The sequence below is a fragment of the Phalacrocorax aristotelis genome, chromosome 1, assembly GCF_949628215.1.
Source record: "Phalacrocorax aristotelis chromosome 1, bGulAri2.1, whole genome shotgun sequence".
NCBI lineage: Eukaryota > Metazoa > Chordata > Aves > Suliformes > Phalacrocoracidae > Phalacrocorax > Phalacrocorax aristotelis.
Window position 1 is genome coordinate 102,215,752 of NC_134276.1, and position 72,089 is coordinate 102,287,840.

General features: G+C 40.5%; 1 protein-coding gene across 2 annotated transcripts; it reads left to right on the plus strand.

Moving 5' to 3' along the window:
• Positions 1 to 8,768: 8,768 nt before the first annotated feature.
• Positions 8,769 to 49,934, plus strand: RCAN1 (regulator of calcineurin 1). 2 transcript variants are annotated; one of them, XM_075100438.1, is made up of 4 exons: positions 8,769 to 9,101; positions 43,360 to 43,533; positions 44,536 to 44,695; positions 47,164 to 49,934. In XM_075100438.1, the coding sequence occupies exons 1-4, from the start codon at positions 8,862 to 8,864 to the stop codon at positions 47,325 to 47,327; spliced, it is 738 nt and encodes a 245-aa protein (XP_074956539.1). In that variant the 5' UTR covers positions 8,769 to 8,861; the 3' UTR covers positions 47,328 to 49,934. The 2 variants fall into 2 exon arrangements, with proteins under 2 accessions (XP_074956539.1, XP_074956548.1); XM_075100447.1 differs by lacking the exon at positions 8,769 to 9,101 and adding an exon at positions 41,068 to 41,281.
• Positions 49,935 to 72,089: the final 22,155 nt, after the last annotated feature.

Here is a 72,089-nt window from a genome sequence, read left to right on the forward strand (position 1 = left end):
CCAAGGCTGAAAAAGCAGAGAGGGAGAGTAGGTGCACCTTCTTGCCAGATACCACCAGTCCGTCTCTTCCTTCTGTATGTTACTCAGTTCCCCAAATTCCCAGCATTCCACAAAGCTGCAGGGGCCAAAGCAGCCTGTACTTAAATTCTGAAAGAATCATTCTGCCGAGTGTTAAAAAAAATCAGAAGACTATCAATAAGAAAGCTTTCCGAAAAATAGACTCTGTACTGCTTGCTTTTTTTTCAAGGACTTAAAACCTGTTCATTCTCCATTCTAACTGACTTTCCTATTCTTATCTTTTATTTTTGTAAAGCAGTACTATTTTAATGAAGCAATAATGTCCTCCATGTGCCGCAGTCCAGATAACAAACAGGCTTTCTATGTGTTTTTTTATTGTCGAGTATCACATCTAATTCAATAAGTAGTGGTTTGGAATTAACTTTGGAAGTGCCTCAGAAGCATCAAGGTCCTAGAAAGTCTGATCACTGTCCTGGAGCCTTATATTGTCTCCTTGCTAGCTAAATAATAACACCAGCTCAGCACTCACTTTGTCGTTAACAGTGTGTCTGGCTTGAAGTCAACCTGCTCTCGTTTTGGACAACTCCAGGCCTTTGCCCAGGCTTTTGATTCTGCTTGGGAAATCCCCATCCAACTTACTTTGCTGAACTCCCCCCTCTACATCACTTTCAAATGCCTTTCAACCATTCCTGTTCCCTACCTCATGCACCATTGCTTAGGGAAGGGTGTGCACACCCCACTATTTAAAGGCCCATCTTGATTTGCACATGATTCAATAGGATTACTGATATGTTTAAAGCTAAGAGTCTTTGCAAGGATCTGGGTCTTATTAAGTAACTGTGATTTCATTATTGTCATCCTCATCATTCCTGCCTCCCGCTATTTTCTGACACATACTGTGGCACAGAATTTGGGGCATGAGCTTTCAAAAGTGACAAACTGCTCCAACTTCAGCTGAATTTCATCTGCTCAAGGCATCTGGAAACTAGTCCTTAATATAAAAGTTTTTCAGAGAAGAAAACATGCCTTTACTTGTTTTGCAAAGTGCCCAGGACATATACTCAAAACTAAATGGATAAACTACATTTGGTGTTTCATGTTTTCTGTGTTATAAATGTTGCTTTTCTCACATTGACCTGGTTTACAAAATTGTATATGAAGTCCTAATTAGATCCATCAGAGCATTTTACTGTGGAACGTGGAAATAACCCAAAGCTTTTTCTAAGGTCCAAGAGATTTTCTTCACTTTTAATAAAGTGTCTAGGTCTTCTTGAACTCCTCTATTATTCTAATTCCTACTACATTAAACTGTCATTTATTTTAAATTAGTTTCCTATTTTACTGTGCCTGATGCATCTTGAAATAATTTCTTAAAATATAATCCCTAATTACAGCTCATTTGATCTTTTCTGTACTCTTGCTTCTGTTTTAAATTTCAGCTTACCTTTCATAGGTCTTAACAGGTTTTTTTTCCCACGTAAAACAAAGGCACATTCTATACCATTTCCACTTGAAGTTGGCTTTTAATACAATTCTTTGCAAAACTCAGAGGACTTTTAAAATTATTATAGCTTTAAAAATAATTATAGATTTGGGGAGTAAAACTTGAAAGATTTCAAAATAATCATACAATTATTTGAGTTAATGCCTACCTGAGATGGAAGTAAGTTACAAGTGAAGTCAAGAGGTACAGTGATCATTTGTCTTTTATTACCAGTGTCGTATTATTTGTAGTTTGACTGTCACATTTAGTGTTAGATTCCTCAGTTCATTAGAAAAAATAGATCACATCTATATGTAGTTCTCTATAAATTAATATTTAACTTTCACTTCAGCAGAATTTTCTGAAATATTTTTATACACTATAATAATAGCCTTGAAAATAGCTTTTCATATCATCAGTAAAGAAATAGGTGTTTTTGCAGCCTTGTAGTGAGAGGCTGCAATAGGTGATCTCAAAGGGCCTCTTTAGCCTTACTTTCCTTTTGCTTAATTTGAATGTGGAAACCCAATGACATCTATGCAGCTGACTCTTAATTTCTTTCTTTCTTTTTTTTTTTTGTTTTTTTTTGAGGAGGTGTTTAATGAAGCTAGTTTTGGTGCATAATGCTCTAGAAGTGTTGATAAAGGGTAGGAAACTGTCGAAGAAGGCAAGCACCATCTGCCTTGGGATAGAATTACACACAGTTTTTTCTGGATGGGCCCAGATCCATTTTTCACTAATGTTAATTTTATTTCATTCGCATGCAGGTTATGCTACAATCTCTTGCTTTTTCTTTCTTTTTTTTTTTTTCCTTTTTCTCTTTTTCTTTTTCTTTTTCTTTTTCTTTCTTTTTCTTTTTCATTCCTTTGTCTTTTACCTATTTTTCTTTTTTTTTATTTTTCATTTTCTTTCCTCAGGATTAAGAATCCAGCCTTACTCCTCCTATTAACAGCTTTGACACAGGTTTCGTTGAAATTGTATTAAATATATTGTTCCTTTTCAAAAGTGCTTACCGACAAAACCCATTTGTTCTACAGCATTTGTAAATGAGCTCTATGGTAAATCAGTAATCAGGCTTATTACTGATTTCTCCTGAAATAAACGGCTCTTTTACCTCTCCTCTGTATTACTCTTTTCTACCTAATTTAGGAGCTGACTTACCAGAGCGTAGTTTAAAAATCAGTAAGAGGTACACGGTAACCTGCTGTGTTACTATAATGAAGCGCGTATTGTTGTAAGATCTGGGGTGGCATCCAAAGGTGGCAGTGACCTTGGGAGCCCAACCCTGCCAGGCACAATGCAAATATAAAGATGCATTCCAGAGCAACCTACCGTCTTACTGAGAACAGCAGCAGGGAAGACCATAACGAACCGTGGGCAAAGGGGGAGATACATATAAAAGAGAAGAGATTGTGCTGCTGGACGTCTAACAAAGCAACTGATCTGAATCAGTTACATGAGCTTTACCTACCACTTTAAAGACTCCCTAACAAGCCTTAGCTTCTGCACCTTAAGCCTTTTTTATAGCCTCCTACCAACACCAAGGTAACGAAACCGTAGCTTCACTGTGTTTATTTTATTTAACAGCATTTTATTTGTATGTTTCTTCTCTGCCCTGGGACAACAACTACTCTTCCAAATATTAGCAATTCTTCTGAAAAACACTCCAGCTAATCCCACCTCTCCTGTGGGTGCCAGGTCCTTCTATAAAAGACCCATCTACACGATATGGGACAGAGAGGCTATCACTCTGCTTTCTCATTCTCACTACTGTGGTTCTGAGACAAAGGATCAGTCTGCAAAAGTTAAAGAAGCAAAAAACAAAACAAAAGGATGGGGTATTGTACTGGCAAATGCAGTGCACCAAACTGCTATCAGAAACAGCAGTTGTGCTGTTGAAGACATTTTGCTATGAGAGCCAGAGTCATGAGGTGTCTTCAGTTAATACAGCTGGAAATAGCTAATGTAGATGGTTGATATGAAACAGGCTGCAGCTTGAGTGCTGTTGGCTACAAAGACCAAAAAACATATAGAAAAGTGATCTATGCAAATTGTTCTAAGTCAACAAAATTCAAACCTGTGGTAACGGTGTTTTAAGATGTATGTTTGACTTGGTAAGGCTTGGGGAAGGCTATCAAACTGGAGTAAGTGCGCTTAGGTCGCCTGGTTACCGTGGTTGCTGCAATGATCGGTGGACAGAGGCCGAGCTAAGCAAGCAGCTGTGGAGACTGCGGGCATCCAGGAGGAAAGGCAGGGTGGGGGCATGGTGCTGCATATGTATGGCAGGAGCTTGGCAAGCAGCACTGGATGGCCTCCAGACACTCGGAGGAGAAGGGTGATGACACTCTGAAAAGGGAATCCTTTGGGATGTCTGGATTAAGTCAAGGGAAGGAAAGGGAGCATGACTGGGAGAAGCACGGATCAGGCACAAAACCTGGACCAGCAGCTCTAAGAGGAAAAACAGTCTTGAAAGATTTGCAGGACTGGTTCTGCTTAGCTGAACAAAAAGAATAGTGAGGAGGGACTCCAACATAAAACAACAAGCACCAGGAGACATTTTATTGCAGTGGAGAAAAACATAACTAGAACAAACGGCTATCAGTGAGAACCAGGCAAATTTAAGCTAGAAAGAAAACGTACCATTAACAGCATTTAACACCCGAGCAAACTGTTAAATAAGACTGGGAATTTTCTTTATATCTATTTCCTTTTCAGGGCATATGCTTTGCTCAAACTGAGTTTAAAGTAGTGAGAGTTTGTGTACTTTATATATTCACTTTAAGATGACTGGCTTGCCTTAAAAAGGGTCAGACTTCCCTCTGGCTATGGGAGGCTGTTTCAAGGGAAATAAGTCTATCTGTGAGAAATTAACCCAGAGGGGCAGCTTGGCAGATAATAAGCACTTGAAAGACGTGAACTGAAGACTTTAATGAGTAGGATTTTCAGTGAAACCTCCTAGAGCACAAGGCCTTCAGGAGGCTATAAGAAACATAAGAGGTAAAGCTCTTTGGGGATCCTGTGAAGGAACCACCACTGTGTGGAAGGGGCCTCCTGGCTCTGGGAATGAATCAGGGATGGGCATTTCCCCTCCAACAGAAGAACTGAATTTGGAGCAAATGAACTAGAAAGTGACTGGCACACTTAAGGTATGCCCTTCCACATAGGAGTTTGAGAACCCCTTCCTTGGACCCCAACACTCACAAGTCAGTGTTGTTGGACCAGTCAGGCTTTCATGAAGTCTGTATGATCTAACGAGATAAATGAAGTAAATACCTAAAATGCCATATCATACACCGGTGTGCCGTGCTTGACTGTGGGGAAAGTATGAGTATGGATCAAGTTCTTTTGACCATCCTTTAGATTCAAATGGATGACTGGGTTGCTTTGAGCTCTGAAGTCTGTGAAAATGTTGGACATTTGTTATTGTAAATCTAGGGGGTTATTTGGTTAAGGATTAAGAAATAAAAGATTTTCTGTTACACCTATGCAAATAACAGCTGGTACAAACAGTTCAACATTAATACAAAGAAGTAACTGAGGATGTGCTTTTGTACTTGCAGGATATGGGGGTAATTAGAGAAAATTTATTTTAATGAAAACTGTGTTATTGATAGCCAAAATTAATCTTCAATGTTAATATATGGGTATTTTAGATATGCATAGCCTTTTTTAAAGCCTACAGCCAATGAATGATTGCAGAACTGTCTTGTGAATAAGCTTCTATGCAGAAAAACCTCAAAATCTTCTATAAGTATTGTCACTGATCCCAATGCCATGTGTTTAAACTGCTAACTACATCTGCCTACGTGTAGCTGTTAAAAGAGATGCAATGAAAACCTCTTCTGAGGAATATTAAATAAGTCAGCTGTTTAAATCCGTGTTTAGGAAGTGAAGTCACCCATAGGACCACATGTTCAGTCTATCTCCAAACATTTTTCATTTAGCTATAATCAAGTTCTGTGTAGTTTGATGGTTTTTTGTGCTGGTTATATAGCTACTTTTCACTTGAGAAGCGAGAATTTTTTTTGCAGATGCACATAATAAAAGTAGCCTTTTGAGATCCTTCATGCTTTTCTTTCTACCACTAGATGGTAGTGTGTGTTGTTTAAAAAATTTGCACGGCACTGTTCTAGTCCGCATTTAGCGATTTATCCCAGAAATCTTTTTTCCTGTGTGTAAAGTAATCATTATTGTTAATCACTGTCACTTACGTTGAAAGATGTACTCTATCCCAATGCTGAGCATTGGAGCAAAAATCTATTTTCTTCTTGGTTTACCAGCTCCTTCAGTCAAAAGCATACGTTGCATTCCCTTCAGATGTAACAAAAAGAAAAGATCTGTCTGTCATTAAACCCCAGGTTTGATTTTTCCTCTGAAGTGTTATGACTGAATTAATGCTGGGGGGGTGGTGTCACTTCATATTTTATTTATTTGCCATATTTGTAGAATGTCAGCAATGCTTGCCTTCTCTGAATTGTCTATTTGAACTTTTAAGCTCCAAGGGAAGATTGGTTCTTCATCTGTGGAGTACTGCAGCAGTTGGTACAATGTAATAATGATCCCAGTTGAGCTTTAAGTGCTATTATGATATGAATATCATTAATAACTTATTTTCACTCATGAATCAGATACCCAAGTTACAATAACCAGCTGGGGGGGCGCTTATGCCATTAGACCAGTGATGGGTAGATGAATATTTTTCAACAGCTTTCATAATAGTAAGATGGCAGGCTGCAATTACCGGAATTTGTTGTTGGTGAGTTTTGCCTCATGTCTGCAAGTTTTTAAATATATGTAACACCAGATTTCCATTCAGATCCCTCAGGTAAGATTCCTGTAGTGGGTATAGAGCTCTTGGTGCAGAGGATACAGACAGATAGCTTCTCCTCAAAGAGGCGTGTCACAGCTCCTGTCAGGAAGCAAATCTGAGATCAAAGGATAAAGTTTAAAAAGTCATTACCTCATCTGGAGGTTTTAATGCTAATTTAGCATTAAAAAGTTTCAGCTTGTTCATGTATGTGGCTTTTAAGATACCATTTGTCTGAATTTTTCTGAAAACTGCTGTGAGAACATGCAGACTTATGTCACTTGGCACAACTGATCATGAAAATATCCTGTATCTAAGATGAGAGCTTATCTCTACAAAAAGGGCTTAAATGGTTCAAAACAGATTATAGAGCCTGAAGAAACTTTTAACAGAAGAGGAGGCAGAATGCAAATGATTATCTCTCCACGTGGCACTTTTCTCCTTGTTGCACCCTGCAAGATCTCATTAAAATTGGCTGAGACAAGTAATTAATCAGTTTCAAGTCTCTGATCTGTTGGAAAAAAAGGTCAGCAGTGCTAATTTAAGATAAGGTAACAGCAGTATCTTGAGGAGTGGGGCTGTTGCCTCAGCTTTAAACTTTGCACACTGCAGATCAGTAGGTGATACAGCATTCCCAACTGTCAATATTAGTTTTTCAGAAGTTCTTTACTTCACCAAAATGTTGCTGCATTTTGGAAGGAAAGATCTGTAAGAGTATTCTACTTTGAACACCATCTGCCATAATATTTGCTGTACCATATTTTAAGTAATTTATTAATGTTGCTGAACAAGTGACCTGTCATAGCCTGCAACAATATGTTTATAGTCTGGTTACAAAACTCAATCCTGTATTTGGCATAGTAACTTTTCCAGGTGCATACTAACACGTATTATCTACAAAAACAGAGTTAAAAATCTGTGATCTAGAATACCAGAGATTATGAGATGAAATAATTTTTTTTCAGTCTCTGGACATATGATGCCTGATGACAAAATCACTATGCATGATTAAATGTTGCTTTCTAAGCAAGCCCTGGGACTCTAAGCTATAGTATAAACACCAAATATCTCCTCACCCGTGCCTTTGAGTAGTTTCTTGTAACTGGAAATGACAATAGGATTAGGCCCTCAGAGGCTTTCTCATGATAAGAAGGAATTTCCATGTTTTGCCACCAGCCCTCATTCTTTACCGGAATTCAAGTACCTTTCACTAGTAGCCTCCTATTGGTCTTGAGCAGCTCTTAGGTGAGAAACAGGCTTATGACTTTTCAGACCTCATTCTTTCTTACACAGCCCTGCATGGGTAGGATATTTGGTTACTATTTTGCCAACTACTACCTAGCATCCTCCCCCTCCTTACCGCCTTTTACTATTCTGTGTTATCCTTGTATTGGCATAGGACGTTTGAGGTAGATGGGTGAATGTCACATAACTTTATAAAAAACCTGCGACCTCTGAAGCTCACTTTTGTGTCTTCTCCTAGAAGGTGATGCTACGTAGACATATGTAAGAAAAGTGTTTGTCTAGGTTAGTTAGGTTGGACTAAACAAATAAGCACATTAGATAAATTTTATTCTTCTACATAGGAACGTCTGACACAAGCAGATCCTCGAGTGTAGCCAGGGAAGGTGCAATTGTCCTTTACAGCCTTTTGACACAGGGAAAAGAGGAAGGCTGTAAGAAAATGCATCTTTCAGGTCCAAAGTAAGTAGAAAAGGACAGAGACATGGCTTTACGTGCCCTCTTTCACAAATTTTAAAGTTAAAACATGTTTGGTCTTGGCCCAGAAAGAGGATACCTTTGAAAAAAGTACAAAGAAAGGGTAAAGATTAGTTTCATCATTCCCCAGCAAGAGGAGATACAACTGGCCAAACGCTGCTACAGCTTTTTTTTTTTTTCCTTTGGCTTCCTTTCTGTTGTTTGTTCAGTGAACTGTTTGCAGGACATTAAGGGCTGGTTGGCGTGTCCTTAAGGCAGATAAGAGAAACAGCATGTACACCGTGCTGACTTCGAAGTGTTTGAGTAAGGGTTTTTTTGTATTTGCTTGTTGCACAATATTCCCTGTTCTCTAAACCCAGACACATTGTTCTGTGCTCCAACCGTGCTGCAAAACACAGCTGTGCCATTGCAGCAGGCCTTGTCCTGTCACCTTGGCCCTGGGTCCCTGCAATTACCCCTGACGGACGGCCCCACTCACCCGTCGTGTGCCCAACCTCGGCGGCTCGCTCACCTCGCCCCCACCGCGCCCCGATCGCCCGGGCAGTGGCAGCTCGTGCCTCCCACGGGCGTGCCGCCGCCCCACGACCCAGGCGCTCCCTCGCACCCCGCTGCCCTCACTCAAGATGGCGGAAGCAGCGCCTAGCTCGGGCAGGCCACCTGTTGCTGCGGCGGCGGCTTCCTATTGGCTCACACGGCGCCGTGCGCCCTGCAGGCGGGGGGCGGGAAGGCGGCGGTTGAACCGGCGCGGGGGTTAAGGAAACAAAAAGGGCGGGGAGGAGCGGGGCGAAACCGCCGCCGGGCCCCGCCCCGCGGGGGCTCCGCTCGCCCCCGGCCATGGACAGTGGCGGCGGCGGGAGGGGCCCGGCGGGGCAGGAGGAGCCGTCGCTTCAGCAGCCGTTGCCGCCCGGGGAAGCGGAGGAGGAGGAGGTGTTGCTGCTGCTGCCGCCGCCCGAGACCGAGACGGCCTGGAGCTTCGCTGACGGCGAGATGGAAGCGGTGGCGCTGCGGGACCTGCCCACCGCCACCATCGCCTGCAACCTAGACCCGCGCGTCTTCCAGGATGGCCCGTGCCGGGTGAGCGCAGCGGGCAGGCCCGCCCCACGCCGGGAGACCGCCGGCAGGGCCGCGGGCCGGCTCCCTCTGCCGGCGAGGAACCGCCGCTCGCATCGGCCGGTTGCCGCCCGCCGGGGCCGGGACCGCCGGGGCCGCCTCAGGCTGCTAGTGTGGGGAGCGGCAGGGGCGGGTGTGTGTGTGAGACAGGGGTCGGCCCGCCTCCCCCCGCGTCTCCGTGGCCTCCCCCTCCCTCAGGAGGTGGCGGCGGGGGATGCCGGGGCTGTGGCTCTGCGTCCCCGCCCGCTCTCCTGACGCGAAGCGGGTGTCGGGGGGAGGCGCGGCGGCTCTGCCCCGGCCGGCCCCTCCGCGGGCGCCGTGTGGGTGGAAAGTCTCGTTCCTGATCCCCAGGCTCAGCCCGGCGGATCCGTTGACCTGAACCCGTAGGTCAGGACGAAGAGCTGCACAGGCCGGGGGCGGGGCGGGGAACCTGCCCTCGGCCGCCCCGTTCTGAGCGTTGCCGTTATGGTTTAGCGAGGACGGCAGCTTGCTGATGCAGCCGAAGGCGTTCGGCGAGAGAGGAGACGGAAGCCAGCGTTTGGAGACCTGAGAGCATGGCAGGCAGGGGTCCGGGTGGAGGCAGAAGCTGGCTGCCTACAGGCAGGCTAAAGGGAGCTGTTGGGTAGTGCCCGCAGGTCCGTAGCGCTTGTCAGAGTTGAGGATTGCTTTGATTAAAAAAAAAAAAGCTATCAGAGGAATACTGTAAACTGCAGCTCTAGGTGTAATGGATATAAATATTTCAGAATTGCTACTTGTGTTATCTGTGGCCTTCTTGATGAAGAGGGAATGAAAATCAATCTTAATCTTTCATCTTTCTTTTATTTGTCTCAGCCCAAGATTAAAGAATGAGTGAAGCTAACTTTTTTCTCTTGGCTTTTATAATTGGTTTTGCTATCAAGCTGTTATTTTCTAGTGACTTTGCTGCTGAAGGAGATGTTTAGTTTTTAAACAGATTGCGATTAAACAACATGGACTTTAAAAACTAGGGAATAAGTGTACTGTTTCAAAATCATATTAAAATAATTGCCTGTCTCTTTGTGGAAAAGCAACTTAGAGTTGTAGTAGTAGTAGTAGTCTGACAGCTCAACCCTGCTAATGGTTATAATGTATTAAAAATGAGCTGGAAATTGGAGATGCAGCTACATAGTATTCCAGTTAGTTTGTAAGGTTATACAACTTTTAATGGCACTACACTTACATATCACTTCAGACACCTGCAGGTGTGATGGGAATGACACCTTTACTGGGATTTACCGTATTTAATTCAAATTCACTCCAAAGTATGCTTAGGAAAACGTCTGTAATCAGTTGCATGTAGTAGTAATATTTTCTTAGGTGTATTCTTGTGATCTTGAAGTGCATGTTTTGAAACAGCAGTTAGATGGACAACAAGAGACACTCATAATTCCATCCAAGACCAGGAGGTATCTGAACATTTAAACCATTTTTCTGTCTGTTTTAATTCCAAAGAATCTCGGTCTCCAGACACTTAATTTAGATCAGGGCAAAGTCTTAGGTATCCTTAACACTAAAATTAAAAAATTGTTTTAACTACTTATTTATTTTTCTTGCCAAGAGCTGCAGCAGGGAGAAATGCAGATTGCTTTAACCTCAAATTAATTTGTTATTATTTAGCATCTCAGCATATACTGTGTTATCTTAACCATGGATGACAGCATGTACAGTTACTGCAGCATAGCTGTTGCTTTTAAAAATTAAATTCCGAAGGCAACGAATGGAAGGATTATCTTGAACTTGAATAATCATTTGTATCCAAGAGGGAAGAAGAATCTTTCTCAAAGTTTTATAAATAATGCAAAATAAAACAAAAAAAAATCTTGAGGTGCTTGGGACCTGGTGTTTTATAAAAGTGGTAGGTGTACACAGACTTTTAATAGATTGAAAAACAGCTTATACTTTTGCCAACTGAATCTCAGCCATCGAAATACATAATTAGCTTCAGCTAATACAGTTATAGACGTGACAAGAGCTAACTCTTCAAAGCTGGAAATGTACAACTGCTGTGTAGGAAAACCGCAAATTCATGGATTGGATACATTTTTAATGTGTTCTGTTGGCCAAATGTCAGGTAGTTGCAAAGAGAGAAAAGATGGGATGAGGCACTAAGGTTGGATCTCAGACTGTCTGGATGTGTGAAAGGTCTTTTCAGCATACTGCTGTTGGATGGTGTGAAAAGAACAAGGTTATATTGAAAGGGGGGAAAAGATTGCAGTCTTCCATGCATGGATGCATCCAGTTTTACCTTAGCACTTACTGATACTGGTGTCCAAGAAAATGAAGGTGTCTCGGTCTCGAGTGACAAGTTAGCATCTGAAAGTGATTGCAAAATAATTTCGAAAGGCCACACCTTGTTAGGAAGTTAATTTTGAGAAGATTCACTTAGTTTGCTACAGAGTGTATACAGAAAAATCTAAACCTGCTCTTATCAGTGTAGCAAGCAAATGGTTGTGTGGAACTCTGTTTCTGTGAAGGAATGAGTAAAGGTATTGTAAAATATAATGTCACCAGACACTAATTATTTTATGAATTCTGATGTGTGCAACGTATTTTCTTCCATTTTGTGAACTTCCTACTTTTTCCCGTGTATGTAACACTCCTAAAATACCTTGTCTACATAGCTAGTGGGTTTTTTCTCTTCAGCAGGCTCCTTAATAATCCTGGATTGCCCTATTTGAGGAGGGTTGATCCAATCAAAGGTGAGATAGGACAGCTAGGCGATGGCTAACAACTATTTCTATTTTGCCCTCCTCTTTCTCAAACAATGATTTGCCCTTGAAATGCTGGTTTTGTGTTCTTGCAATTCCTCTTCCTCTTTTTTGTCTTTTTTTTCCTCTTGTAGAGGTGTTGATGTCACAGCTGAGAAATCTGAATTTTTATTGGGTTTGTGATCAATCTCTTAAAAATAGACCATCCTATAGAGTAAGGTAATAGTTCTAGTAAATGACAGTTTGTTCTCTGCTTAATTCTCATAAGAAAGAATCTGACTTGCTTAAATACCTCCTGGCTAGTTTTTCAATGTCAATTCCAAAATCTTCCAGAGAACACTTAAATACACACTGAAGTTTTTCTACACAGTTAGAAGAGTACCTTTAGATTCTGCATCCTCTTTTGTTTTCAGTGAAGTTCAAGAAGTTATCTTAAATGAAAACCCTTTAAATGATCTTCAAGTTGACTAACTTGCAAAAGTGCTGTTCTGATTTCCTGAAATGTCTTCTACCTCTAACGCCCAGCTTTTTTGTAGTTTTAATATTGACTCTATGCTTGAGGAGTTGTAATTCCTACTTGGAGAAAAACAGTATTTCTTCATACAACACGCACATGAGTTTGTTCTATTGTAACTGTATTCCTGTGTACTCGTTTAAAAAAAAAAATGTCAGTAGCTAATTACCAGAGCCAGCAGTTATGCTTTTGCATATTTCCATCCTCCTCAACTGGTATTCAGTTTTTAAGAGCCTTTTTATGTCAGTAGAGGACACTCAGGGTTTTTTTTTATAGAACTTGTACTGTCAAATGGCAAGTCCAGTAGGTAATATGCCTGCTTGTATCTTGTAATCCTGAAGGGATGTGGCATACTTCACTGATGACTTTAAAGTTCTGAGTACAGCCACAGGGGGGCTAAATAACTTCATTTATGCCCTGGTAGACTTGCTAAGTAGGTTACCTAGGTCTGTTCTAACTGTCAGATTTCCATTTCTGCTTAATTGTAGACAAGTATCACTCATTTAATTTGTGAAGAGTAAAAGAGGAACATGAAGAGTATTGAGAAAGTATTCAACTTTGGGCTACTGAGAGAAAAATTGTTTCTTAGGGCTGAGAAGAAAGATTTTTCATGCAGATAATTTTCTGTAGAACAAGTTGAGTTCCTTAAATTACTTTTAGCAGATTAAGGTAATTATAGATAGTTTACTCTTGCAAGTTACTGCAAACTAATAAATGTAGCAGGAGGTTTCCTGTAATTAATGAAAACTTGCATTCATAGATAACTCTCGAAAGCAGGCTGTTATATTGTGATAATAGTTTTTCTCTGGAGTTTGCTAGGGAAAACTTCACTGGAAGCTGGATTTTTAAATAGACTTTGCTTGATTGCTTTTAAGTGCACTAGGAGTGAGCCAGTCTCCTGCAGTAAGTCTGTGTCCTCACATAACCTCCAGTGGCAAACAAAAGTAGAACTGGCTGTGAAACAGTGTCTATGATTATTTATTAAAAAAAAAAACCAAACAACCAGATTATAATTGTGCTTGAAGATAAGGCTTAAATAAGGACAGAAACCTCTGCAGTAGTATAACCAAGAAAAAAAGCAGTAACGGCAGGTGTATTGAATCTTGTTAATGATTATCATAGCTTTAAAATTCTACTCCTTCTTTAGCTTTATAAAGTTTCAGTATGGAGAAACTTGTTTGTGAACTCATCTGAAAAGAAAGCTGTTGTTAAATGAGCCATGCTTTTAGAAATTTTTAATTGACTTACAGCCTACTGGAATAATCATGAGACTGTGAATGTATTTTGTGTTTTTTAAGTACTTGGAGAATTACTTCTACTTTACAGGAGGTTTGTCAGATTTCTCAGGAGTATTCACAAAACTTTCTTTACAAAATAGTACTTGGGTTTTCTGGCAATCTTTTCCTGTCTCAGTCACATGCCTCATTAATCCTTTTACTTAAAGTTTGTTAATCCTCTTAGATCTCTTTTTTTTTTTTTAAAAAAGTAAATTTAAAAAAGGTGAGTGTTTCTATGTGTTTATATTTTTGACTACAGCTCTGTTGGTGGTGAAATGTTCCCTAATGGGAACATAAAACTTCCTTACGGGCGTCTGTATTTCCTGCTTATATTTTGAAGGTTTTCATTCTTCCTCTGCCAGGGTTTTTCCTCAAATCACTTTTTTTGCCACCATGTTCTTTCTGTACTATTGCTTTCCAAAAAAGCCCAGGGTTAAGACTGTTGTTCAAAATCATATCCCAATAACCTGTTTTTACACTGAACAGTAAAATGATTAAGGGTGATTTTAAAAAAAAATAAATCTTTTAATCTTCCATTATGAAGATTTTTGCAATAAAAATTCTGGAAGTGTTTAGCTCCTGTACTTTCAGATGATGCAGACTTATTTGCAGCTATTAACAGGTTAAGGCAGACTTTTGAGTGACTTGGAAGTCTGGAAGTCATGTAAATATAATGCTATGGTTGACATAATAATCTTTGACATTACAGTAGAACATAATACCATGCAAATGCAGTTTTGTGGCTCCTGGGACGCATTCAGTCTGTCAAGTGCACAAGCAGAACTTATTCGTATCCCTGCATCTGAGGACAAACATGAACTCTTGAGTCATTGGGATACCCAACTTCCTCAGCTGCTGAGGGTCTTTGGAAAAATCTTTTTTGTCTAAAATGATAGCATGCTTTATGAATAATGTGAAGGGTTCTAACACTTTATACTGTATATGGATTCTGTATGGAAACCTTAGTAATAGTTATGAAGAGGTAAAATATCCAGAGAGAGTGAAGTTAGAGTATTCCTCACTTTGAAAACAAGTGCTATATGCTTTATGGACTCAAAGTAAATAGAGATTTTAGTGCTTATAGTTTGCTTGGTGACGATGCTGTCCTGCTTTTTTGTCCATTCTTTCTATCCTGTTCCTTAATAAGAAAATAGAATTAAAATATGAATACTGTTCTACATATTATCAATTATTAAAATTATAGTCAATCTGTGTGTGCCTGTTTAGTTTAAGGATGGTGTCTTCAGTCTTCCCACTTGAGTAGCTTTTTTTTCTCCTGGGAGCCCAGAGTAGGTTTTCTAGTTGCTCTTTCCCAGTTCTCATGTGGGATGCTGAGAGGTGATTTGAATAAATTTAAAATTAAAAATTCAATAAAATTCAAACTACAAAGGTGATTTGAATAAGTTTTGAGCTGAATGCTCTATTTCAGCTGGAGTAGAAGGAATTGAAGAGACTACAGTATAAAATTTATTGGTCAAGCTCTACTTGACTGCTTTTTTTCATATACTTGGACTTTGAGGCATTGAATAGTGATTTAGGTGGCTTCCTTTAACTGTTGTCCATATGTTAGCTGTACTTTCACAAGAAGTATAACTAATACCATGAAACTATAGTAGAAAAGCTGATTTCACAAGGGAGGGAGGATTATTTTGATTTCTGTAGCTCTTTGTTGTGCTCAAGGCATTCCAGAGTGCTTCATAACCAGTTGAAGCCTTCATAAAATAACAGAGAACGCTCATGCTGCAGCTTTGAGTATATTATTATTGAGTGTTGTTATTAGGAGGTATTTGAGAGCAGGTTCAGGTTTCTATCACACTTGGACCCTCTGTAGGTCTCCTAGGTCAGGTGAAAATAGCAAAAATATCAAAAATCCTCTACTAGTTAAGTCTTAAGTGTGCTGATCATTCCATTCTTTGAACAAACAATGCAGATACGTTTATAAGTAGAAATAAAATGGAAATACATAATATTTATATAGTATGCCAAGGTAAGTCATACATATGTTGTAAAAATAAGAGTAAGCAACAGTCAAATCTATCATTGTTTAGAAACAATTTCAGTAATGCTGCATGTTTGTAAGATGGCTTAAAAATACCTAAAAATAAAAACATTGAATCATAGGTTGGAGATATTAACAAAAAATATTTCCATATGATTCAATGCTCTAATCATTAGCTCAAAGTCATGAAAAAAATATCATAGGCAAGATCTGTGCTACAACAAGATTAAGAGCTTTAATCTTCCTGGAGAATCAAATGGAAACTTGGAAGAACTTTGTCTGGTTGAAATAGCTGTGCTCTGGTCACAACAACAAGCCTAGTATACATTAGAATGCTACTGAATGCATTTCTTTGTATTCTACAGAATGTTACATGTGATATTAACTTGAAACTTATCTCAAACACCTCTCAATAACATAAGCATTAATAAAATAATTAAGAACAGGAATGACTGGGCTGTCCTATGCAGAGTAGATTTAAAATGATAAAAAAAACCCAGTCGTCTTGGCAGCAATCATACAGAAAGCTTAATTCTACAGGAGTTAGTTACTGAAATTGCTTATTTGGTTGGGCAAGTTTTAATAAGCAATGTTTATAAACTTATATTTATAAGTAATACTGGTCATTTATAAAGAATATGCTGTAGTGTCATAACAGAATGTCAGAAGAACTGAAAATAGAAAATGAGGAATGGTTATAAAAAGTTCATATATGGTACATTAAATAGAAATGACATAGTTTGGGTTTTGTTCTTACGTGTGTGAGATCATACTGGAGATCTGGATGTATGGTTTTATTTTTGTTGTTGTTTTTAATGGTATTCTAACAAAGATGCACGACCTTCCTCATCTGGGGTGTTAAGTTTTAATTGGTGTTGGTTTGGGTTTCTTCCTCTTGCTGTAAGTATGACCAGGTCCAAAGCACGGTTATATACTTCAAACTTTGTGCAATCCTTCTCAAGTCAGTGAGGAGAAATTAAGTTCTTGTTGTTACTGTTGCTATATCTTCTGCTAAATAATCAAAGAGCTGTTTTGACAGCAGTGTGGCAGGTAAAACTAAATGAGAAAGGAGTTGGTCAAGGTAGCTAATGTCTTCTATCTACTAGTTTATAAAAAAATGTAAGATAACTCAGAAGTCCTGCTTTTCAGTGAGTAAAGTCCCACAACCATGACATGGAGACTGTGGAGAGACTGTGGGTGGTTTTTTTGAGTTTGTTCCCCTCCCCCCTCCTCGGGTTGATAAAGTTGGTAGTAGAAGTATATGAGGGATGGACCCAACTGAGACTCTTGTAAGTGACTTAAGCACTTCACTTAGTCTGTGATGAGAGGCGTAAAAGCAACTAGGAATAACTTCATAATTAGTTACAGTTTTTTCCATTCAGATAGCCAGAACCTGCCCTTACCCTGCAAGGGTAACTGTATTTTTTTAAGTCAGAAGAGATCATTCATGCAGTATGAATTATTGTAACCTGGTACTTATGAAGGATTTTCAGACTTGCTTTTTTTTCTCTCCAACAAATTCTACCAAAAAAGTTTGAAGCACAAAGGATTGTAACTTCCATGAGAGAGGGGAGGTGTGGGAGCGAGCCACTCTGTGGAATTTTGTACTCACAGAATATGAGAATATGCTGGAAATACACTAGTGAAGCTGAAACGTTTGTTGTCTTCAATGAACCTGAAGTTGCGACTGAGGTCTAAACTATGCTTTTTTATTAATTTTTGTGTGTGCAATGCATAATTAAACTGTAGAAGTCATTGTCCTAGAATGTTTGGGAGTCCAGGAGCCTGATATTAAAAAAAGGGATGGGACTGATTCATGAGTAGTATCTGTCAAGCACAGCGATTAGGGTATAACCAGGATTAGGGTAGTGCCAGGATTAAATGGGAGAAGAGTCTATATATACACCTGGGTTTATATCTTCTGTCTTTTTCTCCAAGCGTTTGTTACTGCCCAAGTTAACTAGAGTACCTTTCTTCTTTTCATTAACTACGTTAATCATGTGAGTCGTTATTTATTACTGGTCCTACTCATAAAAGCAGAGCTATCAATACTCATAGTGTGTACGGTGGATTTCATTTGTTAAAATGTAACCTCATTGTCTTAAGATAAACTCTCCTGAATTATCGGAAAAATCTGCAAAGTGAAGAGAAGTTAATAGTTGGATTTGAATTGTTTTTCCCTTTTGAGGTTTTCTTTTTTGGAGTTATTTTGATGTTGGCTGACTTCCTGGAGGGAAAATGCACTCAGCTACTGAGCTGAGAGTACATTGCAAAACTAAAGACTTGGGTTTTAGTTACTCGTTGTACCTGAAGTACAAAAGGTATTTTGAAAATGCAACACACACACTCTATGAATACCATAATCTGTGAGAGACTATATATCTTCGATGCAACGGTGGTTTTAGGGGTGGTAAATGTGACCGAACTACCCTATTCTGAGAGTGAAGTAGAAGTGGGTTGAAACAACTGAGATTAGTTTTCCCTGCCTACATTCAGCCTCGCTGAAGGGTGTTTCTGACCAGATAAACTGAAGTCATTTGGCAGGCAATTGGCAAGAAGAATAAGGTGCTTTTGGCACTTCTCTCCTGGAAGCTATGTTGTAGTTGCCCTATAGAGAAACTGCAGAGAGCTTTCTTGAGGCACACGTAGAAACTGCCATAAATGTTTAATGCTTTAGTAAGTGTATGTCCAGTCTTTTAGCTGTAAATATGCTGGATTGCATATTTGCTTTGAGTGGAGATTATGGTGAGGATTGTTTGATAAATGGATTGATATATATGTGTGTGTGTACATATGTGTCTCTACAGGAAAAAAAAAGCTTGGTATCCTTAAAAAAAAAAAAATCAGACTTTGACTGTTAGATGCTGTATAGGCAAGTAAAACAAAATAACTTTTTTCTTTCATTGATGGAATACCATTCTGGAAGTTTCTGTGAAGGTTTAGGCCTGCCTTCAAAACAAGGGACTGTCTGGATGAAAAGGCCTCTTAGAAATCAGGATGCTTTCCAAATAAAAACTGGCTGAAAGGCATGGAGAATTGTTTCTTTTTTTCCTAGAGGTACAGTTTCCTTTCTCTGTAGAGATAGGAAGCCAGGGTAACTGAGCTGGTGAACTGCCAGAAGACACAAGCTGTATTGTTATGATAAATTGTTTTTTTATTTCCTGTTTTTGTAGGTGAAGAAGCTGTTCATAATTCATAAAGTTAAATAAAACATATTGGTCTTCTAGTGAAAATATGAGAAAGGGAGCCTGTAACCCAACAAATGTAGATAATACATGTTATGAAATGTGTTAGGAACAACTCCCATCTCTGGTATTTATTATAGAATTTTGATAATTATTCCGGGCTGGTGGCTTTGCTAGGAAGCTGCAGTGCTAATACATCCATTACTATAGAAAGCTGAGGCTAGTTTTAGTTTTGCTTTTTGTCTAAAAATGGGAAAATGTCTGTGTTGCAGACTAGTTTGCCCAGTTTAGGAAGGAGGATGAAATTAAATATGGGCAAAAGAAGAAAATATTATAAGAAATAAAATTTATATTTCTTGCAGGTTGTGACATTAGAGAGATTTTTTGTGTTTGTCTACCAGAACATACATACTTACGAAGTATTGTGGTGAAAGCTTATGTGTGTGGCTTGTGTAAGCAAGAGGGAATCAGTGGGAACTCATGAGTGGTATTTGTCCAGCTTCTGAGGTATGTGGACACTTCTTTGCAGATTGGATTTATTTTTTTATCAATTTCCTGTAGTTAGACTACTTGGCCCTTTGGCCATATCGCATCAAGCTGATAGCAAAGATCGGTTGGCTAATGGAAACAGTGATTAAGGGCTTGAATTTTCCTGAGGCTCCAGGGTGATAGTGAAACAGCTGCTGTTGCAGGCAGTGGAAAGTATGAATAACTCTTGCCTGGGGTTGTATAACCAAAAGAATAATCGGATCAGAGACTAGGTTAAATCATTGTGCCTTCTATTAAAAATGCTGTTAGCCCATGTGTTCACACCTCATTACAGCATATAGTTTAAGGACACTAAATAGAGCCTGCCTGTTAGGCATGAATAGATAAAGCCTTCCCATCAGGAGTCAGATATTTTTCTCCTGAGAAAGGAGTGGGGGAGAAGGTCATTTGCCTGAGAGGTGTATAATAACTGAACACATTTTTAAAGTTTTTTTCCTTTGGTATATGCCAAGCAAACTTCAAAAGCAATTTTAGTAACCTAGCCCATAGCAGATGAAGTGCAGTAATTCTTCACAGGAGATGATTTCAGGAGAGACTGTTCCGTAATTAACTACTTGAGATGCAGCTATGTTCCTTGTTTCTTAGTAAGTTGCCAGAATAAAACTCTGTTCTTACCAATATTAGACTGCAATGATGGAGTTTTCATGTCCTCTGCTGAAAAAAGTGAAAACTGAAAATTTCTGTAGGAAGAGCGGGGGAAGCAGAAGATTGGTGAAAACCAGAGTTCTGCATTTCATTCTATGTTAATTGAAGCATAAATTTGTAAACCATTGTGTTGAATATTCAAGAAGCTATAATGGTTTCAGGAGTTATTTTCTAATACTGGTCTCTTTTCCCCTTCAATCAAAACGAGGCATCTCCGATTAGGTCAGATGGTCATATGTCTATTTTTCTGGGGTTTTTTAATGCCAAGGTATTGCCACTAGCTGTTAAAATAATTCAGCCCTTGTGCTGCTATTGTGTGGTTGCTGCAATGTAAGTGTTAGTTACATAGGAAGTTTCACAAAGTCTGCAGACCGTTAGGCTATTTGATGGTTAAAAAGCTGTAATTGATTATATTGTAGTATGTTTGCGAAAACAGGTTATATAATTTATCACAGGATCTAGTTCTAGTATGTCACTATCTTAACATGCCTGAAAAACCTATGGTATATTAGACATTAACCTTACCAAAAATGCATATGATTTAGGATAAAATTCTGCTGTCCTGTGGCTCCTTTTATTATCTTTATTAGTATATTTTTAAAATGCTTTTGAAATTTCTAGGTATGCTTAATATGTTCTTAGAAGTACAATAACTAATTGTTCTTCTGCTACCCATCCAGAACATTCTTTAAAAATATTTTGAAACTATCTTCCATTCTTCCTTCCCTGACGCAAGTGGAAAATTTCATTCTTTAAAGTTCACAAAAATACCAGCCTGCTTCTGAACTACTACTGTGGTTTTCTAAAGACTCATGTGTTTGAGTATCTTCCCCCCCCCCGCCCTTGATTTTTGTTTTTCCCTTAGTCACAGAGAATGTATCAGAAGAGTGGTCAGAAATGAACACTGTAACTTTTACTTGCTTATGATAATATCTTTCATACTTAAGTTAAACAAATAGTGTTGTCATGCTGTAAAGAACTAGTCACTAAAAAAGCCCCAAAACATATGCCGTTTTCATACAGTTTAGTCCTTATCTTCCTTCTAACTTTGCGCTCCCTCAAGCAATAGTTTTGCCGTAATAGAGTTGCAGTTTTTAATGGTAGTAAATCATGAATTGCGGAAGTATTTTTCATTAAATTTCATCAGGATTACGGCTGTATCTTCACTCAGTATGACAGTTCATGTAGCTGTCGTAGCTGGAAAAACACCATAACATACATACATACACCATAACAATTTAGAAAAATATTTTGGGGGCAACTCATGCTTTACTTCTTAGAAGTGACAGCTAAAGGTCAAAAGAAAAAAAATTGCTAAAAAAGCCACGGTAATATCTAGGTTTAGTTTCACCTGTTACCCAGTTTAGCCTTTAAATGACAAAGATGGTTATTTTAGGTAAAATTTGGCACACATATGGAGACTGAATTTTAAATATAAGCTATACTAAGTGCACCAGAATGATAGCTGACAACATGCAGCAAAGCATATTTTTATGAGCAGAAGTGCCCCGAACTCCCACTTTGCTTTTAGAAAACAGAAGCAGCAGAACTGAGAGGAGGAGGTTACTCCTGTCGTGTGATGAGTGAAGCGTTGATGAGTTAGGCTACTGTGGAAGCATCCTGGCAACACGAGCCCAGCAGTCTTGGAAGAGGCTGTTCTTTCTGAGCAGCTGCTCTGCACTCTAGTGCCCTTATCATTAAGACAGGGACTGGCAGGGCTTTTGAAGGCTCTGAAGTGGGCTAAGTAGATAACAAGGGTGCAGCTGGATAGCTGCTATGGGTTGTGAGTTGCTTCTAATAGCACAGTTCACGGTTTCTAAGAAACACACCTTAGAATTGTCAGATTTTGCAGCATTCCGGCATTAGGTTATATGTATGCACGAGCTTGTCCAAGCGTTGTCAAACCTATCATCGCATTCTGGCGTGAATGAGCTGGCTTTGCGTGAGAGTGTTGCCCCTTTGTCTCTTGTTTGTGCCTTCCCTTCTGAAAATGCCAAGCATACATACTCTTAAAGCTGATGACAACTGAGATCTGTGCATGCTCAGTGGAAACAAAATTGAAATTGCCAGCTTCTTTCTTAGGAACTTTGAAGAGCTGCCTCCTAGATATTGTAAATGACAAGAAATTTTTAATACCTACTGTAATACCTACCATAGTAAACCTCTGACCCCACAGATGATGCAGTCCTAAAAGTGTTTGAAGCCTAAAAGGTATACAAAAGGTTTGCTAGTGAAAGTGAATTAACCAGTATAAAATTATGTATAGCTGCTTAATTCTTATGCAGAGCTATGAGTCCATTTTTTCCCCTCCATAATGCACAGAAGTTCAGGTGTTGCAGAATACCACATGAATTTTGAAGCTTTTATCTGTGAAAATGTAATGAACTAGCTTTTTATTTAATAGTGGACTTTCACTAAATTAAGAATATTTTAGTGACTTTGTTGTGGTAAATTCCCATAGAAGTCATAGTGCAGGAAGTAAGCAAAAACACTGAACAGTCAAGCCTGACTGTAATTTGCAATACAGGGGTGATGAAGAAGTCTTGTATGGCATAGCTGGGACCTGAATTGATGCTATTTAGAGAGTCCTTTGGTCTGGGAAACAGGTGATGACACTGGTGTCTATCTCTTTTGAGGGATGTTTCCTTCCCACAGTTAATCGGCTCTTAAAGTTATTTGTAGTACGTGCATTCTTCTAAATGCCATGGTAAGTAATGAAACAGAAGGCATGTAATGCTTTAAAAAGCAATGTCTAATATCACTTCCTAATAAATAACTTTTAAAAAATCCTAGATTATAGGAGAACCAGGTGGAGTGATAAGATTTAACTTCTGATCACTTTGAATGTAGAGGTTACTGAGATCTGTCTGTGCTGTCTTTGCTTCCATGTCTCCTCCTTATATTAAACCCAGTTTAAACTCATGCAGCGCAGTGTTTGGGACCTATAGTTCAACCATAATTATTAGAATGGCAGTTGCCCCATCATCTTGTTCTTAAAAATGGCTCAAGTACAAGCTTTAAGTGTGAGGTAAATGATCCTGTGAAAGCCAAATAACAGAACAAAAGCCAGCTGCAACATTTCAGTGCTTCAAGACTGCAATGCGATACAGCCACCTACAGATAAGCTATCTGCAGCTTGTGCTGAGGTAGTCCAAAAGCTGAGGTAGTGTCAGCAGAGGAGCCGAGGTGCTTTTTAGGGACCCTGTGCACCAGGGCAGCTCTCCGGCAGGAGAACCTGCTGCTTGTGGCGCTGAGGAGTTGGCACATTGCTGGGAACAGTTACGCTGAGAGGTGGTGTTAGCCTGGGAGGTCAGCTATGTTCTTTCTGAGCAGCTGGACATGTCTAATAGGAGTAAAGGCTAGGAAGACCGAGAAGTTAGCTGTGTTGGCAGTTCATGAGGGTTTGGGGGGAAATAGTAGTTGGATCTATAAACCTAAACACAGAGTGACCATAAGCATAGAAGTGCTGAAAAGTCTTAATGTGTCAGCCCAATCAGGTTGCCTTAAATCTTGAAGCAAATAATCTTATTTTTTTAATAGATTGGATATGGGACGCCAAAGTTTATTAGTGAACAGACAGATCTGATTGTATTTATTTTATAGAATGTTGGAGCCTCATCCATATCAGACGGAACAGGAATTACTGTAATTGCTACGTCCTGCAGTTGCATTTAATTACAGACAAAGCGGTGTGCAGTAGAGCAGTTTAAAAGATAATTGTACCTAGTTTAGCAGTGTGGGGTGGTTTGGTTGTTTTTTTTCCACGTCCCCTATAAGGAAGAACATACCCTGGAAAGTTTTGTTATTGCAAGCTGATTCATCTTTAATGTAACTGGTAGTTTCTGAGCCTCAAAACATGCAGCTGACTCTTTCTAGTAGTTGACAATGTAGCTTCTCGTGTTAATTCACAAGACCATGGTTTCTTAAGGGAACTGCTGGTAAGATTTCCCCACCCCCTTCTTTTTTCCAACACAATCTTTTCATGTATTTGTACCTTATTTTTTAATCTCTCTTCCCCTCCCTCCCCCCTGCTTGTTTTAAGTATCACTTTGTGCTGACTGTTCTGGTTAGTACTTTGCATTGCATATTGTCTTATTTGAAGACTAATTGTTTTGCATTTAAATCTGCAAAAACCCTCTGACATTTAGGCTGCATAATCTAGAACTGGAAATGCTTGTTGTAAGCTCTTTTTTGCTCTGCTTGGCAGGTTTGAAGTGTCAGCTAAACTTTCTGAGTTGGCTTTAGAAACAACCAAGGCAGTGCTTTCCTCAGAGGTTGTCAGAATCAAGTGCCTTTCAGAAGTGACCAGTCTGTGGTGTTTAAAAATACAATGTTTATGAACCTCTGCTAAAAGAGTATCTGTTAATCATGCACAAACTGTTTTTATGAAGCACACCTGAGCAGATTAGTGTGTTTTCCTCATAGCTGAACTTGTGAAATAAACCACTTCATCTCCAAGCTTTTTTACAGAAGTAGTTCAATCAAAACCTGATTCATCTGGAAAAAATTATAAGCCTTAACTCTTCACATGGGAAAGATGTCTTTATTTCTGTATTTACTCAAAGGCGAAGTATACAATAGTAGTCTTTCCTTTGACTAGGATGTTATTGTTGCGGTGACTTAATGAAGTTCCTCAGAAATACCTTGGAGAGTGGCATTAATAGCAAACAGACTAAGAATAGCTCAGGGCAGCGCCCTGAAGGGAGCTGTCTGCCTTTCTTCCTTGGCCAGAGAAAAACCTTCACGGCTGTATTTTCCAAAATGGGGTTTGGGGGACTATGAGAACAAGTAAACAAGAAATTTGAAAGCACTAGGGAAGCCTGAGAAATTACATCCATGTTTAATATCTCACTGAAATGTCTTTATTATTTAACTTTCACTGGGAAATAGGAACAATTTTATAACATTGAAAACCTATGTTGATAGCACCATTTTACTTAAATGTGTGATAACCTATGTTTCTAAAATTGGTAAAAATGAATAGAGCATAGGGTGTTGTAGACAGTTTAGGTGATTTCAAATGGGGGCTTAATGGAAGTCCAGCAGAAGTTGCCTGAAGCAAGGACTGTAAAGCTGTCATCAAAATGAAATTTGTAAGTCATATTCAAGTCATGAGAAATGTGACAGTCCTTTGTCAGATGTCTGGGAAGGGAGTAGTTGGGTAACCCATTCCCCTTTTAAGCAGGAAAAAATGGCTGGTGAGAGAAATCAACCTGTTACCCTTTGAATTGCACAGAGGCAGAGGCAGCAACCCAGATATAAATAATGTGAAACAATGTTACATGTAGTTTCACTCTATCCAGAGCTTATCTGCATAGTAAACAAAATTAAGTTCCCTTAAATTTCGTAATGAAAATGGGAGGAGATGAGGGTCCTGGGAACTACTTTGAAGACTCATTTGTTTAAGTAGTACCCTCCTGACGGGCACTTGATCAGACAGAGGGTAACCAGAACTTTAATCAAGTACTGAAGTCAGCCTCACTGATGTGTGCTGTGTTGAACTGACTTCACAAGGGATTTGAGAAAGCAGCTGGGCAGGTAGTTTCAGGGAACTTGTAATTATTTCACAGCCCCTCTATGTACACAAAATCTTTGTAGTGTTGTGACTTCCAGGAAAAGAACAAATTTTTAATAGAAGGTGCAAGTATTCAGAGAGGCTTTTCCTAAATTTCCTTAAAAAAAAGTAAGAAAATAAAATCCTGTTTCCTAGGGTATCTAAGGCTGAAGTTCCAGTAAATGGGGATATATTGGAAATGGAGTGAAAAATGTGCATACACTTTTAGGTTTTTTCATAATATTTTGGGGGGAAAATAGGCATTGAAAATAAGCATTTAAATTTCTTTTCAAAATGTTTGAACAAAATCAAGTTACACACCCACTTCCTCTTCTTTCCCAGTTTCTCAAGACTTTGGTCTTGGAGGATTTGGCAGAGAAGGCTTCCTCAGAGATGTTCCATTTAAGAGGCCAAGTGAATTTCTCACCTAAATCTTGAATCAGGCCAGTGTTTATAATTACCACTCTTATGTAAAGAAGCAAGAAGAATTGTTTGGAAACTCCAGTTCTGTTTGAGTGTGTCTATAGATTTGGGATTCAAGTGTATGTACTCAACTGTTCATTTTCTCTTCCCACATATACACTGATAGAGAATGTGTCCTGCTATTTAACACAGTAGCCCTTCCTGGATTAATGGAAAAGCCATTTGATCTGCTGACATCTGTTCTTTGAGGCTTCTTTTTGTGGGAACTGTTTGTATTTTCACTGAAGGCTGACAGCCCCTGGCTTTCAAGGTTGCCATAAAGTCAAAGTGTTGTAATCTGTCCTCATAGCCTTACCTTCAGTTGTATTAAACAAGCAACTCTGTATTTATTGATAGTTTTGGAGGTTTGTTGTATCATTTTGGCAGCAACATTCGAGCACTGTTGCTCCCTTCTAAGAGGAGCTTATAGATAAGGACTTGATCCTCCTTTTGTTTAGGGAAGAGGCAATGTTATGGCATTAAATTTAACTGGGAACAGAATCAAGACAAAATAGCCATGTGAGGATCAGGATGGACAAGAGACGATGAAATGGACTATTAAAGGACGTAGAGTCTAGTAACATGTCAAAGTAGAACTGTGTGTGATCCTGGAGTAACTTGTTTAGGAAAACAAGTGTGATCATGTTTATTATGATGGCAGTTATTTTGGGTATAGAAGTGCTTGAGTTAACAAAATCGTATTTGATAGAGTGAAATCACTAAAACTTACTGTTTGCTTTTAAAGAGAGAGTCTCAAATATTCACAATTAGAAACTAGACAATGAGAATATGCTACTTTACATACTGTGCAGACTTTGTGAATTGTTTTCCAGGAAAGTTGAATACAGCCATGAATCACTTATGGAAAACCCAGTGGAATGAATCAGTCAAAGAAATATTTGAGTGACCGCCCTTTGCCTTCTGCTATCAGGAAGTAGTGCAGCTTTCCATGATTTTGTACAAATCATGTGGCATAAATAAGAAAAGCTATATTAGAATAGCAAGCAATAACAGTTGTGGCTCTTTGACTTTCTCATAGCTTTCTAAAAATGCTTATTTTGAAATAAGTATGAAATTTAATATCAGATAAAACGTGTGGGTATTTTGGGGGAAATCTTCAAGTTTTTAAGATGCTCAGGGAACTTCTCTACTTTCTTCCCTGAACTTGCCTCTTCTACCTGTGTTTTCCTGATGGCATGAGTGAAAGGGGGTGTGTGTGCTGTTTTCACTCTCTCTTCTGAAACTGCTATTTGTCTTCTCCTTTGACAGTCAGGCTTTTACTCTCGGGGTAACTAAGCAAAGACAAAGACTGCACAATTGAAACAGCTCTGCAGTTCTGCAGCTGTACTCCAAGTTATGTATTTGGTAACGTAGGTACACCGCAGTATTGATTACTGTTGTTCAGAGAACTGGCACAAAATGGTATCCTCATAAGTAGTAAATAGGCCAAATATTTCTTTACTGGATGGTAATTAATATATCTCTTCATGTTATCAGTGTAATTATCAGCCAAGTTCTACAGTCTGTGTGTTGCACCCATGCAAATGCATCGAAGTGTGTGAACTTTAATGCGTTTTGCACTGGCAAGTGTGATCTGAACAGTGTTAATGATTGTGGCATTTACAAGACTAAAAGGGTATGTCAGAAACGCCAGAAAAAAGTGTGTGGGGTGAGGGAGTACAGCATTCAGTCTTTCTTGGAGCGAATCCTGCAGTAGTTTTTGTGACATGGGCTGTTGATCCAAAAGCCTAGCGTAGCTCTTGGTATTTCGAAGGGAGATGCTTGGACATACTGACATCCTTTCACAGATATGAAGCTGTAAGTATCGAATGACTGACAAGTCTCATTCTGTGCTGCTTCCTCTTCCTTGACAAGAGCTGGTTCTGCCAAAGATGATTGCACCCGGGTTTTTGTAGGGGGCTGCATAGGAAGTTGGTTTGTGTTTTGGTTTTTTGTTTGCTGTGGGACTTTTTTAGTGTGGTTTTAGGGGCTTTTGTCTTTTGTTTTGGGTTTCTTTTGTAAGCAGTAGCTTGTGTATGTATGTATTCTTGATTAGACCAGTTAGGTCTAGTGGAATAGGTTGCGTATTTTGTTATTTGGTAAGTGAAAGCTGCTGCATTCGCTTTCCCTGTTCAGCTGTCCTGAACTGTATCTTGCTAACTTACTGGCCTGTTTATGAAAGAAGGCAATGTAAAGGAATAGCACTTAGGCAACTTTAGCTTTGAATTTCTTTGGGAAGTGGATGAGTGCCTCATCTTCAGTTAATGCATCTGAAGAAATTTGTTGACAAGAAAGGGCTTTTAAAAGTTAATTCTTAGCCATACAAGATGCCACTGAGCTTAACACTCTCCTCCCCTGCTCTGTGTACAGAACGAAGCCTGAACCTATCACTCTGTCCATTTGGATTCTGTTTATCTACTCAATTTTCATCCACTTTACCGTGCCCCAGGTAGCCACTCATAACTTTCTGTCACTTCTGGTCTTTGCACTCTCATTCTTAAAACCAAAAGCATGCATTCTGTGCCAAATACACTTTTCAGATTCACATTGCTTGCTCAGTATGCATTTCAGCCTCTATGTGCAAGTTAGGAGGTGGTCCTTCTAAATTATCCTTAGCCCTCACTCATTCTTAACTTCTGTTCTGAGCTCTGGAAACTCCTGGAAAACCAAGACAATTTTTTTTTCATAAGGTAACTTCAGTGATTTTTATTTTTAAAATTTTATTATAGCATGTGGATGAAGTGAGCCCCTAAAGCTTGCAAATTTTTTGGGGCACTAAGCATATTTCACGCATTGTGGAACAAATGTCTGTCTTTGCATTTGTGTCCTTGGCTGTCATCTTCTACAAAGTTCTGAGTTTGTTCTTCTTTACATCCTGTGGCATGTGCTGATACTTGTTCTAGCTTGCCTGGAGGCCCACACAAGCTCCTTGGCTGGCTTCTGCCAAGCAAAATAGCTGACAACCGAGTTCTGTATGCTTCTTCCTTGGTCTTCCTACTCTGCCCAGTCCCTGATACTTTCACACAACTCTTTATCACAAATGCCATCCTTTAACCCTTTATCCTGCTATCATACTTGATTGAAACTTACTAAGAGGCTCAAGACAGTCCATTTTTTTGCCTGCTGTCTGATGACTTTGAGAAAACTCTCCCTGTCACTTTAAGAGACTTTTTTCTTCTGTGAATTTATAGTTGCATGAAGGAACTCTTTCAAAGTAAAACACAATACACAATGCCTTTTTTTCCAGATAATTTTTTAAAAGATTAAGTAATGTCCTGAGGAGATTATCCCTGAACGATGTCTGAACATAGGGTTATAGGCTCTTAGTAATCCTCTGAGTGAACATATAGTGTTCCTCAGACATTCCTGACCTTTTAAGATGCTATTTGCTAATGACTGTTTTCTGCTTTCCAGGTGAAAACAAACTTTATAGGCTTTCTAACATACTTCCTAGGTATACAGGGGCCGTAAATATTCTTTGCTCTGTTCTTGTGTTTTCCAAAGAGACACCAGCTACTCTGGACTGAATGCTTTGTAGTTCCCTAGTGCAGGATGACTTTGAGGTATAGATGAGCAGGAAGGAATTCTAGTGCTGATCAGGCTTTCGGGTGGCATTAAGTGAATTGGTAATAACCGAGTCTTGTGGTTGCTCGGTTCAGGTCAGCACCTTTGTTCCAAAATGTTACCTCTTGAACAAAGTAGAGGGGTTTCTTGGAGATTTTTCTGAAGAGGACTCTGTTCTTTCCTCAGCAGGCTTATTCATGATCAGTTTAAGATGCTGGTTTGCACAGGTGTTAGATTATTTGAATAGCCTCTGTTTGTATAGTCTGTCCATATGGATTGACAGTGTGCTATGCAGTTCTTACTTATTTGTTCTGATCTTGCCTCTTATTAAAAATATTTTTCTCAGTGAAACAGACTTAATTAAACAGAAGTTGTTGATCTCTTCTAAAATGCTCTCAGCATATAAAATCCTAAAATACCTTTTTTCCATAAGTCCATGATTCCATTTAGTCAGTGCAATTTTGCAAACTTCTGAATGCTAGTTTTTAGCACTTAGAAGTAATTTTTCCAGGTGGAATTGTGTTCTTAATATGAATAGAAAAATAGTTGCCAGTAAATATACTGTATGAAAACTGTTTAATTTTTTCTTCCAAATTACTCGAATTAGGGCAAAATTGCGATCCATTTACTATGGATCATTTGAGTAAATTCCTGCAGCCGTGGAAATATGTTGAAAAAACACTTTAAATTTTGGAATATACTTGCCTTATTAATAAAAGGTTTTCTAAATGAGTCTAGTTGGTTACTCAAATATTCTGTAGCGGAATTTCCAATTACCTCTTTTATGTTACCAGTCAGTGAACAGGAATTTAGTGTTTACTGCTTGGAAATGGAAGTGTAAGTCATGGATTTTTCCAAGGAAGGAATAAGCACACTGTAGGTATTTATTTTTCAGATGGTTGGCTGGAAAACTGTCACACATTGAATCTGTAAATAGCCCTTCTGTGATAGAGCACAGCTCTTCATATTCTGTTTGAACATATATAGGCTCCATAATGCAAGCATGACAACAGTTCATATATTTTAAGCTCCTATTAAAAAAAAAAAGTAAGAGGCTATTCAGTAAAACCAGCTACTTTCCTTCTTGGCAGTGCTTTTGGAATCTGCATTTAAAAAAATCATCAGTGGGTTATTTGAATCTATTTTTTTAATCCCTCAGTGGAGTAATTGTGGAGCGGATAGCTTCTGTGTGTAGAGAAATGGCTGAATTCAGCACTTGGCTTCATAGAAACCTCTCTGACACCCATAGGTGATGCACACTTCTGTGGTCAGAACTCTGGATCCCTTGGCATTATGGCTTTCTGCTGAAAGGACATACAGCTTCAGGGCACAGTCTGTAGTTTTAGACTTCAAATAAATGTTATTGCATTAAGAACTAATTTGAGTAGGATTTCTTCTTTATTCTCCTTTTAAAATAATAGCAGTAGGTGCAGGTAACTTTGTGGAAGTTTTCTTCTTGTCATGTGAAAAGCTGTTGAACTAAGATCAAGAAAATTAGTAAGTTAACTGGCATTCACTGGAGCAAGCCTGGGTTGCAATTCACATGTCTTTAACAGGTGAAATTAAGTGAAGGGAGAAAAAATAAAGTTGGAACTTTCAAGAATTATTGATTAAATGGTAAAAAAAAAAGTCTCAGGTTTTGGAGGGCCTGTGAGGAACGACTGACTGTTCCAAACTATTCTCCAGGTTTTTTTATTCAAATGAAAGTGCTCCAAAGTTGCTGTAATCAGACTGTAGGCAAGCAAGTATGCTACTTCAGCAAATATCATAAAAAAGTAATAATAGTTCTTGAAGATTTTGAATCAGCTGTACTCCATCTGTGGAGGGGAGTAGTCCACGGAACGACACCTGTGTATTATCTTTGGGTGTAAGACTATACCCAAATTCTCAGAAGTCTACCAGAGTAATGTTGAGAAATAGCTTCTGGCAGGAGGGACCACCAAGACCACTGGTTTGAATAAAGGTAGCACCTTGCTGTTATGTTAGGGGAGGAAATAGTGTTTATTGCAGTGATGGCCCAAGCTACCTCTTACTTTCGTTAGCCTTGAAGAGTATGCATCTCTTCTGGAGAAACTCCAGACTGCAGAATTTCAAGACCTTCCGATAGGAATATATGGGTAGAACTGGGGAATTAATACTGCTGTATCCTTCCTTACTGTACTTATACTGTTTTATTTAACTAACCATGGTGAACTGACATTTGGAAGATGCACTGCAGCTCAGAAGCTGTCCTTCTGTTTGAGTACAATCAGAAAGGAATGACTGGGTTTTGGTTTCCACCATCAGATGTCACTTGTGTTGAAATTTTTGCTAACACGTTATAGATGTGTCATATTGCAGTGCCCTCTGTGGAACCATGGATTAGAGGTAATGGTGCAATTGATACCAAAACACAGGTTTGTGGTGTGCTCCTAGCAGCCTCCAAAGTCATCAGTAGAAGTGGCAGCTGCTTCAGAGTTTTCTTGCATTAAAGAACCTTAGAACTCCTTTTTCTAACCAGTTGATCCGAAATACCCATCAAAAATCCTTGGTCATAGGTCTGGAAGCTACTAAAATACTATCTCACTGTTTCAGAACAGATTTGAAAACAAAACCTTGGTTGGTCAAAGAAAAAGTAATTAGGCTTCTTAAATTGGTTTATCTGAAGCTTTAATAAGCAATGGTTCATGCTTTATAATGGTAACTTTTGATTGAGATGTTGAGTAGGGTATAAGGATAAGCTGACACAGATTCATTCCTGCTGCTTTTTCTCCTCTGTACTGACCTTTTACCATTATCTCCTTCATTATCTGAAATGTACAAAGTGAGATAAAAATATCTTGACTTCTTTTGGTATTTTCAGAAAAGTTTCAATAGATATGGAAGCATATTGAACCAAAAATGCCACCTGTCTTTTAATCCTGCTGTGACGATCAGTGTGTGTTTCATAAAGCCGGAGAGCTGGACAAATAACTTTTTCCTTAAGCAATATTTAAAAGACTAGGATGCTGACATCAAGCTTTTACTCTAACATATTATAATATATATATTTTTAGAAGACATAGTCTTTATTTTCATCAGGATCATAATCCTGCCTAATCATCTCAAAATTTAGTGTTTTTTTAAAAAACTCCTGTTTTCTAAGATATTTTGTCTTCCTCACTGTACTTGTATATATCGAAAGAGATCACAGCTTATTGGCTTGGGTTTTTTTTAAATCATAGAACACTGAACCTAGATTTGGTTTGTTAGTGTTTTTCATTTATATTGTGGATGTTGCTTCTAGCTCTAGAGTGGAAGGCAGGAATTTTGAAAGTGTGCTTGCTTCTGGAACATCTAGATGCTGGGAAGCTTTGACCACACTGGCTTCAATTTGATAGGGTTTGACTAAAATACTCTCAGTTGTAGGACTGGATTGTGACACACTGCTGTATCACTTACCGGGGCTTTTTTCCCTCTTCCCCAGAAAGAGATTTGGGGAACTTGGTTCCTGTGTCTTTTACTCTACATCCTTTCTTGTAAGCTGTCACAATGTGGTTGTCTTTATAAAAGAACTTCCATTCCTCATCACTTCTTGTTTCAGCTGCTGAAGATAGTTCTACTTATATCACTGTCAACATTTAAATATATGTAGGTTAACACTAAAGGCCTATCTCTCTGAAACTTTGTCCTTGTTCAGGCTTCAAACACCGTATCTTTTAGGTACCAGTGTACAAGCCCAGCACCAACATTTCCTCAGTGCCCCTTAGCTCACCCTAATGCATGGGTGACGTGCAGAGGCAGCATTGGAGTGTAGTGCTCCAGCTGTGGTAATTGTCAGAATATGTATGACGTGCTTAAAGAATGCATGAATCCAACTGTAAGCATGTGCCCTATCCCCTGGACCTCTCCCTCTGCTGAATCTAACTTATAAATAACTTTACAGCTGTTCCCTCTTTACAAAACAAAGTGTTCTTCATCTTCAGAAGGTGCCCCCTCACTCAAGAAATAATTATCTGAAGGGCCATTTTTGTTTTTTAGGTGATGTGTATAACATGTCCCTTCTTTCTTTCTGAAATTGTTTGTCTTGCAAATCCACTGATCTGTTAATTATTGCGTAGTTCGTCCCCCCCCCCCCCCCCCCCCGGTATTCAAATAAATAACCTTGAAAAGGTCAGACTGCTGATGATTTTTCCTAGGTATAGTGATAGGAAGAATACCTCAATGCTTCCTTTATTTCTTAGTTGCACAGTGCTTATGAGATACTACTTTATATCTTGGGAGTGTGGGAACATTTTTGTTAACAAATAACTTCCTTCAGTTCTGCTGTAAATAGTTTACAGATGCTTTTTCTATAGTATGTAAAATGGCCTATTAACACATTTTTGTTTAAAAGCCCTTGTTCTTTTTTAGTTCGTAATAAATATAGATGATCTTTGGAGAATTTTCCTCTCTTTCCCCTTTTTAAATCTCTGCTCTGAGGAAAGGATTTATATAGATATCTACATTTATAGAAGCCTTTAACAAGTTTAAGTTAAGAGTTGTTTAAGGATTTCCTGCCCTTCCCTTTCCATAGTTAGACTTTTCTAGTGTGGCATGTGCACAGCTTCCGTGATGACTTATAGACTGTACTATTGTCCCTGCCACCTTTTCTTTCCCCTTTCCACCTTAAACAGAAATAGAGTCAACGCTACAACTCTATCTGGCTATGGGAATGATCTTGTTTACCTTTGTCTTAGATTATCATCTCGGTCTTTAGCTTTTTATTTGTGGACTTTTTTCTTGCAGCCCCCCACCCTACCCCCAACATGTAATAGATTGAACTATAATACTGCTGGACAAGTCTTTTTCAGGTATTTTCATACACTTTTATCTTGAAAGTTGTTTTGATTATTTGAAACCACATTCTCTCTGTGGTGGGGGTAGGGGGAATGTTTATGATTGACCTTGCAAGAACTTTATCCTTCCATTTTTCAGTCACCCTACCCAATTACTGCAAAAAAGACTTGGTGTTCCATGGTATGTTCTTTCTACTGTAAATATATTACATGTAGATATTTTTATAATTGAAGTAAATTAGTTAATGAATTTAAACAGAAATAAATACATGAGAAATAAGAAGGGTTTTTTTAAAAACTGGTTTTGATTGGCATTTATCCTATAATTTTACCTATGTAAAGGTATTTGAGGCTTGGTCGTGAGTATCTGTATCATCTTAGTAAAGGTGCAGAATCTTCATAGCTTTTCTGTTTGCTTTTACATGTTTTGCCTAACATCTTAGAAAATGGTCGTTCATTTCTCTGCTCTATTTTCTGTTTGGAAGAGGAAAAGGTTTTCCTGGAACAGCTAGAAGTCTAAAACGTAGTTGACATTGCACCCCAGATACATGGCCTTTAATTTTTACTATCAACTGAGTCTAACCTTGTCTATCTGCAGTAAGTATCTACGCTAACATACAAAGTATGCTAGTGATGGTTGTGCTGAACTAGTGCTCTGATAAATATTGCTGAAAAGTATTCAAGCTTTATTTCTGAAGAGCTGCTTTTTAGATACAAAAATATTGTCCAATAGTTCGGCGTTTTATAGCAATCAAATCCTTTTTTCAAATGGCATTCCTATGTAGTACATGACATAACTTTTATGTAGTACATACATATAGCTTTTTCTTTTGTGTACCTTATTACATGGAATCAGATGCTTAAATTTTGTTAAAATTGCACAAGTTTTTATCTATTTTTATGACTGGAAATTCAGTGACTAAAATACTTGTAAGCATATGAAATAGTGAATGGTCATGTGTTTTCTGTTCCACATCATAAACAAAGTTAATGAGAGGAGCTGATGATGACAGTCTTAACTCCATGCTTTGTGCCCCTTTTTCCATTTTGTCATTGTGTGGGTGTTACCTTGACTTAATACACTGCACGTAGCTCTGTATAATTTGGAAAACCAGTTTGTGTACTTGTACTGCTGGACTCTGATTTCTTTACTGTAAAAAAATTTGCAGATATTGTTTGTACAGTTTATTCCATAATACTAAAGTCTGGGGTTCTTTTTTTGCTTGTTAAAAAGGTGTTTTGTTGAAGATTTTCTCTGCTGATGTACTAACTCAGCATATATACTTATTTTGCTTATAATATCTTTCTGATGATCTGATGAATGTGTAGAATAGAAAATCAACGAGTATGTGACTTTGAAAAACTTACGGTTTTTCATACCACAAAGCAGAAGAAACTGTCCATTAACATTTTCAGTTTTGTAATAATTCTGACTCCCTGTGTTTCTGATCTGGGTTTGCCTGGCATGGGAGGAAATTTTATGGCTAAGGGCTGTGTTTCTGCCTGACTACGTGAGTAGGTGTATAGCTGTTCCAGTGTTCTGCATTAGACGTTAAGGTTGCCGGTCTCCCAGTGCTCAGGCTATTGTAAGGATTTTGAGGAGAAAAGTATACCTCAAGTATGATTGGTCTGCCAGTTAACTTTACTTCCTAACAAATCCTGTCAGACTTGCAAAAAGAAATAACATCCAGGTTTCCTTTCTTTGTTTTGGGGGGAATTTTTTGTTGGGGGGGAAAGGGTTTGGATTCATTTTTGGCTAGTAAAGTGAGACTAAGAACTGTGCAGATGTCCTAAGGCAAGTGACTTAACTCACTGCCCTCCCCCCTCGCTTTCTGGTTGAGCCAGCGGGCATTGATGTGACTTCTCTTGCTTATCAATTAAGTTCCAAAACAAAACAAACCCTGCAACACAAACGTCCACATGAAGCAGCCTGCTTCTTGAATCCTAAAGGCAGGGAAAAGAAGGTTTTCCAATGATGGAGAACGTTACTACCTCCTGACAGCAGCGTTAGTTTGCAGAGCACCCTTAAAGGCAGTAGCAAAAAAATGCACTGTTGAGGATGTGTTCATTAGCCCTTCGTATGTCAAACTTAGTTACTTTTTCAGTCAGTCTGAGTTCTGGGGACTCTTCATTTCTGAATGTGTGTGGAAGCCATGCTCTAGATGAGTATTAACTTTTAGAAAGGAACATTTTTTTAGCTTTTCCCATTCTCTTCTTTAGCATGGCGGTCCTGTGCACACACGTAGCACCCCTGCTTCTGTGCTGACAGAACAGTGCAGGTTAGAAGGTCGCCTGAATTCAGGTGCGTGCTAGTGCACACAGAGCAGAACTTACTGACCCTAGGCATGCATGGATAGCTCTGGAAGCTGTACTTTACTGTCTGTCCCTCCCTTTCTTTTCCCCACCACTAGGAAAATTAAACCAGTAAGTATGATTATTCATCCTACATAACTTCAAGATGCTTATCCCCATCATAAGTAAGGGCTAAGGCAAGATAATTAACATGAAGACAGGAGTAGGAACTATATGTTGATAGCAAAAGATCAGCAAGTATACATAGTAGGAGTACAGGGATTACAAAAAGAGCACCCTCCAAGGGCAATTGTAAAAGTCTGCCAGGAATGAGAGAAAAGAATGGACTATATTGTTCTGATTTATAGCTTGTAGGTGATCTTTTTATTAGCTTACTGAATTACCAAAACATTTATTTTCATGTTAATTTTCTTCCTCATACTGTTAACTTTGCTAACACAGGTATCGGCAATGAACAGTCATTTTCATGACTTGCTTTTTTTCCTACTTCTCTGGTCTCGTTTCCTCCTCCTTCTGTGCCTTACCTATTTTACTGTATGTGGAGATTAAATTATAGAACTACTTGGGGCATTCAATCATTTTGTGTTCCCACTATTACATATGCTCGTTTGACTCCTTATTTTTCCCATCACCGCTGAAAGTAATCAAAAAAGGTCTCTCTCAAATTTCCCTGCCTGGGAAGTACTACTAGGGGAGGATCTGTCAAGGTGCTATTGATGTCAGAGGGTACTTTAGGTCTTCATTGAGCACCTTGTCTGCAATTTTTAGAACTCAACTTTTAAAACTTGAGCCTCAGAATCTGTACCTTTCAAGGCAAAGGTGAAACCTGAGAAAGAGGGCTGTGTTGTCATGTCATGCTATTCTTGCCCATTTGGTTTCCCTGATTCTTGTTGCCCAAAGTACAGCAGCATCCCATTGCACTGATGAAGTTTGTGTTCTTTAGCATCAGACATTTTTCAGTATCTAGATGACAGCATGTATCTTTAAGCAAGAGATCTCCTTGCCCTTGTTCTCTTTCTGTAGGTCACTAGGGAGTCTCAAAGAAAAGACAGAAAGCAGCAAACTCTCTGAAGACAAGGGAGAAGAAAAACTGCACTCTGATAGCATCAGAACATCAAATCCAGAAGTTCTTAGTCTTGCCGTGTTCTTGTTCCAGACAGTTCGTTAGCATGTGGTTAACAAATATTACAGGACCTGAACATCACAGAAGAAACATTGCAACACGGTCAGCATTTTGTAATGGCAGTTTTGTAACTTTGACTCTTGGTTTCTACAATAGATGTCAGGGCTCTCAACATAATGCTGCTGCCTTAAATAACGCATTGTTAAGTGAAGCAGGGGTAGTGAGAATTTTTTTTTCTTTTGAGAAAGTAAGGGCTTCTGTTTGTTCTTTTAAATAATTCAAGGTAGTTTATGTAATCCACTAATTGAGACATCGGAGACTGCATTTTTGTTCTAATCAAGCGTAGCAGTAAGGATATTAGACCACTTCAAACTGATTCCCACTCCCCCAGAATATAGTTCTCAGTTTATTCTGTGTTAGTAGGCAACCATCTTTTTTTGCCTGAGCTGTTTCTTTAAGAATGGTGACACAACCTTACAAAAAAAAAAAATTATGCTAATGATAAAATGGAACAGACTAGGACTGGTTTCTTTTCTTTGTTTTTCTAAATGGGCAAAGTGAAAACCTAGCATGTATCAGTGGAAGACTCAATGTTTATTTTAAATCTGGAGAACACAGTGTGGAAAAAATTGTTTTGTGAGGTGTTAAATGTTCTCAAAAATAGTTGGTTTGTTTACAGCTAACACAGTAGTACAGCAGGCAGTAGTCCTTTTTAGATTACAAAGTTCTATTTGAAAGATGGCTGTAGCAAGACTTGCAAAGTAATTTTCCTTTGGTCCCCGTAATGTGTAGGTTGCCCTGAGGATAGCAATCAGAGGTATTTTTAACATCTTACTCTTCATGAGATCTGGGCATAAAAATATAAGTCTAGAGTTACAAAGGGATGCAGGCGCCTAGGATCTACCTGTCCTACTTTAAGCTGTAAAGTCTAAAATAGGGTTTTTAAAGGCTTTTACAATCAGTGGACTGCTAGGAAGCTTTGACACGCTTAGCTATATAAAGGTCTGCAGCTAGGTTGCCAGGGGCTTCATTCTGTTGAGCAGCTCAAACTGCCTCCTGTGTAGGCCCTATGAGGCTCTACAAAAGAAACATTTTTTTCATTTGTCACCCACAGAGGTGCTGCAGTCACCTCCACAGCCTCAGAGTATGCTAAATGACTCTGACTCAGTAGCAGGTTAAAGGGGGGACCTTCTTTACTTTCTTATCAGTAGCTATAGCATTCACCTAGGATGTGGAAAGCCTGTTTTCCTTTCATGCTCAGGTGATTCACGGCCATATTTTCCAGATGAGCATCCTGACCGCTGGTCTATGGAGTCATGCTTGGTGCTTCCACTTCCGAAGTCTTTAAGACACTTGACGACCTAATTCCAAGGCAAGGGCAGGATTCAAGACATACTCGGCATGACTTTCTGCATGAGCTCAGGTGGTTCACTGCTTGGCATTATGGCTGTTTTATGAATCCTCCTATTAAGTATCTGTGTTTCTGGGTACAGGTCGTGAGCTTGGGAACTCAGACCTGTTCTCAGTATATATGTGCCCAGTCCAGATCTCAGCAGTGTTGAGTGGCTGGATAGCCACTGCATCCCATCTTCCTGGGAGCTCAGGGAGGGGAAAGGAGCTGCTGTTTCTTCCTGTCTTTCTGTCCTTCAGACACTTAGTATGTTAGGTGCTCCTGGAGCGCTGGAGGCTTGTTACCTATTACTTTGTTTCGGACTTGAGTTTAATCTCACTGACAGCATCTACACCAGTTGTTGAGTTGTCCTTCAGAACACCTTCTCTTTTCTGGAGCTGGGCCTATTTTTAAGCGGGGGCTTTCGAAGGAAAGGTGCTAAGAAGTTGGTCTGAGTACTCTTTCACGATAAGGTAACTTTTACGTTAAGGTAACTTTACAATAGCACAGAGGGGATTTTAGCCTGTGGCACAATAAGGATCCTTAACTTTAAACGGGTAAGTAGAGCCCGTGGAAATAGAGAAGGCTATTCATGTGAATAGTTACGCATGATTAAATATTTATGAAACAAGGTTTTAGACTTATGACTGTCTATTGTTTGCAAGTATTTTATGAAACTTGATGCTTCTGTCATAGCCCCATGTTACAGTTAAAAGAACTAAATGCGCTTACAATTTTGACTTCATTATAATTTTTTTATCTGAAGCTGCATAGGAGAGTTCCAAATAGCTTGTAAAAGCTTCAGCTTAAACTTAATGATTTACTTTCAAGAACCATTTAAAAAATCATTAACATTTATTTAAAAAAAAAAAAGAAAAACCCCATGCCAAACACAAAAACACCCCACCCCCAAAACAAACAGAAAACCCCAAAACCTGTGTCCTGTGCTACTTTTTGGGAAGTGTTCTGAAACTGGGGTACAAATAAACTGGAAAATGTCAGAAATGTTGGTTTCATACCTCATCGCTGCTGTGAGTAGTTCAGGTTGTCTCTTAAAACCCTGCCAGAAGATTTCTGCTGAAGCTCCTGTTTAAAAACAAACCAAACAAAAAAAGCAAACCTGCCCCCCCCAAAAAAAAACCACCCCAAAACAAAAACAAACCCAAAACCAAAAAACCCATAAGCAAACAAAAATAAAAAATCAATCCCTAAAAATTAAAAAGAAAACCCCAATCAATCCCCAACCATCCCAAAACAAAAACCACAGTTTATGAGGCTTGGAATGAGTTTTTTAAGAAAGTGAGAATGGTAATTAGTCCATATACTTGCTCTGAAGAAAGCCTCAAAATTAATTCTCACTGTAATGGGGAGAAAAAAGTATTTTCCCAAGTCAATTCCTCCTAATCTCTAAATTTCAGTCTGTATTTTTTTCCACAAAATTACCAAAAGCTATTGGCCTGAGGGATTTGTTTTCTGTTCCAAAGTCTTGAAACTTTTCTCCTGGCTAATTACAGCCTATTACTGTAGACTTTGGTCCTTTAGCAGTAACATTTTCCATCTTAAGATGGGTTGTCCCATTCCAGTGAAGAGCATGTTGTCTGAGTGCTGAATGGAATTACTACCAGTGGAAACTATGCTGCAAGAGGCTTGATAAAGCAGCTGCTGTGCAAACCTCAGCTGTTTTTTCCATCCTCCCGAGCACTGGTAATTAGCATAGGGAAGCTGACTAATGTGCTGACGTCACCTCTTTCCAGTCGTAGCTTACATTTTGTTCCTGACTGCCTCAAAGCATGCAGGACTTTGTTCAGGAATTCGCTGTCACATACAGGATGCTCTGAAACCTTTTTTTTTTGAGGGGCTGGACTTGTTTCCCTTATAAATGTTGCCTGCAGTACCATCGGCTTCCTTAAAAGTCATTGGTTTCTGCAAAAGGGCAAGTAGTGATTTGGCAAAGGACAAAATGCATTTTAGAAATTTTAACTACAGTTTTAGTTCTCTGATTGCCTGTGTGGTAGATAGTGATGTCTTCAATCAAGCAGAAACAAGGGTATGCTTTCTTTTGTGTTTTATTTCTGTGAACTACTAGAATACTGAAGTATGTAGATGCTGTTTCAAATTGTGTAAAATACAGATGCCTTTAGCTTTTTGGTTTGTAAGAAAATTAAAGTTTGGTGTAAGGGTCTTGGGTCTCGCAGGTCTGCACGAGTATCCTCTTATATGAATGGCTGTAACTCTGGAAATTACTAGATCTTAAGCTATGTGATTTGAAAATGAACAGATGTTTACCTCTGGACTTCCTTGACTGTCTGTGGCGTATTCTTCACTTGCATATGCGTTTTCAGCAAATGTTTAGATTAGAATTTTGGTAGTAAGGTTCATGTAACTTACAGTACGCTTCATACTTCTCATGGGTTTTTTTTGCCTGGTGCTGTTCTTAAGAGCATAATGTTGAAACTAAAGTCATCTTGGATTTTTATCTAACTCATTAGAATTAATATAATCTAAGTAATCTAGTCCTGATATAGTGAACTGTTGACTGGTAAGATACCTTAAGGACAAAAATAACATTTTGTTTAGTGTCATATTGCTAGCACGACACTTAAGACCTCTATAATCTCACACATTTTAAACTATATATATTGCAAAATCTTGCAGTTGCTCTGAGTCTAAGTGTTGAATGTGAACATTGAAATCCAATTTAGCATGGGTTTGACTGACTTTGCGTGGTTTTATGCAGCCCTTTCTGGAGTACAGGAGGCTGAGAGGCTTTGCGTGCAGAGGGTCCTGGTCTTGTTTCAGAACTCATTTTGAAGGAGCTTAAAGGTGCTCAGCAAGAAGCAGGACAGCTCTGATACTTTAAAATATCTTTGAAATATAGTGGTTCTGAACACAGCTGTGGCAAGTTTGTGAAGCAGAGCTTTTCAGGAAGGAAAATGAAATTTTGAAGTAATCGCTGCCTTCTTATGTAATCTTTGGTGCTTTTTTCCTACTAATTCAAAACATAACAGTAAAAAAAAAAGAGGCAATGTGATTTTACGTAGTTGTTTATTTTGGCTTTGTATTGAACTTCCAGTTAAGTTTTTATGACAAGAAAATACCTGAAATCTGAGTGCTTTATCTGTTGCCACCACTGAAATAAGGCTTGTGACTGGTTACTGTGTTCTCAGTGTGAGCCTGAAACTCTTTGCAAGAGCATGGCAGCTTCAGAATCTCCTGCTTCATTCTACTCCTTTGGTCTGGCATCCTGAAGTAAAAGTGGAAGCACTCTTCATCTAAATAATAAGAAAAAATAGCCAAATTGAGTTTGCATAGGTGCCCTAGGAGCACAAACCCAAAGTGCAGAATGGAGATAGCCAGCTGTTGGTAAGGGCACTTCAGTCTTTTCATGCAGATAGGACAGCAAAGTAACTCAGCTGCAGATCTATGAAGGTATGAGGTTTTGGTTCGGTTCCTACTCTTATCACACAGTCAAAATAAAGTCAGTCAAAGGCCCTTGAGGAGCTGTATGGTTAGTACTGAGACTTTTTAGGAAAGCTGATGGGAGCCTTTTTAGAATTCCTTACTAGAAGTAGAAGAGGCTATTAAACTAGAGTTCAGTAAGAATGTGTTAATTTTCCTAAACAAAAGTAGTAGCTATTAAAACAGGAGATGTTCATGAACTTTATTATGCATGCTGAGTCACTGAAGAAAATTACATTTAGCTTGCAAATATGCTTTTTTAATTTTTCTCTAACTGTTGTGTTGATTTAATTGAAATTTGCACACTTAAACAAAGGCATGCTCGGCAGACTTTTTTCAAGGCTAATTTTATAAGAAGGATTTCTTTTCAATATCTTACCAATACTACTGTGTTTCTATTATGTCACTAAATCAGAGTATCATGTCCAAGACTTACTAATAATGATTTATTTTTTAATAAGGAAGAAAAAATCTGCTATAGAGAAAATAAGTGATAGGGATTATTAAAGAGAGAAGAAGAAAACTAAAGCTAAGCTGCTATAAATGTATCGAATATTCAAGAGTGGTAGTATGCCCCTACTAGTAACTGCGATTTATTTCTGTGTTTCTTTAGAGAAGATGTAGAGTGTTGCATATTTACTTTCTTCTCTGGTTCTTTCTTTTCAGGCCAAATTTGAATCACTGTTTAGAACATATGACAGAGATATCACCTTTCAGTATTTTAAGAGCTTCAAAAGAGTACGAATAAATTTCAGTAACCCTTTGTCTGCGGCAGATGCTAGAATTCAGTTGCACAAGACAGAGTTCCTTGGAAAGGAAATAAAACTGTATTTTGCTCAGGTAAGTCTTTCTGTGATTATCCTTACGAGGTACTAAAGCATAACTTACTGGTGATAAGCTTTCACAGGTCTTCATTAGCATGATTGAACGCTGTTAATTTTTGCAGTTCAATTAGAGAATCACAGGTTGTTCCAAAGCTACAAGTATTTGGAGGCTGTTGCATATCTTGCGTTTATGCCTCCCTCTGTATTATTTTGATAATCTTGGGGAAAGGGAGTAGAAGATAGTAATCAGCATAGTCAAAGATAGAGTTTAATGGGGTGGGGGAAGCCAAGTGTGGTCTGCCAACACTACACATGCACACACATGTATGCTCAAGTAGCATCTGAGGGAATCCAAAACATAGGGCTGCATGTTCAGGACTCTACCTGGTGATCCTGCTCTCACTCCTGCAAATTGTTTAGTTAGCACACGTTTGTACTTGGAGATCACCATCAGTGCAGCTCTACAGCTGGCTAGAATTGTCTGCTAAAGATGTGAAACTCTCAGGTTCTGGTAATCTGGGTGCTTTTGGTAGCTGCTGTGTATTTTCCTCCGTAAATTTAATGGGAAAATTAATCTATGTGTGTCTGTTTCAGATGTCCCTAGGGACAGTCCTGAAGGAGCCAGTTTATTTATATACCTTCTAGAATTCTCACCACTCTCACTTGTGGTAATGAGTTTCAACACCATTTGTCATTAGGCCTTAAAGCCCATATCCAGCTTCTTCCTACTTCAGTATTTTAAGGACAGATATTTTCTGGTGAAATTTTTGTAAAACTCCATAATGAGAAGTTGCAGATGTGCATACTTCATTGCATGTTTCATCAGAGTTAATGAATGTGGTGGCTTGTCTGTATTCTGTATACTGGGTCTTCATATAGATCTCTTCAATAATATAGTTACATGCTGCCACCTTGAGTGCCTGTTACAGCATAACATCTATCCAAACCTTAAAATTCCTCATGAATGATGGGTTCATTGATAATAGTGAAACAGCTTTGACTTCTATCCTTTTTTCAGACTTTGCACATTGGAAGCTCACATTTGGCACCACCAAATCCGGACAAACAGTTTTTGATTTCACCTCCTGCCTCTCCACCTGTTGACTGGAAGCAAGTAGAAGATGCTACTCCAGTCATTAACTATGACCTTTTATATGCTATCTCCAAGTTAGGACCAGGTAAGGAGGAGTAGAAATGCTAGACTTTTGATAGAGTAAAACACCTTTTCAGCTTTCTGAATTTCTAGAACTTTTAAAATTAATTACTATCTACCAATTAATAATATCAGAAGAAATATTAGTAAACGGAAGTTTCTTACACACATAATAATTCCACAGAATCACTTGGAGGGCCCAGACCTCCACAATGTGATCTGTTTTGTGATTTGTAGAGAGCATGAATGTTGCTTCAGTAATATTAGCTTGTTCATCAGAGTTTTCAAGCAGCAGCTTCCTAAAAATGAGGTGGCAACTGTGTAGTTACATACCTTTTGAAGGGATGGGTAAGTCCTGTTTCAGACTAAGTCAATGAACCAGTTAACAGCTGCGTAGCTCTGTCCTAGACTTACCTCTGCCCCTGGGATAGTTTCCCTCCTACATATATTACTGTCAGTATCAGCCTAATTTTCTTTTGGAGTTAAGAGGGAGAAGCTTCTGCCACTCCTTGCTGTTTCTAATTTCTTTTTTTTGGAAGCTTCAAGATAGCTTCACCCTAGAAAGGAAAAAAGTTTATATCAGGTTCCCTTTTTTCCCCCACTGTCCAAACTAAAGGAGATATTAAGAATGTATGCTTGCCCCTTATTCCTAGTGCTTTCCCATAAGTTGCTTGTCACTTCAGCTAACCATGCTGTGTAGACTGTTTGTAGGTCTGTTTATTAAAAATAGATAGCACCACAGATAAGACAAAGTTCTACCTGTTATTTGTGTGTTAAACCAAATAACTACTTCCGGAAATAGAGTTCAGTTTAGTGGAACTTTACATCTTACTTTGAACATGGTTCTGCTTTTCAGTGACTAATGATCACATCCCTGTATGTCATTTTATACCTCAGTTAAGAGAACCTTCTTAATGAGAATAGGTGCAAATTGTTTCCCAAAATCCACAACTCTGATTTAACTTGTTTGCAACTGTACTGTTAATTTTATGGGAGGAAAACACTGGCCACACTATAGTTTTTATTCTCTTTGATACTGCTACTAAGTGTGAATCATTTTACTGTAGTATTTTTATATACCTGTTTACCTACCAGCTTAGGCAACACATTTTATTATGTCAGTAGTAAGGGGTGGAGAAGAAGGTGGGGCAGAACTTTTAGGTCTTCATGCCTCAGATTCATATGTAGTAGTTGATGGTTGACGGCATGTTGGTGATATCCAAAGATTCCAGTGAAAAATAACGTGCATCTCTCAAACCACTGGGGAATTCTTCTTACCGATGAAAATTCAGCCCTTTGCAGTTTGTGGAAAGACAAAAATCTATGCTTATGCTGGCATAAAAACTGGGGTAGATTATTGCCAGTTTTTAATAAATACCATTGTTTCAATGGTGTGTGAATTATAATGGCAAGAATAACTTATAGGGAAGATATTACAGTTAGAAGTAGAGGTATAAAATGCTGCCACAAATCATTTGTTCAGAAAATGTAAATTAAGCAGATGAGCCTGCATGTAGGTCTTTAAAACCATCCATCAAGAACACTGCTGATGTAATAAATGTTTTTATGAAATTTTTTCCTGAAATCAGTTTTTGAAACAGAAGTTCTGTAAGATTATGCTGGTCGGCATAAAAATTGTTTCTGATGAAACAGGTGGAATGAATAAATAAAGTGATCTTATAAAAGTTCAGAGCTTCCTCCATGGGTGCTGCTTTCTGTACTACAAGCACTCCTTTTAAGTTTTATCAATGCCAAAAAGAAACCTGTTAGGTCTTAAAATAAATACTTAAGGGCTTACTAAGCAGTAAAAGTTGGTCCTTTTCCACCTGAAAGTTCTGTTACTGAGATGCCCTGCAGTATGCTCATTGGCAGATCTGTGATCTGCCAAAGACTTTTCACATATATTGTGAGTGTTGAGCCCTAAAAAGCCCTGCCTCTTGACTGTGGTGTTCATTGGAACGTGGAGTTGATGACTTGGTACCAAGGAGCAAGCACAATGGCCTGTGTGTCTCTGAAGAACTGGAGGCAAGAGCCTTTTCCTCTGTGGAACTGCTCATTAGTGGTCAATAAAATCTGTATCATGGCACTTCTACACACTGGCTGTATTATCTGAGTGTTTCACATTAAATATACATGAAGCCTGCTGTCTAGCTCTGCTGCTCCACAGAATAGCAGAACAGTGTAAGAGCACCTCTGTGTGAGGTGGGAAGAACTGCATCCAGCTTTCCTAACACAAAGCTTTTGGGGAAAAGGAAGATCTTGTGGTTTTGCCATCCTTCAGGAAAACAAAGTCATGGTGGTACCGTGGATAGATAATCTTGTATGCTATAAAACGACAAAAACCCACCAAGAAGACTTGTGACTGCTCATGCTTCTGTCATCTGTGTAATACTTACACACTTTTCTGTATTCCTTTTCTTTTAGTAATTTCTTTCATGCTTTTCTACAGAATGGATCCTTTTTAACCAGTTTTGCTAATATTTTAACTTTCAGGAGAAAAATATGAGCTACATGCTGCAACTGACACTACTCCTAGTGTTGTCGTCCACGTATGTGAGAGTGACCAGGAAAATGATGTGGAAGAAGAAACGAAGAAACCCAAACCAAAAATTATTCAGACAAGGAGGCCAGATTATACTCCTACCCATTTAAGTTGAACTGCTGTTTTTCCAAGGGTTACAAGTAGACATATGCAAGGGAAACATTTACTGTGGAAACAGGAGCTCACAGGTTTGATGGCAACAGCAGCAGTTATAGTAAGAGAAATTCCAGTATAAGTTTGCTCAGAAAAAATATAGGAAGTTTCATCCTTATTTTTGATGCTGTGGGTTGATGGATGTCACAAGTGTATTCCCAGATCACTGGGAACAAAAGATAGGCAGAAGAAGATGTTTTGAGACATCACAGGACAAACTGGCTTTATTTTTTGGGCGGGGGGGTACTCTAGGCTGTTCCATTATAAAGCAACTGGGGGAAGTTTTCTTGGTTCTGACTCATAAATCCTCAGACTAATATGCTAGTCATTGTGTGGAGTACATAGCGATAACAGAGGTGGTTTTAAAAATTAAAGTATGGGAATTGTAAACCTTTTTCTTATAATAGATTTTGTGCATGTGTATTCTTGGTCTTCTAAAGTAATTGCGTTATTTTCTATAGTTTCTCACATGTTTCTGGAAATCTGGGAAATTGTTTAAAGTATTTATTATCTTAGCATCCTGGACTTACTACTAGATGTGTATATACATATATATTTATATTTGTTTTTATTGGCACTCATTTTCCAGCAGGCGTACAGTTTCTTCAGCACCGTATTTTGGTGCTATGTAACTTGTGCTTTTAAAATTTTAACCTTTTAAATGCCTATATAAGGTTTTATCTGGCAAAGTAATGGAAAAACGTGCAATAGGAAAGTTGTTTAAGTAAGATGATTTTAAATTATTTAAGTTTAAATAATTTATATCTTCAATAACATTTGTTTGGTAGCTTTGACTTTCTCACTTGGAAAAAAAAGTACTCTTAAGTATATAAATAAAGCTAGTGTTGCATATTCACAGCAATGTAATTTTTCAGTGAAAAAGTGGTAATGGAGAGATGTGAACTCTACTCAGTATGTGAATCTGCATTGTTGTGAGCAAAGGTTTAACAGTGATTGAAAAATAGCACAGACTGTGTAGAGCAGCAAAGGGAGATGGAGTGCCTTTTCCTCATTCATTCCTGATGTGAACTGTTCTACAAGCTGCACACTTGTATCTTTTTCTACTGGCTTTGTATGTCCATAAATATAAACTTTCTTAGCTTTGCTTCCAAAATAAACTGGTATTTAGAAATGCTTAAAGCCAAGTAATGATGCGTACTTAAGTAATGGGTGTATGTGGGAGAAGCTTTAGGGTTTTTTAACATGTTAATGTTTAAAGACAGTAGCTCATGACATACAAGTTTAGAGGAAGAAAGATGGCAGAAGTGTATTTTATTACTTCTTTTTTAACGGAGATCCTCACTTTGAAATAGGTTTCAGTATTTTTGTAAGAGATAGTAACTGATATTTGGGGGGAAATACCACAGTTTTAGAAAGGGGGTGTTTGAAGCTTCTCAACATGTTTCTAGAAATCAAAGCATAGTTCTCTGGTTTGCTTTTGCCACAGTTGTTCTGAGAATGAGTTTTGTAGCTGGAGTTAATATAAAGAAATCCATTCTGTGCCATTTGAAGTAAACATTGACTTAAATGCCCAGGCTCACACCTTGTTTTTGAAATACTTTTTAAAAAATATATAATTTAAGATGTATAGTGAAGCCATTCCAAGCTGTGGCACGGTGTAAATGTGGTGTTATTGAAGACCTGTCATTATGCTAAGCAAAATAAAAATCGATGTCCTGTGACTACAGAGAGCAGGATTATATTGAACTTTAGTAATGCTCGCAGTTCTGATCTTGTTTTGATTGGCATGCCCTGTAAACTGAAACAAACACTGGTACTTGGTGTCTGTCTTGGACCTAACTCAAGTGGCACTTCCTCCAGTTTAAGTGGGTTAAGAAGAGCTAATGCCATGTATTGCTGGAGCACTGTTTTATGGACATGGGGGTGGATAAGGTTGTTCTGTATTATGAAGGTGTAACAATCAGCTGGATACATGTACTGCTTATTAACACACAAAATAAAATGGAGAAAAACTTTATAAGTTTGCTACCACTGCCTTTAAGCCTTTCCAAGATTTTTTCCATGTTTCTCAAAGTACTGCTGGACTCAGTGTTTCACTTCATTCAGTTGAAAATTGTTGGAGTAATTCTTGCTTTGTCCTTCTTCCGTCTTTCCATGATTACCAATCAAAGCATTAGTTCTGCATTAGTAACGCAGGTAGTTGCTGTTCTGTCTCCTAGCAATCCTAAGAAAGCAGCTCTACCTTTCAGTTAAAAAGAACAGAATGTTAAATACCAATATCGTGGTTTTCACCATTGTAGTGCACTGACATCTGCCTAATAAGGTGGGCACTAGAAACCATGGAAGTCTTGGGATGGTTACAGTGTGTTTCCCCTTCTGATGGTAATTGTAAACAAAGGATGTAAGACAGTAACTTGCCCGTGTTTCTGGTTGTATATCCTGGCTTGTGCCACCTTCTGTTATCATTACTACAGTGTGCTGCTTGCTTTTCCTCTTTGGCTTTTGTTCTGGTTTTTTTTTTTAAATGTTCAAATGAATGCTTAGTTGGTATTTTATACGGTTGTATAGTATGGGGCATATTTAAATTAAAATATTTTGTTCTTGTAAATGTCTTGGTATTTATGCATAAAACTAATTGAAGATTATGTCCCAAAATCTGAACTTTAAGCTTCCAAACACTTCTGGTTTGAAAAAAGTAAGGATATGTTCCCAGGTCACATCCTTATGAACCAAATGAATTTCTTTAGCGAAAAGCTTTCCAGCCTTCTGCTTAAGGGACTTGCATGATCTCAATCAAAGTATGAGAATCTATTAATGAATAAATTATGGTCCGGAATATTGCAGTTAAAAAACGATTCTTCTGTGCCTGAGGTTGATGTGCTTCCTATTAAAGGTAACAACTTTTTACTATTCTATAATAATCCCTGTGCATTCATAATATCTTTACCAGTTCTCTTCAACATGAATAATTCTATTTTTAAAGTTCTTGGATTATGAAAATAGATCAGTAGTTAAATGTTTACTTAGTAACAGTAAGTCTTTGTGTTGCAAAACATGTTACATGAAAATGCATTGAAGGTTTTGCTCTCCATATGGATAGAAATTCTTTCACAGCAGAAAGGAGTTATTGATATTAATGCTCACCATTCTTCTCTTCTTATGACTGGGAAGTATTGATGTTTGTAAGCAATTGTTCTATACACAGAAGTGGTTTGAATTAGAAAAGTGCTGCTGCTTGTCAATAGCAGGACCACCCAGGGGAATTCCCGTATAAAGCACAGAAATAACTTGGTCTTTAAGTGATCTAACAAAAGATAGAAGGTGAAATAGCAATTCCAACTGAGCCATCCTGCTTTACATAATAGATTTCTCTTTTTGGAAGTATAGCTTACGCTTTATTTTCCCTCCGCATAAGGACAGCATGCACAATCTCCATAAATCTGTAAGTGATCACTAGCATTTGTCATTTTGCAAGACTCATTGCCAGTGTAGTGGTACACATTCCTATCACTGGATTATGCATTTGTGCATGCATTACTACATAAGGACCTTACTTGTTATCAAGGTGGATTTAACAACATGTAAGACTAAAGTTTTTTCAAACAATCAGGGTGTTGATTTTTAGACCAGCAACAAGTGTAGTAACTTTAATTGCAATACTGGGCAAGAGTATTAGTTGTTCTTCCTGTGTAGTCCGGACTTGTCAAGGGTGGGGAAGGAATGAACTCCAGCAACTCTCTCATACCACTTTAACAGATACAGCGAGGATTTTGCCCTAGGCATAATCACCTGCCTGGTCAAGTTTTGCTTTGTCACACTAGAAAGAATGTCTCGGAAGTTCTTTAAGTTGAAATTGTGATTTTGTATCTATAAAGCTTTCTTGCCTGTTCTGGGATGTCCCAAACCCTCTCCCAGTTCCAAACATACCAGATGATTGCAAGGTGTAGACCTTTACTCTAGGCATAGACTAAGTTCAGAAATCCACTTAGTAGGTCTTTGGTTTAGTTGTTGTGCTGCTTCTATCATCTTTGCTTTTTCTCCTGGCTTGCCCAACACACTTTAGAAACATTTTGCAGACAACTATACCTGCTTAGTGCTTCTAATAATTCATATTTGGATTTCTAAAACAAAGACAAAGCAACCAATAATAACAGATAAGACATCCTCCAAGGTACTCTACTTTACAAAGGTGACTCGACTGATGAGTAGGTGACAGGATGGATCTGGCAGGTCTGGATTTATGTTTGGAGTTTCTCCAATATCAAGCATATAAGAGCGCTAAAGAGGTCCTTTTTAAGTGTCATTCAGGTAGATGTGACCATTATTTGATTCAAATTTCCTTTGTGGGAATATGTTGTGCTTTTTGGGGTGCCTAGGGATGCTGCCAGATCTAGGCATGTTCTGGAGCTCCCCTTTGAGCTCTCTGCCTCTGTGTGTTTCAGTGGTTGAAAGTTTATACTGCCAGAATCTTATTGTTACTTTCCCTTCTCCCTTATGTCAAAAACTTGTGTCTCCTATTTGTAAGATCTCTTCAATTTTTTTCTTTGATAGTTCTCCTAAAGCTTTAAAATGCATCTTTCAAAACCTGACAGGTTTTAAAATAGATTTTGATGGAGTCACCTTAGTGTTGTTTCCTTACAGTGTGTCTCTCTTGTCAGGGAAGTTAAATAAAATAGTATCGCTTTGTCATGACTTTAAAAGAGTCAATAAATAGGAATGCCTTGAAAAATAAGGAAGTAATCATATATATTCTCTAAAAAGAGATCCTAAATCTTTTTATTGCTGCTTCTTTTTAAGATGCAGTTGTCTGGGTTGCCTGCCACCCCCCATTTCCCTGATTCCTCTCGTTTCCATTAACCAATTTGTGTGCTGTATGATTTGTAGAATAACTTACATCCTAACTTCCTTGCAGTTCTCAACAGAATGGTGCATCTACTTTTTCTCTTTGGAGGTGGGGTTTAGGGGAGACTTGAGCGACTAGAGCCTTAAAGCATAACTAAACTGTCATTTAGTTTCAACGAATGGAAAGAGGTATGTGGAGGTGCCCATAGGTGGAGCTAAATATCAAGCAATGTCATTGCATGCGACTGAATAAAGCTAAAACTCAAAACTCAACCTCCAACTAGGGCTCCCATCACAATAGCAGACGTGGATAAGAAATAATTTCACTATTAGATTACGGAAGTACAGTATTCCTTGTCTCTTATCCCTTTGAATATAGTTGATTTGAAACATACCCATGATGCATGGGAAATCTAGTAGCATGTTACTTTTTTAAAGGTAATCATAAGCCATTTTAGCAGTAAGTTGCAGTGTGGCACACTGAGGTCTACTTAATTTCATTGATATCATTAATGAGGAAAAGTCTACATATGCAAAGTGTTTGAATCTGCCTGCTAGGAAATCTTCGTTTTCAGATTCTTCATCTACCAGAAGATAGCTAGCAGCTAGTTTCACATCTCAACTTGTTAGGAGGCCACAAGGATGCAGTACAGGTTTTGAAGACTTGTTTCTGTTTATGCTTTATAAGCTCTGGAAAGCATGCTGAATGTGTAGCCAGTATTTCACGGCGAGGTTGCTTCCAATACTCGAGTAACTTTGTGCATCTCTTATCAGGGTATCCCTGTATGCAAGTAAGCAAGCATACTGTACCGTGGGGTTAATCCAAATGATAAAGTGTTTTGTATGTGGGCTGTTTATGCTGGGGTGTAGAGGTTCAGTGGAGAGAATTTTTTTGTCACTGAAAAGAAATTATCACCGCAATGCTCGTATAACAGGAAAAGCAAGCTATAAAAGGCTGGCTTGCAGCGCAGGGTTGCGGTGATGGTTAATGGTTGTAATTTTGCAGATGTCTTTATACCATACCTTTTCCAAACTAGTGCTACCTTTTATATTCAAGTGCACCAGCCTAAAGGAGGCAAAACCAGCGGTGAAGCTACCTGTCAAGAGCCAGGTATGATTTTATGCCAGCAGATAGTTTCTATCTGGGATGTAGTTCTGTTTCTATCATGTAATCTCTTGCTCTACCAGCTGCCCTGGCCTAGCTTTCTGCCACTTAAATGAGAGTAAAAACTGCTAGTGTTACCTAGCCATTAGACGTGTTTGGAGTATTACAAGAAAAGTTGACAAAAATAGTATGAAATTTTTCTTCTTAAAACAGTTTGCTTTAAAGGGACACATAGGGCACACACAGTGAAAACTGGCTGGCGACAAATGTGAAAGGTGAAGTTCAGATGCCCAGCTCTTTGTGGCCATTATATAAAGTGATGCTAATTCACAGGGTGTATTTGACTTAAATAGGTGAGTGTAACCAAAAGTATTTCTTAACATGAGTTCCTGTCAGGCCAACACAAAGAGGAACAGCTCCGTAAAGCACCTTTAACAGCACTGGGAAAGGTTTTTGGCCTTTCAAGAATCGGAGCTGAACCATGTCAAATTGAGCCTTTGTTAAAATAAGTAAAGTAATGATCAATTTATTGATGTTATTTGAGCTGGGGAAATACATGACTTGGCATAAAAAGCAGTTGCACAGCACTTTGTACCTCTTATTTTCAACTCTTAAGATTTTTGCCTATTCTGTGAAATGGAGTATAATCACACCGGCCTGCTGTAGCTTGAAGCAGCAAGGTGCTGGGGTGCTTTTTATACTCAGCAGTGACTGAAATGGTTCAGGTGCTGAAGCACTTCTGTGTAGTAGGCCAGGGGGACTCACTCCTGTTTTGGTTCATCCTGAGCTTGGTAAGGACAAACAAACCGGAAGTCGGCTGGCACTTTACCAGAGCAAATGTGTGGAGATTTTGTGTGCATTTACTTCTTTAGAAAGCAACAGATTTTGCAGTGTTTGTTAGTATCTTCTCAGTGTCCCTCTGGTATCTTATGTCCTGTTCAAATGTTTCTAAAAATGCTGTTTGTGGTCTCTTGAGAATTGCGGAAGCAGCCAGCCAGTGAGCCCTAAAGGTGTCAAGGAAATTTTTGTTCAGCCAAGTAATTATTTCTCAAACATATCTTTTTAGATGCTTTGTGTGTACCCTGTACCCCTTTCAAAGGAGGGGGAGTATGCGGAGGGAATATACATGCTAATATAGCTCTTGTGAGAGGGAATTACAGTATCTTCCTTGTTCTGATACTGAAGGTCAGAACTATTGCATGTCATAACAAGCAGTATTCTGGCTGAAGGCAAATGAGCTTGTCTGTGATGAAGGACATCTGGAATGAGTTTTACTTCTTGGGGCGAGGGGGGAAATGCCGCAGGGTAAAGTCTTGCCTGTAATTGCTTTTCCAGTCCGTGTAATGTGGCTCAGTGAAACAAGGTAGCTGCCCAGAATGTCTTAAGATGCACTTCTTAGATGTATGGCTTGTATTTCCTCAGCCATGCACAAGATTTTGTTCAAAGAGATTGGAAAGGCTTTCAAGAAGAGTTTTTGCATGCTGAAGTCTATTGCTCCAGATGTTTATGGTTTTTTTTTTCAGGAAATTTCCTAAGCTGAAATGTTAAGGAAGAGCAAGTGCTAGTCAGACTGGGACAGAGGGAAGAGACAGTATGCTGTGATGGGAAAGGTGTTAAGAGGCAGAGGGAGGACAGAAGGAAATCCTAGAAGCAAGTGAACTAATTTGGAATTAGGGAACTGGGAGAATCATGAACAACCAGTAGCTGTCACTAGTGTCTTTTGCTGGTTTCCTGCTCTACTTGAGATGGTTGTCTGATCCATGATTGGATCCAAGCCACTTCAAGAACTGTAAGGCAGGTATCTGGGGAAAGGGGTGACCACAGCTGCCACACTGTCCCTCTGTCTAGTCTGTTTCCTGGCTGAGAAGATGGCCTCACCAGACCACACCTGGGACTCTGCCACACCTGTCTGCACTAGTCAGCAGGGTGGCCGAGTGTCGAGCGTCTCAGGTCATGCACTGGCATCTGGCACTCTTGCTTCTGCATGTGTCCAGACTGGGATGGCCAGCAGCAACTGCAGTTGTTCTTGGTCATGAGGGTCACCTCACAGCTTGGAGTGTGAGGCACCTGGATGCCTGCCCTGGCTCCTTAGCTTGTGCCAGGCCTGCACGAAATTATTAGGAAAAGGAGAGGCAAAAGAGATTCCTGAGGCTGAGATGAGGAGTCTGCACATAGGAAGGAACCAAAACGGGGTGTTTGACATAGACATTGGAGCAAGCTTGGCTCAGATTTCTTCTCCCACCACTCCTCAGTGCCCCCACCTATCCCTTCTCCTGGTAGAAGCAGGAGTCGTCCTCGTTCTTCATACCCTCTGGCAATGCTACTGCTGTAGGAACTGCGCACTGATCCTCTTTGTAATAATAGTTCTAATCCAGCAGCTGGACCTGTGCCCCTGGCACTTCACCTTCCTCTCCCAAAACACATGCTCTGTGTCGCCAGGTTCCTCACGCAGCACCAGGTACCTCTCAACTCTACCTTCCTCCTAATTTTTGAGGTTCAGAGCAAGTAAGTCCCCACTTTCTTATGCTCCAGCTGCACATCTGTATTTTGCTGACCTTCCTTCACCACTTGACCCGAGTGGACAGGTCTAATGACCTTACCAGTCATGGCGCTGCTGATCAGGATCTCTGTTTCAAGGTTCACCCAAGCACAACTATGGTATTTTTTCTAAAAGTAGGAGCGAATGTAATCTTAGATAATTTTTAAAGCTAGGACTTAGGCATTTTCTGGGCGGTTTGTTTTTGCGCTCTAAGGAGAAGAGACAATTCAGTCTGAGCGTACACGTACGCTCATGTTCTGTACTATATAGCTGAGCTCATCTGAAGGACCGGTGTTGCTGCACCATAAGGAAGTCCACTTAGCTTTTCCCGGCTTTTTGTGAGCACACTATATCTGACATAATTATGCTGGAGGACGGGTAGTGTGAGTGAAGACTTCTACTGCCTTAGATCTCTTGAGGAAAGGTGAGATGAAAAACTGCAAGCTCATGAAAATGCAGTTTATGCTGTGGGAAATCTTCAAGAAGGGACATGGGGCTGTCGTACCTGACAGTAAGGTCTTGAATTCATTTGGGTGAGTCACAGCTAGGTATTCAGTTTGAAATCTCAGATGTACTAAACAATTTATATTATTTTTAAAAATACTTTAAAAAAATACTAAACAAAAGCCCCAAGCAATGTGATGAGTAACCATGAGTTTTCTAGGTGCCTTCAACTCTGATACTCTCTCCTTCCAGGGCGGCATTGTAGAATGGAAACATTGACACAACCTAAATTATAGGCTAGTGCTGCTATAATATAGCTCCTGTAGGTAGGTCGAAAATCTTCCTGAGCACGGTGTTCCAGCACGTACTCATTGAGGAGCAGCCCTAACGGCTTGCTGCTGATTACGGAGAGTGGTTTGGCAGTCAAAATTTTTACATGAGATTAAAAAGAAGGTGCAGTGCATTATGCTGTTAATCTCTCTGCTGAACTGTGTTGTGTGGGAGAGACATCTAGCAAGAACTTTCTATGCTCTGGGTCAGCCTGTGGAACCATCCAGGGAAGGGACCAGCACCATTTTGGGGGAGTGTTGTGATAGTTAATAGTAAATACCAATCTTTCCTCTCCATAGAGCACAGCAATGAATTAACTCATCCACATGTCCTGTAATTTCCTTCTATTTCTAAAGGTTCCCAAAGGCTTACTGCTCAGTACTTGATCTCTCTGTCCTTACCTCCTTTATACACCCAACGTGCTGCCAGAGCCATTCTGGGACTCATTTTACACATAGCCCAGTTTCCATGTTGGAACACGTCAATATGGAAGCAAGGTGTTGCTGTGTTGTTTTAGGGGTACATTGCTCATCAGATATCAGGGTTCCTGAGGGCTGGGGCAGATATGTGGGCTGTGAGGAGGAGGGAAGAACAACTGCTCAGGTTAAAAGCTATGACTAATTGTTGTTCACCAAAGTTAATGATGACGCATGTGATTTGCAAATATCAGGCTCCAGAAGGTCTCTGTCTCAAGCAACTTTGAGCTGCAGTATGAGCAGAGGACCAGTCACCCAGGCATGTGAGAGAAGACTCTGAGGAGGCCAGAAAGAAGTCATTGGGCATGAGTGAGGTGTTGATAGAAAGAGACCCAGTCTACGGTTCGGCTCTGAGCTCCCAAGCATGGAGGAAGCTCTCAGAGCTATATAAGAGAACGCTTAAAAAATGAAGTCCTACTGGAAATCAATTTCTTATACCCTAGGGCAGATGAGAATTGATCTAAATTCTGGAAAGTTGTGCTGCCTCTGTGGGCTGGATGGCACAAGGAGTGGTGAGCGGTAAGAGGGATGAGGTAGGCAGGAGATGCCAGTGCTGTTCATTTCCTCACCAGTAGATGCCTTCACTTGGCCAGCTGAGTCACACAGAATTGCCTGTGCATCTAAATAGATGCTGTCTGCTGGCACAGAAGGAAACACACTGAAAAGATGCATTTACTGTTACCCACAGGGTTGCTCACTATAGCCTAAGGACACGCTAGCAGAGCTGTCACCTATTGCCTAGGATGAGTGGGAAGTGAGAAGGTTGCCATTTTGCTACTCTTAGTCAATCTGAACAGCAACACAGTCCCCAGTCATTGTAAAAACAAGTGCTTCCTCAGCTGCCATTGCAAAATCACCGAGCCTGAATCTGGAAACGGCAGACTTTTGCCGATGACACCACAGCCTGGCTGGCTACGAGGCTGCTTGCTATCTGCAGATGCTAGCTATTTTGCTTCCAAATGTCTCAATTTCCCTGTGCTCCACTTGATTACACACTCCAGATGGTGCAGCAAATTCTGCACCAACTCCACAAACAAACTCCACAAAGAGGGCTTCATACAGAAACCACGTGGAGAGCACATACTGCAGGTAATCTTGCTGTCTGGCCAGGTACCTGGGACTTCCATGAGAAGATAAGTAGCCAGATGCAGGAGAGATGCCTGCTAGTGCCTCTAATGAGGGTAAAGGAGTAAAGAGGCCATTTCTTTGTCAAAGGCCAGAAAATCAATGTGGAGCTAGGAAGCAAAATGAGGGAGGGAAATGCACGCAATAAGTGTCCTGCCTTCCTGGACCACTTCTGCCATTTTATGGGAGTTTTTCTGGAACACAAAAACAATTCAACTGTAGAGTGGGTAATCCATAAGAAAGTCAGTCTCCTTTATCCTGCTGCTTGTGGGACAGTTGGTCTAACAATATTACAGGTAAAAACAATATTTTGCAGTGGTGTAGCTTTTAAAGTGCTTTTAAAGCATTTGGTAGAAAATGTAGGATGACTTTTTAATGCATGTACAAGGTCTGTTCACAGAGGTCTGAATTCTTTTCAAGCTCTGTGTCCCAGTCTGTGCAACCCAGCAGTATTTCAGGGTACTACCAGAGGCCCATAAACATATCAGAGAACCGACTGCATTAAACACCTGAGCTCATCTACTGCTGAATCATGCCCACGCTAGCTGTCCTGGTGCCTCAATGAGCTGGCTCCAGCTTAGGCCAGCCTTTTCATTTGGGTGAAGTCCAAACTTGCAAGTGTGTGAGCATCCAGCCTCTTGTGATAGTTTCCTTTATCAGCAGAGCGGACGCCTGTGTTGTGTCTTAAAACGGGCATCAAACCTCTCTGTGGTGCAGTGGATGGATCCTCAAGCACAAACAGCTGCTCATAGATTTTCTTTTTCCATTACCTCCTAAGCAAGCATGTAACTTTCCCCTTGGGGAGGTGGGAGGGAGCGGGGGAGAGTCTGTACACTTTGCCAGGCCCCTGGCAGGTTCAGATTCCCCAGCTAGCACTTCTAACCCAGCAGGCATCAAGCTCTTACAACTAGAAGCCATGCTTACAGCTGCCAACAAATTTTTTTCTGGTAGTGAAAGCTGATTCTGACCATTTGAAGGCCTTTTAGTTGTAACTTGCAGATTCTGAGCTGCAAAGTGCTACTCCCTGCCCTTCCCACCAGCACAATCCAATTCTATGACTATTAAAAATAGAATTAAAAAGATATTTGGGCAATTTCACCCAAAGATTTTTTCCCAACCGGGGAAAATCCATTTCCTTTGTTTCTTAGCACTTCAAAGGGTCAGGGCTAGAGCCACAGAATTTATCCCCTCCTTTTCATCTTTGGCTGCAATGTCTTCACTGCCAGGTGAAGGAGTGTACTGGGAGCATCTTAATGGGAATTACCCCATATCTTTGTCTCATTTTTCTCCTCTGTGTAATTGTTTGTTGGTACAGAAAATGGAACGGAAGAGATGTCCTTGTGCGTGTGCAACCATGGAAATGGTGATAGGTGCATGCTTGGAGTCCTTGTGTTCCAAATCAACATATTTCTACAGTTTGAACCTCAGTTAACAACATATTATCAAACAAACTGAATTGCCAGGGGATTTTTACTTCAAAGACTGAACAGAAGGCTTGTGTGTTTGATTTGCTCTGGGTGGAGTTGGGAGGGACAGGGAAGGAAAGACACTTTCGCCTTTTTAGCTGAAAAAAAAAAAAAACCAATAACTTGCACTCACCTTGCTCTGAATGCAGCTTGCTTTGTTGGCTGATTTCTGTTTGGGCAGGTAGGTAAATTCTGACCTACCTTGAAGAAAAAAAATATTTGCTTTGACACATCTGACTGGCATTAGGTGTTCTACAAAGAATGGTGTCAGGGTGCCTGGATGCTGGCCAGGGGTGCTTGCTGAAGGAGGCATGCCTCGTGGCAGGTGGCACAGACACTCAGCTCAGGGTCTTGGGGAAAAAAAAAAATCACTTTTTGTATTTTAGACTCCTGGACCAGTTTGTACAAGTGTGGTGTAAAGGGCCCTTGCTGTGATTTGGACATACTTATGTGCCCGGTGTCCTGCCCGGGGTTCCTCTGGTACAAAGAGAGCAGGATGATCGCCACGTTGGTCATGCCATGTTTCCTTGCTTGGCAGTTTCTTTTGCATGGCTGTGACCTTTATTTTGGTGGGAGTCATGCCTACTGGCAGCAAGGTAGCTCTCACTGAGCCTGTGCTGAATGCAGCAATTCATAAACAAAATCCACGTAAATACCTGCTCTTTAAATGTATTTTTATAATCTGTAAAATCTGATGATGGTCACACAGCAGAAAGGAAACCTCTAAACAGGAGGACTAAGTCACGTGAAAGCGCTCGGGCAGGATTGCTGCGGCTTCAGCACTGGGATGAATGTACACCAGCTTGACCCAGTCTGCGGTGGAATATGTTAAAGGCTGAGGTTCTTTCGCCATCACCAGCTGTCTCAGATGGGGAGTTCTTATTGCAAAGACAGCATCTGCAGCCTCATCAGTGCGTGTAGCTGATCTTTGTTGTTAATATCATTACCCTAAGCAGATGACCAAAGACACATATATTCCTTCCAGCTATCCAGTGGTTCATTTTTAAAAACAAAGCGTAGAGAAAGGTGACCTTAGAAGTAGACTAAAATATGAATTCTGTACTACTGCACTGCCTAAATAGTGACTTGTGTTCCTTCCTAACCTGTCATATAGTTTCTTCTGTTTGTTTAGTTGTGAGGGTTTTTTCAACTCTTCTTTTGGGGGTGATGTTTTTTCCTACATGTGTAGATGTTTGCAAGGTGATTTGGCGTTGATTTTAGTTTAAAAACAACAACATCATCAAAAGCCCAAACCCAACTTTATGGAAGTGCAAAAATAATGAAAACTGCCTTTGGCCAAATGCATGAAAAGTCATAGTCATCAGTTTTTCCCTCTTAGTATGGATGCTCCCCTCATTAGTGAGGGTGCCGCTGTGAGTTATTGCAGTGCTGCCTGGGAGCAGCGATGGCAGAAGCGGTGGCACAGGGATCTCTGGTTCTGGCAGAATTAGGCAGGTGTGGGGCTCTGCCGAGCATCAGGGCCTGAATGAGCAGTGCCTCTCCACCCCTTCCCATCTGAAGCCCTGCTTGTGCTGGAGGGGAGGTGGAGGTGGAACTGGTTTCCCATGCCATGAATCTGGCCTTCAACACCTGCCAGGGTACCCTGTCTCACAGAGACAAAGCCATCTCTGCTGAGACCCATCTGTGCTGCTGTTGCTGCAAGAAGGGGGGAGGTCTGGGCAGCCCTTGTTCACCAGGGGCATATTTCGTGGAGGGGAGGGGACTCGCATGAGCAAAGTGTCTTGTGGGACATCAGGTGGTGGGGGCAAAGGATGGGGCATATCACTGATTTTGTTGGCTGGGTGTTGGGGAATGAGCCATGGGGCTGCATTCACACGGCACCCAGCCAAAGGGGAGCCTGGTCCCACTTGAGGGTTTGGGTGTTACAGCTTTAATTAAAAAGGAAGGGGTTGATATCTTGGTTATTTTTCCATATGCCAGTTAGGTGCTTGCTCTGTCATTTTTATCAGAGGAACTGGGACAATTTGAGTTGTGTTTCTTATTATTTTTAAGCAATTTTGATGCCCTGGTTTATTCACTAGTCTGATGTAGCAGCATTCAGAATACAAACACTTATTGATATAATTGTGTGCATGACTTTTTGGATGAGATTCAAAAGAAAACAAACCATGGGAATATTTTTCTCTTCTGTAGAAACATAAGTGGCTAACTTTGAACTTGAAATATAGTCACAAGATGAAATCAAGTGTGACAGAGTAAGCAAAAATAGTTTTCACACTACTGCTTTGTCCTAGAAAGCTTTACTTTAAGGTACACTGCTCTTTGATTTTTTTTTCAAGAGGTTGTCTTAGCTCCAGCAATTAAATCACGGCTGTCAACATGTTTAATTAATTTGCTGTCAGAAGCATTATTACATTACTTTACATTACAGAACAATGAAAAATGCTAAAGATATTAAAGATCAGCTTTGCTAGAGCAGAGCTGAGTAGAGGAGAGTTAAAAACAAACAGCAGCTTCTATGCAAACAATTCAAGTGTTCCTCCACCTCCCAGCTGTTGTCATGGCAAGCCCCTCATTATTCCTGATGTTGTAGTGTGGGTACATGGTTAAGGACAAAGATGAGGGGCAATGCATAGCAAATACCCAATTTCTCCTTCTCTGCATTGCTGGGTGACACCTGCTGCTTCTGGTGCTGGGCCAGGAGCGGCAAGGGCAATCACAGGGCCACCTGCCTCTGGTCACACGATGGTGGTGATACTAAGCCTTCAAGAGGGACCATGGTGGCTGAGCTGGTGAAAGCCACCTACAGTCAGAACTGGAAGCAGGATGGCCACAAGCACCCCATGACACACGGCCTCGGGGGCAGCCTGGCCTGCCCCATGCATCAATCACAGTGTGCATGGTGCTTCCCAAACACTCACGGGAGGGATCTCAAATCACTTTGGGTTTCCCATCAATGTGCCATGGAGGAAAATCTCCCAGCGAAGTCAAGCTGCTGTTGGAGTAGCGTGGGACAGGCAGCTGGGGACTCAGCGTGCAGTGCTCTGCAATACTCAGAGCAAATGCTTTTGGTTCAGATAGAATACCCTAGACTAAGGTGCTAAAGCATTTGAGTAGTTTCCAGTGGTCCTCGCTGCCTAGAATGTTCCTGTAACGCTCACAGGTACCGAATTGCTGGCAGTTAAAACTCCTGAACAGACAAGAATCCCACTTACTTTGTTTAAAAGCTTTTGGGTTAAAAGGTGATGCCAAGTGGAGCTTTTTGACATGAGTGTAGCTGGTCACAACACCACGAAAAACATTCTCTTGGTGAGTTCTACTGGAAACTATTTGGATGGTAAATTTGTTGCGTTAATACTGTTTGAGTAATGGATGGTGTTTGGAAACGAAACTTTCCAAACAAAGGGAATAATGTACTATATCTGGTGCAAGAGTTAAACAACAGGAATTCACATTTTCCATTTCCTAGTGTGGCACAAAAAAAGTAGGCTTAAAATTAGTAAATCTGTTAGTCATTGCATTATGAATGGCATTGTCAAGTAACGCTGCTGTTTGGAGGAAATGTTTGCTATAACTATATACAGTTTTCTAAATAAAATAGACCTGCTGCTTGCCACATGGATCTCACCTTAGCAAGACGGAGCATTTGGCATCTCTCACGTAAGCATCTTCATTTGTGTGTTGCACAGGATTTGGGCTCAGATGACTGACAGGAGTCAGCAACAAGGAGTCCCTGGACTTGCTGGGTTGGGATGCATCTGCAAAAGGCATTACAGGCTGAGCCCAGGGCAGCACGCTGCTGCCTGGGATGGCTTGCTGAGAAGCTAACAGAGCTCAAATGTATTGACGGTGCTGGTGCTTCTGCTGTGATGACTTTTTCAAAGCCCATGGTTTTTGTAGCAGTTTGGGATTTTAATGAAAGAACTACGTTCCCATAGTAAGTTTGGGTCTTCCAAAGCATTTTTCTTTGGGTCTGAAACTTCATTTTTAGCTATCAGCTTTTCATTTATTGGCAGCCCATTTTCTGAGGACATTTGCTTTTTAATAATGAGATGGCTTAGATTCAGCCAGGAATTTTTTAAAGCAGGAAAATAGAGTAGTTTGTTAACACATCTCAGTAATGAAGTCTAACCCTTCTACAAACATTGTGATTAAGGTCACCTCACCAATTGCATCATGGTGGTGTTATCGCTGGTGGGTAACTGAATATGGCTTATCGCAGGCAACAAGCAAAGTACGGGCAACAGAGGTTGCTTTTTCAGGCCCAGCTGAGAGCCAGCATGAGCTTCAGCCTTTCTTGTTCAGTGAGAAAGAATGGAAATTATAAGTTTAGCAATAGTCCCTCATTGAAAGCAAGAGGAATGTGTGGCAGCCTGATTTAAGGAGGGACAGTTTCACTCTGAGTCTAGCCTATTGTTTTGACTGGGAGGGAATTCAAAAAAACTGGGAGGGCTTGTTTGCCTAGGAGGAAAAGAAATGCCTAAAGTAACAAAAATATGCAGTATGTGGAGAAAATGTTCACGTGTGCATATTTAAAGCATGTGTATATAAATATACATACAACAAGCCCAGGTGAAGAAGAGCGAGGGAGGGGCACTCTGGCAGGCAGAGCTGCTGAATGTGGTGACCCGGGGGCAGCACCTTGCCCGTTGATCCACAGCATCCACACACAGCTGGTAGGCACCGTGGAAGTGCAACGTTTCTGCTCCCCACAGGAACGTTTTTGACTTGGGTTTACTAGAATTTCTTACAGGTGGAAATTTTACAGATGGTGAAAGCAGGACAGAGCTTTTATTGTCCAACAGTTCCCCTCTTCAGAGTTGATAACAGAAGAAGATTCTTGCTTTTTTGTCAGTCTAGAAGCTGATGGTGTAGAATAAAAATGTTTCACAGCTCTCAGAAAGCCATCAAATTATGTGGGTGTGCCTTTCATGATCACAACTGTCAGCCAGCCTTCTGAACTTCAGAGAGCTGATTCCCTCTCCTGAGCTTTCTGCTGAACTTGCGCAACTGATACATCTCTGTCTCCCTTTTTCTTTTATGTCTGCACAAAAGAAAAAAAAAAAAAAGACGACAATATACTGAGGGGCTGGGTTTTAAGGCTAGAAGTATAGATATTGTGAACCATTTATTTTGGTGGACTTGTATGAAACTCTTGGACAATGCTTCAGTATTACTTCCCCACCACTGCCTTTGACTACTAGCGACATGAGCCATTAGTTGATATATTCTCCAGCTCTGCCTTTTTCAGTAGCCTTGGGCTCATGTCTCCTGATGTCTGACGATAAAAGTTTGACTGGAGCACTGACAGCCTATCTACCACAATTAATCTCTTCCAGCATGTGTCTGAGGTTCGCTTTTAGCAATGTCATTAGGTGGAGCTACAGCCTCTAGCACTTCTGGGAGGCTCTGTCTCTGTCATTCATTAAACACACTCAAGACAGATGATAACTTCAAAATCAATTACTTATTATCATCATTGCCTCTAATTACATCATAGCTAAGCTCTGTGAGAGGTTTTCTAGCTAAGCAAGAGATGAGGTCTCTGCTGCAAGGAAGTTACAGTTAACACATGATGCTGATATAGGTAAGGAAGACAAGGACTTGCGTTGAAGAACGGAGCAGCCCAGCAGTAGACCCCGTGTGTTAAACTTTGTTTCACTGCTCTCTTCCTCACCTTGGTGTTGCAGGCCCTGCTCTGAGGTAAGGATTTAACTGCTGATTAATTGAATTTGCATAACCTCCACCTAGGACAAGTCTAGTTAAGCCTCATGCTTACAGGAAGGCTGCTTCCCACCCAGGCCAGCAAAGCCATCTCCTAACCCCCATGCGTCACTGACATGCAGTCACACAGTCTCAGGCAACTTGGGACACTAACTCCAGGTAGGTATTAAACAAGACCAATTTTATTTGAAAGGGAGGAGAATTACTCACTGATTTTTGGTTAAAATTGGATTTCTTGTCCACCACTTGCTGCTTAAGCCTCTGCAGAACATGTTTTTTCTCTAGACCAGAGAACAAACTGGGTAGCAGGTGTGTTAGCACAGCAAATGGTGCTCAGGTGCAGCAGGGACAGGCACAGTGTGAGATCTGTATGGGATGGATCTGAACTCAGCACCAGCTGCTACCGTAGTGCTGCTGTACAAAAATCTGTGGTCATGGTCATTTCATTTTCAATGCATTTACAGTCCAGAGGTACTCCCTGATACTGGGTGAGAGGGCTCAGTGTCATGGCAAAGCAGAAACTCCCAACCAGAGGTACGCTTATCCAAGCTACCTCTGTGTTTGTTTTTCTACATGTATTTTGGTTAGGGAAATGCCTCGATCATTTTAATGTGTTCTTAGTTCACATGATGATTATTGTTTCTAATTTCAGCAAGACATAGGGAATTGTCTAAAGACATGAGGTGCTGTGCAAGGAGCCATGGCTGCTGGTAGCTGCAAAACAGTGCCAAACACTGCTTAGCTTGACCCTAGTTTCTTACCAGTGTTCCCTAAACATGTGCTCTGGCCACTCAAAATATTGGGCTAAATGGAATCAACCAGTTACAGCTGTTTGCATGTAGGAGCTGGTCAACATTTTCTGGAAGAAAAGAATTACATCTTGTACCTTTACTTCAAGGCGTTTCAGATGCTTAGTGCCCCGATATTCACGTTCCCTGAGTCAGCTCCTGTGAAATGTGTGTGTCAAAGCAAAGAGGAACCCCGCAGAAAATGCTGGCTCCAGGTGGAGTAAAACCACTCTTAGACTGACTTTTCTGTACTTCCCATTCCTAAGCCTCAGGACTTCATTTCCTTCTGCTTGGTTGGGATCAGAGAAGAAAGATATCCTATGTGTACTAATCTCACCTACTAACCAAGGAATGATCATGCCCTTCGGTTATAAAGCTACAAGCAAGTTGTTACATATCTAATATACAGGGCCCTGTGGCATCACTTCTATTGAAGAAAATATGGGTGATTTGGCTCACACTTGCCTTTGATGTCTGGTTTAGTGTACAAATACTGAAAGCCTTCCTCCTTGCTCTGCAGAAGGACTGAGTAGCAGGCAGTTTTCTTGCTCACCACTTCCAAATCACAGGGACAAGGAAGCCAGAGCCGTGGTGTAAGAGGGGCCAATGCACCGCAGAGTGCCAGGATGGCCAGAGGGTCGGGCTGTGCCCAGCACTCACCTGAGGCATAGGAAGGCAGGACAGACACCAGAGAGCAGGCGCTATGTGTTTCTGTTGTGCAGACCCTTGTTGGGATGATGGCAGCCAGGTTTTGTGCTGACTGAGCTGTTGGGTTGTGGTGATGATATCTGCTTCACTGCCTTGACCTTGTTGGCTGATCTGGTTCCCCTGCTGCTGCTTGGGAAGGTGTTTCAGGGGTGACTGCAAAAGCTCTGCTGTGCCCTCAAGGCAGTAAGTGAGGTCTGACTTTCCTTACACTGAAATGGGAGAAAATTTGTTCATGCTAACATGATTAAATCCATTCAAAATTGGGATAAGGAGAGATGAGATGCTCAGGACAGTGGAAATCCATGCTGGTGCTTTGGTGAGGGCTGCAGGGGCGTAGCTTCATGTCTAGAGAAAGCACATCCCAGGGGCAGCCCTGGCCCTCTCGCTCCGCCGTGGGTCAGTGGACCAGAAACACAAAGTATCTCAGAGCTTTCTGAAGAGTGGCAGTTTCCTCATACTGCTTGTATCTGGTGTTTGCTCAAGGGGAAAAACAGCACAGCAAGAAGATACATGCGGCTGCTTCTGGAGAAAAGCTTATCTGTGCCTGACTGTAAAAGACACAGCTTCTTTAGAAGAAGAAAAGAGGAAAAAAATCAGGACTAGTGCTGCCTGTGAAAGACTTCCTTGATAACGCAGGCATGGTTGGACCGCACATGATGTGCAAGCACAGGAAGCTGTGGGTTGCATGGGCAAGATAACAAGCGTATATATTTAATCATTTATTTTTCACTTTAGTTTCTCAGGATACAACGCTTCCCTTTCCCCATGACCTGGCTCTTCTCCTGAATGGATGCATTTTTGAGACTGTCCTTCCTAGCACATGGAGGACCCTCCTCTCCCAACCTTACCTAGCAATTTAGTGCAAATTCCTGGGAGATTAGAGAGGGCATTTGGACAGGTTGCTCCTTCTGTACCATTAGGGCATCTTTGACCTTTCTTTCTTCTGGCAATACTACCAGCAAAATTGGTTTCTGAGCATAAAACATCTCTGCTTCTTGGTGTATTGGGAGATCTGCTGATAAAAATGTGGTAAAAAACGCTCTCTAAGGTGGCTGGATTCAGTGGAGGAAAAGCCCAATGTTCAATATTTTTTTTTGCTTAAGCAACATACTGCTAAAGGATAACAATGTAAACCTGTCAAGTTTTCAACATTTTAAACATTTAAACTTCCAACAATGTGGTGATGCTGTGGTGGCTTAGCCCTTCCTGCCTGATGCCATGGCTCTTTGTGGGCTGCTGCAAGTACAAACCCTCTGCTGCCCACACAGGTTTTGGGGAATTGAGGGTGGGGGTCTTTCTGGAGATCCTATCATTTAATGGCAGTCAGCTCTTCAATACTGAGAGATCTGGTTTGATAAGGTGTGCTTTGTGAACATAACCTTTGAGTTTTGCCACCTGATTGGGTCAGGATTATGGTTTGTCAGGCTCATGTTTTCCCCCGCAAAGTGAGATGAGGGGAGCTGGGCACTGCGGAGGGATGGAGTGGTGAAGGGGAACATGGGGTACTCCTTGTTCGACCAGGGGTGCTGCCATGCCACAGGGAGAGGGGGCACAAACCACTGACCACTGTCCTTAGCACACATAAGCTGCATCGTTTTGGGTGCTAAGTTAGGGTTAGGATGGGTATTGCATGATATCTGACAACCTCCAGGTTACTGCTGCAGCAGCAGCAGAGGCTGCACAGCTAGTTGCAGATATAACCTTAGATATAAGCAGGGAGTGGGGTTGGTTTGTACTGTCTTGTCCTTACATGGCTACGTGGAACAAGTGACAATCATATGCTCTGTCATACGCTCTCATTTGGTACTTGGTACGTCCTGAAATCTGCATCTCTACAGTGTGTGCTCTCTTTGGAAAAATGCCATTTTAATGGAAACTGACATCGATTTCAACTTCTGTGTACTGCTATGGAGGAGAAAGTTTACCGTGTTTTCTGCTCAGTAATTAGTGTTAGCACGATGTCAGCATCAAAGCATTGAGGGGTCTGTGGTGTTTTTCCACTGCACTGTTTTCATAGCCTTTTTTCTCACAATTTTTTATTTTTATGAGTATATAGCTTTTGTAATTCCACCTGGTTTAAGTGAAATCTTCAGACTGTCTTTAAATCCTCACTCAAAATATGTCTGAAGTGCTATTTTAGCTGTACTTTGCTTAAGATAATACTTCCTTTTGAAAGATACATGTAGCCTCACCTTTTTGTAAACCATGACAGCAAACAAGTACCTAATCCCCCTTAGACAATCTGGGGAAAAAGTGTGGAGAGAATCTCGAGTGGATGGCTCCTTCTGGCTGTGCACAGGCAGTGCAGACCACCAGAATGCTCGTCTTCACCTTCTTCCATAGTGGTAGAGAACAGAGCCTTCTAGCGCACTCAACCAAAATGGTGATCCAAGCGGGTGCTGCCCAGGTTCTGCTGAGCCTTGGAGGTGCCCAGCCACGCTCAGTGGCTCCCCGAGGAGATTTGCTGCATGGTGTGCCGTGCGGTTGATCCAAACGCTGACCCACCATCAGTGAAGGAAGAGTTAGTACAGCAATTATTACAGGAGCTTGACCCCTACAAATTGATGGGCCCTGACGCCATCCACCCGAGGGTGTTGAGCGAGCTGGCTGACATCATCGCAAGGCCATTCTCCATAATCTTTGAGAAGTCATGGAAAATGGGGGATGCCCCAGAGGACTGGAGGAAGGCAAATGTTACCCCTATCTACAAGAAGGGCTCGAGGGAGGATCCGGGTAATTACAGGCCCATCAGCCATACTTCAGTCCCTGGGAAAGTTATGGAACGAATCCTCCTGAGGGCCATCACAAGTCAAATGAAGCACGTGATTGGGAAAAGCCAACATGGCTTCACAAAAGGCAGATCGTGTTTGACAAACCTGGAGGCCTTCTATGACAAAGTGACTTGCCTGGTTGACATGGGGCGGGCAGTGGACATTGTCCACCTGGACTTCTCCAAGGCCTTTGATACGGTCCCCCACAGCTTCCTCCTGGAGAAATTAATGCGTTATGGCCTAGACAAGTGGTCTGTGCAGTGGGTGGGGAACTGGCTGACAGGCAACACCCAAAGGTGTCACAAGTGCAGTCCCCCAGGGATCGATATCGGGCCCAGTGTAATTCAACATCTTCATAAGTGATCTGGATAACAGCATCAAGTGTAGCCTGATGAAGTTTGCTGGTGACACCAAGTTGAGTGTGGAAGTAGACGCTCCAGAAGGGAGAGCTGCTCTGCAGGGAGATCTGGATAGGCTGGAAGAGTGGGCCAGCAAGAACCTGACGAAGTTCAACGAGGAGAAGTGTAAGGTCATGCACCTGGGAAAACATAATCTGGGAGCGCAGCACAGACTGGGATCCGCCTGGCTGGAGAGCAGCTCTGTGGAAAGGGACCTGGGGGTCCTGGTGGACAGAAAGCTCAACGTGAGCGAACAGTGTGCTGCTGCGGCCAAGAAGGCCAACAGGATGCTGGGTTGCATCAAAAAGGGCATCACCAGCAGAGACAAAGAAGTCATCATCCCACTCTACTCAGCGCTTGTCAGGCCACACCTGGAGTACTGTGTACAGTTCTGGTCCCTGCTATACAAAAAGGATGTGGACAGGCTGGAAGGGGTCCGGAGAAGGGCCACCAAGAAGATCAAAGGACTGGGAAGCCTGCCATATGGGGATAGGCTGGGAATCTCTTCACCATGTACCAGTACTTAAGGGGTAGCTACAAAGAAGATGGAGACTCCCTTTTTACAAGGAGTCACATGGAGAGGACAAGTGGGAATGGACACAAGTTGCGCTTGGAAAGATTCCAATTGGACACGAGAGGGAAATTTTTCACAGTGAGGACAGTCAACCATTGGAATAATCTCCCCAGGGAAGTGGTTGGCTCGGCCACATTGGACACCTTCAAGAGTCGTCTGAACAGGGTGCTGGGCCATCTTGTCTAGACTGTGCTCTTCCTAGAAAGGTCGGACTAGATCCCTGAGGTCCCTTCCAACCTGTGGTTCTGTGGTTGATTCTGTGGTTGATTCTGTGTGCTGGAGTGGGCCAGGAAGTGTGCTTCTGGGGAGAATATGTCTGAGTTTGGGATCCAGAGCCTCATCCATTCTCCCTCTGCCTAAATCCTGGAGGTATGTGTACAGCCCAATGGGCTTTTGCAAGATACACCTAACACAGGCTGCATAGGTTTGAACTTCTTGTAAAATGTATTCTTGGCTGCTTGCATTTAACTTGCTGGTGGTGGCATTGACAGGTTACAGCAATTATATAGGAAATGAAAGACAAGGATTTGGTTGCATGCTCAAAAACTTGCCAACTGTATCATCTGCTTTGCAGGGTAGCATCTTGCAGGCTTGTCTGGGTGTCCCTCAGCAGCTCCACGGCAGCGCAGACTCGTGTCACTCTGCTGAATGCAAAAATTTAGACAAATGTCAGAATTCAAGTCTTACCTCATATAACAGGGTCCTCATCCACGTTTTGCAGAGTAGGGTACCCTCTTCGTTCCCCTGTAGGGGCCAAGGGCATGACATGGCCCGGCCTTGGGAGGAGACATCCTCACACACATGGCGAAAGCAGCAGCCTGCTCTGTGGGGCCATGTCTTAGGAGGTGGGTGGCAAAGGCTTGAAATACTTTAGGCCAAGGAGACACTTGCCCCAGGGCCTCCAGCACCTCTAAGGCTTTGAGTGATGGAGGTCAAAGCAGTGGTGTGGCCAACTCTCCCAGGCATCCTTGAGTGTGGTGGGCTAGTGGCCATGTGGAAGACATGGGTTGGGAGCTCAGAAGCACGTGTGGCTCCAAGGGGTGCTGCCAGCTGGGTGACCCTCACAGGGAACACAGGTGGGGAGAAGCTGGGGGCTGGCAGGAGTGAGGCACCCAACTGCTGCAGGCCGTTCTGGGTATGCACGCATGCCCCTGCTATGGCACAAACAAACCCGGTATGAATGAGCAGGTTAGGCTGGGCACGTCAGTGGCCAGTCAATTTTTTAAATTGTTGTTTTGGATAGGTTTGGGCAACATGCCAAGATCACCTAGGAAACCTTTGAAGGGTTAAAGGGCTTTCTGTCCCAACCCAGTATTTTAAGGAGCAGAACGTTCTGAAGGAGGTAGAACTGAACAATCTCTGCAAAGGAAATTTTTTTTTTTTGGTATCCCAAATGGGTGCAAGAGTGAAACAAAGAAATCCCTGCCTGCATGTATGTCGTGGATGTGTCAGTGGTATCATCCTGGTGGCAGAAAGGGGTGCCCTGCCATCGGTGCTTGCAAGGTCAAAGAT

Bases quoted from the DNA above. Each gene is read 5' to 3' on its own strand.
- RCAN1 (XM_075100438.1), top strand. From the start codon at position 8,862: ATGGACAGTGGCGGCGGCGGGAGGGGCCCGGCGGGGCAGGAGGAGCCG. The intron at 9,102-43,359 runs GTGAGCGCAGCG...CTTTCTTTTCAG, and splicing joins TCCAGGATGGCCCGTGCCGG to GCCAAATTTGAATCACTGTT. The intron at 44,696-47,163 runs GTAAGGAGGAGT...TTTAACTTTCAG, and splicing joins TATCTCCAAGTTAGGACCAG to GAGAAAAATATGAGCTACAT.